The sequence below is a fragment of the Chiloscyllium plagiosum genome, unplaced genomic scaffold, assembly GCF_037043375.1.
Source record: "Chiloscyllium plagiosum isolate Xiang-an unplaced genomic scaffold, Cpla_swu_hap1 HiC_scaffold_47, whole genome shotgun sequence".
NCBI lineage: Eukaryota > Metazoa > Chordata > Chondrichthyes > Orectolobiformes > Hemiscylliidae > Chiloscyllium > Chiloscyllium plagiosum.
In genome coordinates, this window is record NW_028270185.1 from 27,077,162 (window position 1) to 27,149,250 (window position 72,089).

The following is a 72,089-nucleotide window of genomic DNA, read 5'->3' on the forward strand; positions in this document are numbered from 1 at the left end:
TTGGTTAGAGATAGTCAGCATGGCTTTGTGAGGGGCAGGTCATGCCTCACAAACCTTATTGAATCCTTTGAAGATGTGACAAAATGCACTGAGGAAGGTAGAGCAGGGGATGTGGTGCACATGGATTTCAGCAAGGCATTTGATAAGGTTGCCCATGGGAGGCTCATTCAGAAAGTAAGGAGACATGGGATACTGGGAAATTTGGCTGTCAGGATACAGAATAGGCTCGTCCATGGAAGACAGAGGCTGGTAGTAGATGGGAAGTATTCAGCCTGGAGCTTGGTGACCAGTGATGTTCCGCAGGGATGGTTCTGGGACCTCTGCTCCCTGTGATTTTTATAAATGACCTGCATGAGGAAGTGGAAGGTTGGGTTAGTAAGTTTGCCAATGACATGAAGGTTGGTGGAGTGGTGGATAGTGTGGAGGACTGCTCTAGGGTTGAAGGCAGCATTCTTGGCAGTGTGGAGGAACAGAGGGATCTTGGGGTCCATGCCTATTGATCCCTCAAAGTCACCCAGCGCCCACCAAATTTGTTGAGGCAACTTATAGCGTGTTTGCTTTCATTAGCAGAGGGATGAGGTTATGCTGCAGATCTAAGAGCCATGAGGTTATGCTGCAGATCTATAGAGCCCTGCTTAGACCACACTTTGAATATTGCGTTCAGTTCTGGTTGCCTCATTATAGGAAGGATGTGGAAACTTTAGAGAAGGCACTGTCTGGACTGGAGGGCATGTCTTATGAAGAAAGGTTGAGGGAGCGAGGGTATTTCTCACTGGAGTGAAGAAGGATGAGAGCTGACATGATGGAGGTATACAAGGTGATGAGAGACACAGATAGAGGGAATAGACAGTGATTTTTTCCCTGGGCGGAGATGGTCATCATGAGGGGGGTATCATTTTAAAGTGATTAGAGGAACTTTTAGGGGAGATGTCAGATGTAGGTTCGTAACACAGACAGTGGTGGGTGTGTGGAATACACTACCAGCAGTGGTAGCAAAGTCAGATAGATTAGGAACATTTGGAACATAGAACATAAACATGACAGCGCAGTACTGCCTTCGGCCCTTATTGTTGTGCCGACCTGTGTAATTAGTCTGAAGCCCATTTATCCTACACTATTCCATTTTTATCCATATGATTATCCAATGACCATTTAAATGCCCTGAAAGTCGGTGTCTACTACAGTTGCAGGCAGTGCGTTCCATGCCCCGACTACACTCTGTGTAAAGAAACTACCTCTGACATCTGTCCTATATCTATCATCCCTCAAATTAAAGCTATGTCCCCTCATGCTAGCCATCACCATCCGAGGAAAAAGCTCTCACTGTCCACCCCATCCAACTCAGTGATTATCTGTATCTCACAATTACGTCATCTTCTTCTTTCGAATGAAAAGAGCTTCAACCTTATCAAACTGGGTGGCAACTTTCAGGGATCTATGGACCTGGATGCTGAGATCTCTCTGCTTATCTACACTGCCAAGAATCTTACCATTAGCCCAGTACTCTGTATTCCTGTTCCTCCTTCCAAAGTGAATCACCTCACACTTTTCCACATTAAGCTCCATTTGCTACCTCTCAGCCCAGCTCTGCAGCTTATCTATGTCCCTCTGTAGACTGCAACATCCTTCAGCACTATCCACAACTCCACCGACCTTATTGTCATCCACAAATGTACTAACCCATCCTTCTACACCCTCATCTAGGTCACTTATAAAAATGACAAACAGCAGTGGACCCAAAACAAATCCTTGTGATACACCACTAGTAACAAACTCCAGGGTGAATATTTCCGACCACCCTCTGTCTTCTTTCAACCAGCACCTTCTGATCCAAACTGCTGAAACACCCTCAATCCCATGCCTCTGTATTTTGTGCAATTTAAGTGACTCTTGAATAGGCACATAGAGGAGAGAACAATAAAGTCAGATAAATGGTTGGCACAACATCGAGGGCTGAAGGGCCTGTACTATGCTGTATTATAGTATGTTCTATGTTAACAGCACAGGTTCAATCCCCACACTGGCTGAGATCATCATGAAGGTCCTACCTTCCCAACCTCACCGTTCCCCTGAGGCACGGTGACCCTCAGGTTAAACACAAGGCCAGTTGTTTCTCACTAATGAGAGAGCAGCCCTATGGTTCACTGAGACTTCAGGGACTTTACTGAAGGAATATATACCCAAGTCAGGATGGTGAATGGCTTGGAAGGGAACATGCAGGTCATGGTGTTCTCATGCATCTACTGCCTTTGTCTTTAGGAAGGTAGTGGCCATAGATGTTGAAGGTGATGTCTCCGGAGCATTGGTGAGTCTCTGCAGTGTGTGTTGTCAATGATACTCAGTGCTGATACTGAACACCGGTGGTGGATGGACTGAATGTTTGTAAATGCGGTGCCGATCAAACTGGTTACTTCATCGTAAAAGAGAAAATGTTGGAGAAACTCAGCAGGCCTGGTGTAACTGTGAAGAGAGAAAGAGAAGGAATGTTTCTAGTCCGACATGACACCCTGTCAGCACTGTTCTAAAGGAGGGTGATATTGGACTCAAAAGTTTAACTTTATGTATCTCTGCAAAGGTGTTGCCAGATTTGCTGAATTTCTCCAGCACTTTCTGATTTCATTTCGGATTTTGAGTGTCTGCAACATTGTGCTTTTATATGGCTGCTTGGTCATGCTGGGATCCCATTTCTTGAGGGATCTTGGAGATAATTCCATTCAGGCCAGTGGGGAGTATTCCATCACACTCCTGACCTATGCATTGGAGATGGTGGAGAGGCTTTTGGAGCCATGAGGTACATCCCTCACTGCAGTGTTCCTGCCCCCTGACCTGCTCTTGTAGCCACAGTACTTACATTGTAAATCCATTTCATTTTCAGCTCACTGAGAACTCCCTGCTTGTTGATTGTAGGGGCTTCAGCAACAGCAAAGCCTTGAATGTCAAAAGGCGTTATTTATGTGATCTCTTCTTGGAGGTGATAATTGTTTTGCATTTGTGTGACACGGATGTTAATTGCCATTTGTCAGCCCAGGCCTGGAACATATAACATTGAACATTACAGCACCGTACAGGCCCTTCGGCCCTCGATGTTGTGCCAACCTGTGAAACCAATCTCAAGCCCATCTAACCTACACCATTCCATTATCATCCATATGTTTATCCAATGACCATTTAAATGTTCTTAAAGTTGGCAAGTCTGCTACAGTTGCAGGCAGTGTGTTCCATGCCCCGACTACTCTCTGAGTAAGGAAACTACCTCTGACAGTAAAGCTCTGTCCAAGGAAAAAGGCTCTCACTGTCCACCCTATCTAATCCTCTGATCATCTCTATGAAGTCACCTCTCAACCTTCTTCTCTCTAACAAAAACAGCCTTCTCTCATAAGACCATCTCTCCATACCAGGCAACATCCTGATAAATCATCTCTGCAACCTTTCCAATGTTTCCACATCCTACTTTTAATACGGTGACCAGAACTGTACACAATACGCCAAGTGCGGCCGCACCAGAGTTTTGTACAGCTGCAACATGACCTCATGGCTCTGAAACTCAATCCCTCTATTAATAAAAGCTAATACACTGTGCGCTTTCTTAACAACCCTATCAACCTTGGTGGCAACTTTCAGGGATCTATGTCCATGGACACCGAGATCTCTATGCTCACCATACCATCAAGAGTCTTGCCTTTAACCCAGTATTCCACATTGCTGTTCCTCCTCCCAAAGTGAATCACCTCACACCTTTCTGCATTAAACTCCATTTTCCACTTCTCAGCCCAGCTCTGCAGCTTATCTTTGTCCCTTTGTAACCTGCAGCATCTTTCTGCATTGTCCACAACTCCACTGACCTGGTGTCATCTGCAAATTTAATGAACCCATCCTTCTACATCCTCATCCAAGTCATTTATAAAAATGACAAACACCAGTGAACGAAAAACAGATCCTTGCGGTACACCACTAATAACTGAACTCCAGGATAAACATTTCCCATCAACCACCACCCTTACAGCTCACCAATTTCTGATGCAAAAAGCTAAATCACCCTCAATCCCATGTTTCTGTGCCTCCGTATTTTGTGCAATTGCCTATCATGGAGATCCTTATCAAAAGCCTGACTGAAACCAATATACACCACATTGACCACCTAATCTGCTGCTTGGTCATCTTCTCAAAGAACTGAATAACGTTTGTGAGGCACGATCTACCCTTCACAAAACCATGTTGACTAGCCCTAATCAACTTCATCCTTTCTGGATGATTGAAGGATGATTATAAATCTGAACTCTTATAACTTTCTCCAACATTTATCCACAATCAAAGTAAGGCTCACTGGTCTATAATTACCAGGGTTGTCTCTACTCTCCTTCTTGAACAAGGGGACAACATTTACTGTTCTCCAGTCTTCTGGCACTATTCCTGTAGACAATGACGATATAAAGATCAAAACCAAAGTCTCTGCAATCTCCTCCCTGGCTTCCCAGAGAATCCTAGGATAAATCCCATCTGGCCCAGGGGACTTATCTATTTTCACACTTTCCAGAATTGCTAACACTTCCTCTTATGAACCTCAATCCCGTCTTGTCTAATAATCTGGATCACAGTATTCTCCTCGACAACATTGTCTTTTTCCAGTGTGAATACTAATGAAAAGTATTCAGTTAGCGCCTTTCCTATCTCCTTGGACTCCACACACAACTTCCCATTATTGTCCTTGACTGGTCCTAATCTTACTTTCGTCATTTTTTTTATTCCTGACATACTGATAGAAAGCTTTAAGGTTTTCCTTGATGTGACCTGCCAAAGACTTCTCATGTCCCCTCCTGGCCCTTCTTTGCTTTCTCTTTTGGTCCTTCCTGGCTAATTTATAACTCTCAAGCACCTAACTGAACCTTCATGTCTCATCTTTACATAAGCCTCCTTCTTCCTCTTAACAACAGATACAACTTCATTACTAAACCATGGTTCCCTTGTTCCACCACCTCCTCGCTGCCTGACAGGTACATACTTATCAAGGACATGCAGTAGCTGATCCTTGAAAAAGCTCCACATTTCAATTATGTCCATTCTCTGCAGTTTCCTTCCCATCCTATGCATCCTAAATCTTGCCAAATCACAGCATAATTACCTTTCCCCCAACGATATCACTTGACCTGCGATATATTGCTGTCCCTTTCCATCACTAAAGTAAATGTAACCTAATTGTGGTCACTATGACCAAAGTGCTCACCTATCTCCAAATCAAACACCTGCCTGGGTTCATGACCCAGTGCCAAATCCAATGTGGCCTCGTCCCTTGTTGCCTGTCTACATACTGTGTCAGGAAATGCTCCTGCACACATTGGACAAAAACTGACCCATCTAAAGTACTCGAACTACAGTGTTTCCAGTCAATATTTGGAAAGTTAAAGGCCCCCAGAACAACGACCCTGTTACTTTCTCTCCTATCCAGAATCATCTTTGCAATCCTTTCCTCTATATCTCTGGAAGGCTACAGAAAGCTCCCAATATCATGACCTCTGCTTTCCTATTTCTAACCTCAGCCTATTCGACCTCAGTGGACCAGTCCTCATCAAATGTCCTTTCTGCCACTATAATACTATCCTTGACTAACATAGCCCCACCTCCCCCTCTTTTACCACCTTCCCTGTGCTTACTGAAACATCTAAACCTCGGAACTTGCAACAGCCATTCCTGTCCCTGCTCGATCCAGGTCTCTGAAATGGCCACAACATCGAAGTCCCAACCCATGCTGCAAGGTCACCCACCTTATTCTGGATGCTCCTGATGTTGAAGTAGACACACTTGAAACCAACGTGCTGCCTGCCGCTGCATTCCTGCAACATTGAAACCCTATTCAGGACCTCATTGCTCTCAATCTCCTGTGCACGGATGCTACAATTCAGGTTCCCATCTCCTGCTGAATTAGTTTAAACCCTCCCAATGAGCATTAGCAAACCTGCCCCAGGTTAGTGTACCTCTCTGGTTCAGGTGTAGACCATCCTGTTTGTAGAAGACCCACCTACCTCAGAATAAGCCCCAATTATCCAGGTATCTAAATCCCTCCCTCCTGCATCATCCATGTAGCCACATGTTCAACTGTTTCCTCTCCCTATTCCTTACTAGCATGTGGCATAGGTAACAAACCAGAGTTGATATCTCAGTTTGTTCCAGCTCTAAACTTCCAGAATATCTGCTTTAAAACCCCATCCCTTTTCCTACCCATGTCGTTGGTGGCTATGTGGACCATAAGTTGGGGCTGTTCCCCCTCCACCTCAAGGATTCCGAAAATACGACCTGAGACGTCATGAAACCTGGCATTTGGTAGGCAGCACATCAACCATAATTCTCTCTCGTTCCTACAGAATCTCCTATCTGTCCCCTGACTGTGAAGTCCCCAATGACGAATGCTCTGCTCCTCTTTCACTTCAAACAGCAAAGAGCCAAGAACATTTACAGCCCAAGAACAGGCCCTTCGGCCCTCCAAGCCTGAGCCAACTCAAATCTACTGTCTAAACCTGTCGCCCAATTCCTAAGCATCTATATCCCTCTGCTCCCCACCTACTCGTGCATCTGTCCAGTCGCATCTTAAATGAATCTAACATACATGCCTGTACTACGTCTGCTGGCCACGCGTTCCAGACAACTACCATCTTCCGTGTAAAGTACTTGCCGTGTGTATCCCCCCTTAAACTTTTCAGCTTTCACCTTGAAAGCGTGACCTCTCATTACTGAATCCTTCACCCTGGGAAAAAGCTTATCTCTATCTACCCTGTCTATACCCTTCATACCCTCAATCAGGTCCCCCCTCAATCTCCTTTTTTCTAATCCTTCCTTTCTGAACAACATGGACAGACTCTGTGCCAGAGACTTGTGCCCATTGCTTACCCCTGGTAAGTTGTCCCTCCCCAGCAGTATCCAAAACAGTATGCTTGTTATTGAGGGGAACGGCTACAGGGGGTCCCTGCACTGTCTGCCGGTTCCCCTGTAACTCATCTACCTTTCCCCTGTACCTGAGGTGTAACTACCACCCTGTAACTCCTCTCAATTACTCCCTCAGCATCCTGAATGATCCGAAGTTCATCCAGCTCTGTCTCCAGTTCCCTAATGCCGTTTCTGAGGAGCTGAAGTTGCCAGGATCTTGCTGCAGAGCCACATGGAGTGCTTCAGTATCTGAGGAGGGAAGAATGCTGCTGAACATTGTGTGAGTATTAGCGAACCCTCGGACCCATGACATTCTGCCTGAGGGAAGGTTCAGTTATACAGTCACTAAAGATAGTTAGGGCTAGGACACAATCTTGAGGACCTCCTGCTGTGAGGGCCTGGAGCTTAGATGGCTGACCTCCACCAACCGCACCAATTGTTGTGGGTCTGGAGTCACATGTAGCCCAGACAAGACAAGGACAGCCCTAATCCCTAAAGGGCATTAGAGAACCAGATGGATTTTAGCAACAATTGACAAGGGTTTTGTGGTCAACATTACTGTCATAATTCCACATGTTTATTAAATTGAAGTTCTGCCATCTGTCATTGACAGGATTTGACCCGGGTCCACGATAAGAGTTGGGAAGTATCTGAATATGAGCCAGTTCGATGGCTGGCCTCCTGGCTGATTCAGAATCCAACTTGACATTTCTGAACCAATTATGAAATAGAGATTTAAGATTTATTATTTAATCATTGAGTGTAATATTATTTTGTCTCTATTTGGTTCCAAGAAAATTGGAAAATACAGACAGACTAAATGGGGGATGTCAACTAGATGAACTTGAATCCTATCTGAATGATTGTGAAATCACCCAATCTGATTCTGATTGAGATAGGTTAGTGATTTCACTTCGTACATTGTTTAAAGGAAATCTAGATGAGCAGAGTAAATTGTTTTCCCATGCAAAAGAAAGTATCATATAGAAAGGCAGAAATATTATTTACATGTGTGTGATGTATATCTTGTCTGTGTGTGTGTGTGTGTGACAGACAGACAGACAGAGAGAGAGAAAGAAGGGGAGAGGGAGAGAGAGAGAGATAGAATCATAGAGATGTACAATACAGAAACAGTTCCTTTGGTTCAACTCATCCAGATATCCTCAGTTAATCCCATCCCATTTGCCAGCACTTGGCCCACACTAAACCCTTACTGTTCATATACCCATCTGGGTGCCTTTTAAAAGTTGCAATTGTACCAGCCTCCATCACTTCCTCTATACACTCATTCCATACACGCACCACCCTCTGCATGAACAAGTTACCCCTTAGGTCCCTTTTAAATTTCTCCCTGTCCATGCCCCTCATGATTTTATAAACCTCTATAAGGTCACCCCTCAGCCCCCGATGCTCCAGGGAAAACAGCCCCAGCCTATTCAGCCTCTCTCACAGGTCAAATCTTCCAACCTTGGCAACATCCTTGTAATCTTTTCTGAAACCTTTCAAGTTTTACAACATCCTTCTGAAAGGAGGGAGACCAGATTTGCATACAGTATTCCAAACGTGGCCTAACCAATGTCCTGTACAGATGTAACATGACCTACAACTACTATACTCAATGTACTGACCAATAAAGGAATGCATGTCAAACATCTTCTTCACTCTCATATCTCCTGCAACTTTCAAGGAATTATGAACCTGCGCTCCAAGGTCTCTGTTCAGCAACAAACCCATTAGTGTATAACTCCTGCTCTGATTTGTCTTTTCAAAATATAGCACCTCACATTTATCTAAATTAAACTCCATTTGCCACTCCTTGGCCTATTGACCCATCTGAACAAGATCCTGTATACTCTGAGGTAACCTCTAATTTTGGTGTCATCTGCAAACTTACGAACTATACCTGCTATTTTCACATCCAAATCATTTATGGAAATGATGAAAAGCAATGGACCCAGCACTGATCCTTGTGGCACACCATGGATCACAGGCCTCCAGTCTGAAAAGCAACCCTCCATCACCAACCTCAGTCTTCTACCTTTGAGCCACTTCTGCATCCAAATGGCTAGTTCTTCCTGCATTCCATGAGATCTAACCTTGCTAACCAGTCCACCGTGAAGACCCTTGTTGAATGCATTACTGAAGTTCATGTAGATCATGGCCACTGCTCTGCCCTCATCAATCCTCTTCACACGCACAGAGTCATGCCGACTATCCCTAAACAGTCCTTGCCTTTCCAAATATATGTAAACCCTATCCCTTAGGATTACCTCCATCAACTTTTCCACCATCAATCAGGCTCACTGGTCTATAGATCCCTGGCTTTTCCTTACCACCTTTCTTAAATAGTGGCACCCCGTTAGGCAACATTCAGCCTTCCAGCGCCTCACCTGTGACTATCGATGATACAAATATCTCAGCAAGGGGCCCAGCAATCACTTTACTTGCTTCTCACTGATTTCTAGGGTACACCTGATCAGGTCCTGGGATTTATCCATCTTTATGCATTTTGAGATGTCCACTGTAACATGAACATTTTTTAAGCTGTCGCCATCTTTTTCCCCACATTCTATATCTTACATGACCTTCGCCACAGTAAACACTGATGCAAAATATTTGTTTAGTATCTTCCCATCTCCTGTGGTTCCACACATCGGCTGCCTTGCTGATCTTTGAGGGGCACTGTTCTCTCCCCAGTTAATCTTTTATCCTGAATGTATTTATTGAATCTGTTTGGATTCTCATTAACCCGATTTGCCAGCGCTATCTCATGTTCCGTTTTTGCCTTCCTGATTTCCCTCTTAAGTATATTCCTACTGCATTTATACTCCAATCACGATTCACTTGTTCTCTGCTGCCTATACCTGACATATGCTTCCTTCTTTTTCTCAAATAAAACCTCAATTTCTCCCGTCATCCAGTATTCCCTGCACCTACCAGCCTTGCCTTTCACCCAAACAGGAACATGCTGTCTCTGGACTCTCGTTATCTCATGTTTGAAGGCTTCCCATTGTCCAGCCCTGAGTAGCTTTGAGTGTGAGTTTAGAGATATAGACTCGATGGGGCGAAGGGCCACCTCTTTCCTGTATGATGTCATCATTCTATGATTTTGAACTGAGATTAATGATTATTCTTTTCTTTGTTTTGAGAAAATGTGACCGAGTGGAAGTTCCAGCTATAGGTGTGGTCAGTATCAGCTTCATGTTCTGTGTTAGAGTGTTCATTCACAGAGAGAATTTCCCAAATCAGTTGTATTAACAAGGAAAGCAGTGGGATAACAGTGGGCAGGAGAACAGCTCTCAAAAACGTCAACAGCATGAGGCATTCAACGACTGAATAACCTCAGCAGAGCGAAGAATATGAAAAGGTATTTAGATATCGATAGGATTGATAGTGAGTGAAATATTGCAAGTATTGTTACTTGAAAACATGAATGTTTGAGACTTAACAGGATCAGATCAATCCAGCCTTTGGGGTATTCAAATATAGCTGTAAATCTCAATGCTATCACATCATTAAAATAAACCTGCTGTCGTAACTTGTTTGTTCAAAATGCGTTAAAAAATTTGAAGATGTAATCACAGTTTCCCAGTGGATATACCACACAATATAAAATAAAGTCTCTGGAATTGTGTCAGCTCCATCTCCGAGAGAATTCTCCGATTCCAACAGATTCCCAGCAGCAGGAAGGGAAAGGTTGTGTCACAAACAATGAAATGCATCTTCTCAGGGAAAGGATCGGTAGAGTGTATGAGACCATTCTGGCTGTCGTTGGTGTTCCTGGTAAGTGTTGGAACAACTTATATAAACCACTGCATTGAATCATCCTTATTTCTACAGATAACTGATAAATTATTATATTTCCACTTAGCAAGGCCAATCCTGATGTCTGACAATAATGTCCTCACTTATTTAGTTTAAATTGAATAGTTTGTCAGTTCGGAGGTTCCTCAGTAATGTACAGCATTGTGTGTTTCCCTATACTGTGCATAATGGGTTTACACCGAGGCCGCATTGATGGAGTTTGGCTGAGCACTGGCCCTGGCCACATTGATGGAGTTTGGCTGAGCACTGGCCCTGGCCACATTGATGGAGTTTGGCTGAGCACTTCCGGGTTTCGGAAGAGCACCCTCCCTCTGTGGTAGTTCACAGCCTGCTATCAGTCAGATGGGTTTTGTAACAACCCACCTCTCAGTGACACCTGGTGTTTCCCATTCCTTGATGAAAAGGGATTGTGTTGGTGGGTCTTGCTCAGGCAGCTTGCTCCAAATGGGAGCCCAGAAACAACATGGTAATGGGTGGGTTCAGCAGGTCATTAGGAAATAATGGGGACTGCTGATAAGGCGATGTGGTGGAAAAGGCACAGCAGGCAAGGTTGCATCTGAGGAGCAGGCGAAATCGACTGCTGCTGACCCAAAAACATCCTGAGTATATGACCGTGTTTCTGTGAGTAATCTGCTGCTCATGTTCTTCCCTATGTCCTTTAAAAGAGCAAATGATTCATTGAGTGAGATTCTTTAAACTTCATATAACATGGAACAACAATTATCTTTGTGTCATTACTTACAGTCTGGGCTCACGCACAGAGAATGTTTCATTAATAACTTCAAATCTATTTTTTCCTTTCTCTTACAGTTAGTCTCGTGGTGATTTTAATCTTAGCTCGGGGTAAATGTGGTCTTTCTGTGTGCAGCACTCGCTATCTGGTGGCCATGACAACGTCAGATCTACTGTTCATTGTTTTTTATATCATCCTTCACCAATTTCGACGTTATTATTATCCACTGTGTTTCCTGCAAATCACTCCTGTTTGTGGTGTTATCTATGCCCTCAACCGCTTGAGCATTGATTGTTCTGCGTGGTTCACCATTGCTTTTTCCTTTGATCGATTTGTTGCCATTTGTTTACATGAGATGAAAACTAAGTATTGCACAGGGAAAACTGCAACCAGGGTTCTAGCAACAATCTGCATCTTCTTTTGTTTAAAGAATATTCCCAACTCCTTTGTGTATAAACCTGGAAAGATTATCAACAATGTTCCATGGTACTGTTATATCAGGCCTGGTTATTATAATGACCCTCGGTGGACAGGTTTTAGATATTTTGAGACGTTTTTAACACCAATGGTCCCATTCACTTTTATTGTCTTTACCAACATTCTGACTGTCAGACATATCTTCGAGGCCATTAAGGTGCGGAAGGAACTGAGAGGTCAGAGAAAAACACAGAATGATCCAGAGGTAGAGAGCAGGAGAAATTCTGTGATTTTACTCTTTGCCATATCTGCCAGCTTCATACTTCTCTGGTTGTTGCATATTTTACATTTCTTTAATGCTGGTTATTCCTTGGATTCTGTTTCTTTTCGTCTCTTTGCTCAGATTGGATACATGCTGAGGAACTTAAGTTGCTGCACAAATGCCCTTATTTATGTGGTGACACAGAAACATTTCAGAGACCAGTTAAAGTACGCCATGACATATCCAGTTAGAACAATAATTCAATTGATGAATCAATCATAGTAACTGAGAGCCAACATTAGGTGCAGCAGAGAACGGAACGAGGAATCCACGTGAGGAATGGACCGAAAGGAGAAGGAGGAGCAGCAACATGATAACACTCCTTTCCTCATGGGCAAGGAATGACTCCATCTGAGGAGCAAAATGACAGAGACTGGAGGTGTAAAGCCAGTGTAAAGTGCTGTTAGTAATCAGCAACAATTTGTAGGAAGTGGAGGAACAAAAGCAAATCCAAAAGAGGAATTAGATATTCATCCCAAGTAATCCGTTCTCAGTGAGTGAATTGGGTAGAAAAATAAATGATGTGGAGGAAGGTGTAATTGTTCACTGCAGGCCAGAGAGGGAAATACAACGACAGGCTCCTGTCCACTCTTCCTCACTGAATACTCTGAGCCACACATCTGGACAATTTTTTTAAAAAACGAGAAGTTTCCTGTTGAAAAAGGAAATAAAATATTGAAAAGATTCTGTGTCTTTTGATTGCACCTTTATTTTCACAATAATTTACTTTGTTTCCATTCAATTCCTCGTGTTGGTTCCTGGCAATCGCACTTTTAGATTTTCACATTGATCAGTAGGAAACCCCAAAGAGAAAAGGAATTTGATCAGTTTGTGAATACATGTGGCTTTCATTCTAAAACAATAAAATGCAAAGCAGGAGGAGACTAAGGCAGTCTGGACTAAACTATTTCTCTGATATCATTCCGTTGCTTTATTTGTTCCTTTCCATGAACCAGCTGAGGCATTGCTGGGGGAATCCAAGCCCAACCAGAGGGATTTCTGGACTCCCTCCCTGCACGTGCCCAATGACCCAGCTCCCTCCCCGATTTCAGATGCTCCTTCAAATCTGCCGCTTCATATAAGCTATCGTCACCTGACCGAATATCACTTTCAGTGAATCAATACGAGCTCTGTTTAATTTGTCATGATAAAGGTCTTTTTAACTATGTTTGGGGACTGTGTTGTGGTAAAGTGCACAGTGATGGTGCTATCGTGGTTAGTGTAGCTGTCCTCCAAACAGGTGACCTGGGTTAAATTCCTGACAATTGCAAATTGAGATTTGTCACATTGATCAATAGGAAACCCCAAAGACAAAAGGAATTTGATCAGTTTGAAAATACATTTGTTTTTTGTTCCAAGATAATAAAATGCAAAGCAGGAGTAGACAAAGGCAGACTGGATGAAACTGTTTACCTGCTGCATTCTCTCACACCTCCTCACTCCCTCCCCCCTCTAATCCCACTAAGGTGACTCTGGCTGTGCTCCATCCCTGGGGGAGGTATGCCCTGGGTAGAGAGAGCTGGGAGCTGACTGGATGAGCTGGGACTTGGGCAGAGAGGGGATTTTCAGTGAGAGACTTGGGGATATTTCAAACAGGTTCTGGCAGCCATTTTCCCTTCAAAAAACAAAAGCATTTACAGCCCAGGAACAGGCCCTTCGGCCCTCCAAGCCTGAGCCAATTCAAAGCCTCTGTCTAGAACCTGTCGCCCAATTCCTAAGCATCTGTATCTCTCTGCTCCCCACCTACTCATGCATCTGTCCAGACATATCTTCAATGAAATTACTGTGCCTGCCTCTACTACCTCTGCTGGCAACATGTTCCAGACACCCACCACTCTCTGTGTAAAGTCCTTGCCGCGTGTATCCCCATTTAACTTTTCACTTCTCACCTTGAAAGTGTGACTTCTCATTATTGAATCCTTCACTCTGGGAAAAAGCTTATCTCTGTCTACCCTGTCTATACCCTTCATAATTTTGTAGACCTCAATCAGGTCCCCCCTCAATCTCCTTTTTTCTAATGAAAACTATCCTAACCTACTCAACTTTCACCATGTGCACTGAGCAGGGGGTGAGTTTCTGTGGGTTTCTGTCTGTCACTGTGTGTGAGAGTGTGGGGAATGGTTGAATCTCAAAAGCAAGCCCCTGGAGCAGAGTCTGTCCTGAATGGGAGAGAAAGAGTGTGAGAGACCATCGCGAGAGCTTAGACCAACCGGAATGGTGAATATCAATTGTTAAATCTCACTATATCTTTCCTTAGCACGTGCTTATGTCTGTCTGTTTTTTCCTCTTTTCTCTCTCTGTCCCTCTCTTTGCCTCTGTCTCTCACCCTCTGTCTGTATCACTCTACATCTCTCTCTCCCTCTTAACCTTTCTCTCTCTCTCTCTCTTACTGACAGCCTTTTCTTTTGTATTTTTCTCTCCTGTCTCTTCTTCCCACCTTTACGGTGTCCTTTCCCACTCTCTTGCTCTTTTTTCTTCTCTCATTTTTCTCTCTCTTCCCTTCTCTTCCTTTTCTTCCCTGTTTCTCTTGTTCAATCCTGAGATTGAATCTGCATTCCCCCCTTCAATATTGGACAAGCTCCCACCCACTGCAAATTTAGCCCCTGTCCCCCTCCATGGCCCCTGACCCCTCCATTGCCCCTGTCCCCCTCCATGGCCCCTGTCCCCCTCCATTACCCCTGTCCCCTCCATGGCTCCTGTCCCCCTCCATTGCCCCTGTCCCCCTCCATGGCCCCTCTCCCCCTCTATTACCCCTGTCCCCTCCATGGCTCCTGTCTAATTGCCTCCCTTGTGCAGCTTCATCAATCCTAATCTGTCTCTCTGTAGTTCCTCCATTAAGCACTCCCTGCGTATAAAAGCCCCTCGGTATCTCCATCCATCAACAATACCCTTCCCCCTGCTGTGTCCCAGCCCCTGGGCTGGAGGGCAAAGGGCAGAGACTAACGTGTCTTTTGACTGCGTACCATAATGTCATGAAGCCATAGAGTCATACAGCACGGAGACAGACCCTTCGGACCAACCAGGCCACACCGACCATGTTCCAAAACTAAACTATTCCCAACTGCCTGCGCTTGGCCCATATCCCTCCAAACCTTTCCTATTCATGAACTTGTCCAAATGTATTTTAAACACTGCAACTGTACCTGCATCCACCATTTCCTCTGATAGTTCATTCCACATCCAACATTCTAAAACCATTGCCCCTCATGTCCTTTTTCAATCTTTCTCCTCTCACCTTAAAAATATGCCTCCAGGTTTGAACTCCCCATCCAAGGGAAAAGACCCTGATCATTCATCTTATCTGTGCCCCACATGATTGTTTAAACATCAATAAGGTCACCCCCTCACCCTCCAGTGCAACAGCCCATGTCTATATCTCAAACCCTCCATTCCTGACAACATCTCGGTAAATCTTTACTGAACCCTCTCCAGTTTAATAATATCCTTCCTATAACAGGGCGATGAGAATTTCACACATTAATCCAGAAGAGGCCTCATCACTGTCCTGTACAAGTTCTATATAATGTCAGAACTCCAATACTCAAAGGTCTGAGCGATGAAGGCAAGCATGCTAAACACCTTCTTAACTACCCTGTCTAACTGGGATGCAAATTTCAAAGGACTATGCACCTGAACCCTGAGGTCTCTCTCTGCTCTTCCACACTACCCAGGGCCCTACCATTAAGTCCTGACCTTGTTTGTATTACCACAATGCAATACCTCACGTTTATCTAAAACTTCATCTACTACTCCTCAGCCCATTGACCCAATTGATCAAGATCTCTTTGTAATCTTGGGTCACATTCTTCACTGTCTACTTTACCATTTTGGTGTCGCCCACAAACTTACTAACCATTGTCTCCTACATTCCCATCCAAATCCTTTGTATAAATGACTAACAGAAGTGGAGCCAGTACCGCTCCCTGTGGGACACCGCTGGTCACAGGCCTCCATCTGAAAAACAATGATCCACCATCTTCTGCCAAAAGCCAATTCTGTATTCAGTTGGCAAGTCCACCCTGAATCCTACGAGATCTAACTTTACCAATTAGTCGATCATGCAGAGCCTCATCAAAGGCTTTACTAAAGGCCAAGCAAACACCATCTAACACTCTGTCCTCATCAATCATTTTGGTTACTTCCAAAAACAAACCCAATCAAATGGGAGACATGATTTTGCTCACACTAAATCAGACTGACCATCTCTAATCAATCCTTTCCTCTCCAACCTCTGTAAATCCTATCTTTCAGGATCATCTCTAAAAACCTACCCACCACCGAGGACAGACTCACAGGTCGATCGTTCCTAGACTTCTCCTCACATCCCTTCTTAAACAATGACACATTAGCCACACCCCAGTCCTCCAGTTCATCACCTGTGTTTATTGATGATACAAATATTTCTGCTCGGGGCCCTGCAATCTTCTCTCTAACTTCCCACAACGTCCTGGGACACATTTGATCAGGTTTATCTATCTTTATGTTTTTTAAGATCTCCAGCACTTCCTCTTCTGTTTTCTGTGAACTGTTTCCAAAACATCAATATTTATATCCCTGATTTCTCCAGCCTCCATTTCTTTCCCAACAATAAAAATGGATGCAAAATATTTTTTATATCCCTCCCATCTCTTGAGGTTCAACACAAAGACAACCTTGTTGGTCTTTAAGGGGTCCTACTCTCTCTCCAGTTGCTCCCCCACTCAATGTATTTATGGAACCTCTTTGGATAATTTTTACCCTATCTGCCAAGGCTGTCTCCTGTCCCCTCTTTGCCTTCCTCATTTCCTTCTAAAGAATGTCCCTACACTCTTTACACTCTTCAAGACATTCAGTTGATCCTAATTGTCTCTCTAATAGTTGTATATTTTTTATTCTTGACTTGAACTTCGACATCTTTATTCATCCAGTGTTCCCTAACCTTACCAGCCTTGCCTTTCACTCTAACAGGAACAGAATGTTTCTGAACTCTTGTTGTCACACTTTGGAAGGCATCCCACTTGTCAGTCCTCCTTTTCCCTGCGATCATTCTGCTCCAATCAACTTTTGAAAGTTCTTGTTTCATACCCTTTCATACCCATTTGCCTCACTCCAATTAAGAACTTTAACTTTTATCCTTTTACACAACTATTTTAAAGTTACTGGCATTATGATCACTGGCCCAAAAGTGTTCCCTGATCACACTTCAGTCACTTGCCCTGCCTTATTTCCCAAAAGAAGGTCAAGTTTTGATCCATCTCTCGTAGGAAGATTTATATATCTATTGCAAAAATTTTCTTGCAATTGGACACGTTCTTCACCATCAAAACCTTTAACACCATGGCAGTCTGAGTCAATGTTTGGAAAATTAAAATCCCCTACTATTACAAACTTATTATTCTTACATATATTTGAGATCTCTCTGCATATTTGCTTCTCAATTGCCCTCTGACTATTGGGGAGCTGATATAAATCCCCACCAAGGTGATCATCCCTTTCTTATTTCTAACTTGAACCCATATATTTTCACTAAATGATCCCTCAGAAATACCTTCTCTAATTACAGGAGTAATATTTTCCTTAATCAAAAATGCCAGCCCTGCCTTGCCTCTTTCTATCTCTTCTGCACCATCTCAAACCCAGAACACTGAGCTGCCAGTCTTTTCCATTCGGCAGAAATGGGTACTGCAGATGCTGGAGATTAGAGTCAAAATCAGAGTGGTGCTAGAAAAGAACAGCAGGTTCGGCACAACCAAGGAGCAGGAAAATCAATTTTGGATGAGGGAGAGAGAGAGTGGGAGCAGGCAGTGTGAGGGAGAGAGAGAGTGGGAGCGGGCCGAGTGAGGGAGAGAGAGAGAGTGGGAACTGGCAGTGTGAGGGAGAGAGAGAGAGTGGGAGCCGGCAGTGTGAGGGAGAGAGAGTGGGAGCGGGCAATGTGAGGGAGAGAGAGAGTCTGAGCGGGCAGTGTGAGGGAGAGAGAGAGAGTGGGATTGGGCAGTGTGAGGGAGAGAGAGAGAGTGGGAGCGAGCAGTGTGAGGGAGAGAGAGAGTGGGAGTGGGCCGAGTGAGAGAGAGAGTGGGAGCAGGCAGTGTGAGGGAGAGAGAGAGTGGGAGTGGGCAGTGTGAGGGAGAGAGAGGGAGCGGGCAGTGTGAGTGGGAGATTGGGCAAGTTATCCAAGATTGTGGAAGAGGCACATTCGGCCCATCTGCTCCAGGCTGGCCATATTTCCTTTCCCTCTCTCTCCTTCTAGTATATATTTTCCTTCATTTCTGGAGTTCTGTCAAGAGGCAGCACTGGTGATGCATTGTGGGAAGTGTGCCAGCAACCGTGGGTCCTGAGTGCTGTCGGATGGCCATCTGGGGTGTGACCACAAGACATAGGACATAGGAGTGGAAACAAGGCCATTCAGCCCATCAAATCGTGGATGTGGCTGTGGGCCCGAGCCTACCATGGTCAGAGCAAGCCCGAAGTATCAATGAGGGAGATACATAAATGATGAAAAGCGGTGGACCCAGCACCAATCAATGTGTCACACCGCTGGTCACAGGTCTCACAGGTTTCCATTGCCACCCTCTGTCTCCTACCTTCTGTATCCAAATGGCTAGTATTCCACGTGACCTCATGTTTCTAAACATTTGACCATGCAGAACTTTGTTTTACGCCTTACTGAAGTCCATATAAATCACATTCACCACCCTGCCTTCATCAATCCTCTTCATTACTTCTTTAAAAAACTCAATTCAGTTAATGAAACATGATTTCCCAGCATGTTGACTAACTCTAATCTGTCCTTGTCTTTCCAAATTTATGTAAATCCTCAGGATCCCTCAGGATCTCCCCTCAACATACTGCCCACCACCGATGTCAGGCTCACCAATCTACAGTTCCCTGGCTTCTCCTTCCCACATTTCTTGAACAATGACACCACGTTTGCCAACCTCCAGCCTTCTGGCACCTTATCAGTGACTATTGATGATATAAATATCTCAGCAAGGGCCCCAGTAATCATTTCCTGAGCTTCTCACAGAGCTCTCAGGTATAACTGGACAGGTCCTGGGGATATATCAACCTTTATATGTTTAAAGATGTCCATCACCTCTTCCTCTGTTATATGGGCATTTTGAAGATGTCCTTATTACAGTTATCCCAAGTTCTCATGCTTCCATCTCCTTCTTCACAATAAACACTGATGCAAGATGGGCTTGTTGATCCACAGGTGGGCTTGTTAATCTTTCAGGGACCCTATTCTCTCCATAATCACCCTTTTGTCTTTAATGTATTTATAAAATCCTTTTGGATTCTCCTTAACCCTATTTGCCAAAGCTATCTCATGTCCCATTTTTTTTCCTTCCTGATTTCCCCCTTATGTATACTTCTCCTGCCTTTATACTCTTCTTGAGATTCTCCCAATCCCTGCTGTCTATACCTGACATATGCTTCCTTCTTATTCTTGAACAAAACCTCATTTTCTCTAGTCATCTGTCTTTCCTTACGCCTACCAGCCTTGCCCTTCACCCTAACAGGAATGTACTGTCTCTCATTATCTCATTGTTGAAGGCTTCCAACTTTCCAGCCATCCTTTACCTGTGAATACCCACCTCCAATCAACTTTTGTAAGTTCTTGCCTAATATCATCAAAATTGGCCTTCCTCTAAATTAATATCTTTAACTTTTAGACCTGCTCTGTCTTTTTCCATCACTATTTTAAATCTAATAGGATTAGGGTCACTGGCCCTGAAGCGCTCCCTGACTGATAGCTCAGTCACCTGTCCTGCTTTATTTCCCAAGAGTGGGTCAAGTTTTGCTTCTTCTTTCGTAAGTACATCCAAATACTGAATCAGAACATTTGCTTGTGCACACTTCACAAATTCCTCTCTATCCAAACCCTTAACGCTATGGCAGTCCCAAGTCTCTGCTTTGGAAGAGATTCCAATGATCCAAAAATATGAATCCTTCTCCCCTCCACCAGCTCCTCAGCCACACATTCATCTGCTCTACCCTCCTGTTCCTACTCCCACTGGGACAAGGCACTGGGAGTAATCCAGATATTACTGCTGTAGGAGTGACCGCTGTCTCTGAGGCAAGAAGACTCTGAAGGCCTGGACAATTCAGCAGGAACAGCAGTTTATTCCAGCGGGAATCGATTACAGCCAGGAGAGGAACTCCAGACCGTCACACAGGGCAATCCAGCTCTCTCTGTCAAACATCCGCACAATACCATTCTTACACTTTCTGACATCAAAGTTATGGCAGTCTACAAACTAACTGTTCGTGTGCAGTTGATCATATCAAGTCCACAAGTCAACTAACTGGGCGATGATTACATCAGGTCTGTAAATCAGTTGGCCAGGCAGTTAATTCCATCAGGTCTGTAAATTAATTACATCAAATTAATAATCCAATTAACTCGGCATTTTGATGACATCAGGTCACTGTCTGTTACATATCTACCGGTCAGATTCAAACACACGGTGCCTGTTCGCTGATGTGGTCACTTGTTTATCTTGTAACCTTTGTCCCTGAATATCCTGTGATCTGCTGAGGTTCTGCCCTGCTCACCCATATCAGTTAATCATTCCCAATGTCTCCGTGGGCGAGCTGGCGTGTCTTTACTGATACAGAGAGTCAATCACCTTCAAACATCTTATTCTATGGTTGTGTGAGATATTGTACTATATGTTTCTTTATTTTTATATTAAGGTCCCTTTATTTGCCAACCCACTCACAATCGCTCGGTATTTACTCCTTCCGCATTTCATTCAGTCATTCATCAAACTGTGGTCTCCCCACTCCCCAGCGCACTATCTCACCCGAAACTATGAAAAGATGAGAATACTAATCCCCTCAGAACCATCTACCGGGACTTGAACAGCTTGCAGGACATCAAACAAGTTGTCTCCATCAGCACAGACCTGTTAGATACAGATTGAATGGGGTCTCTGTCCCCTTTAAGAAAGTTACTGTCAAATAGCGCCTCCGTGAAATGGAATGAATGAGGGAGGAGACCGGCAATAGGGAGTGAAATCTCAAAACCCAGCCGCGGGAATCCGTTTACTGAGCCCTCTGCTTTTATTAAGTACATCTATAATTTCTGATTTGGTTAAATCATATGAGCCTGATATTCTTTCCCGTACTCTCTACCCTAAAAGGACTCACACCCTCATCCCCCTCCTACAACTACCCTCCGGGATCGACTTTTTAAGTTCCTGCCTAAATTCCTATTTTCTCTCCTCAGAACCTCGTCCTTTTCCCATCCTGTATCATGGGTTCCAATGTGTACAGCAACATCCTGCTGGTCCCTCTCCCCTTTGGGAATATTCTGCACCCTCCCTGAGATAGTTCTGAATTGTCTGTAGTGAGGGAATATTTGAATAACTGCCTGGACCCAGTTTGGAAGCTCTCTGGACAGATTTCAGATCCCATCATTGAATCACTCTTTATTGGAGGGACAGTGAGGTGCAGCAGCACTATATTTGAATTCAGGCCTTTCCGAAGCCGTTTTCAATGTATTTGGTCGGGCAGTGTGTTGGGAAGGTGACCCAGCTGGTTACTGCAGTTATTGAATTGAGTTGTGTACTCGGCTTATTGAAGTGAAAAATAGTTAAATTGTCTTCAAATGAAAAAATTAGTTTGGCCCGGCTTGATTTTAAAATTGAAAGTTATCAAGAGATGTCAACTCTTTATTGTAGAAAACATAAAACTGCCCTGCAGTATATTCCTCACAGACTAATCGAGCAACAATCGAACATAGTCACACTCACAGAATCCCACTTTACAGACAATGTCCTCGACAACACAATGACCATCTCAGGGCAGGTCCTGTCCCACTGGCAGGACAGAGCCAGCAGAGGGAACAGCTCCGTGGGATACAGTCAAGAGGGCTGTGCTCTGGAAGTGCTCAGCATTGAGCCAGACCCCATGAAGCCTCATGACATCAGGTTAAACACGGACACGGAAACATTCTGTGTGTCTTAAAAAGTATTAAGGTAAATAAGTCCCTGGGTCCTGATGGGATCGATCCCAGAATATTGAGAGAGACAAGAGAACAAATTGCTGCAGCATTGACAGACATCTTTGTATTCTCTCTGGCCACAGGTGAGGTCCCAGAGGACTGGAGAATAGCTGATGTTGTCCCATTGTTGAAGAAGGGTAGCAGGGATAATCCTGGGAATTACAGGCCTGTGAGCCTTGTGTCAGTGTTAAGGAAATGATTGGAAAAGATTCACACGGACAAGATCTATATGCACTTTAAAGAACATGGATTTATTAGTGACAGACAGCATGGTTGTGTGCGGGAGAGATCGTGCCTTACTAACTTGACCACGTTTTTTGAGGAGATGATGAAGATGATTGATGAGGGAAAACCAGTTGATGTTGTCCACATGGACTTCAGTAAAACCTTTGACAAGGTCCCTCATGGCAGACTGGTACAAAAGGTGAGGTCACATGGTATCAGGGTGAACTGGCCGGATAGACTTTCCTGTTTAGAACTGACTCAATCATAGGAGACAGAGGGGAGTGGTGGAGGAAGCTTTTCAGAATGGAGGGCTGTGACTAGTGTTGTCCCACAGGGCTGAGAGCTGGAACCTCTACTGTTCATGGTCTTTATAAATAATTTGGAGGAAAACGTGGCTGGTCTAAGTTTGCAGACGATAAAAAGATTGGGATGATACAATGATTGATGGAGTTGTAGGTATTGAGGAGAATTGTCAGAGGATACAACAGTATATAGATCAGTTGGAGGCATGGACAGAAACATGGCAGATGGAGCTTAATCCAGACAAATGTGAGGTGATGCATTTGGGAAGGTCAAGTACAGTTGGAAATTATACAATGAATGGCAGAACCCTTCGGAGCATTAACATGCAGAGGGATCTGGGTATGCAGGTCCACAGATCACTGAAGGTGACAGTGCTGGTGGATAAGGGGGTCAAAAAGGCCTATAGCAAGCTTACCTTCATTGGAAGGATCATTGAAAATATGGATAGTACAAAGCTGTGCAGGTTAGGTGACATGGCCAAGCTAAATTGCCCATGGTGTTCAGGGATATGTAGGTTAGGTGCATTAGTCAGGAGAAATATAGAGTAATAGAGGAGGGGAGTGGGTCAGGGTGGGATACTCTTCACAGGATTGGAGTGGACTTGTTGGGCCAAATGGCCTGTTTCCACACAGTAGGCACTCTATGATTTCTATGTTCGGAAAGTTATGCTACGGATTTATAGAACTTCAGTGAGACTACACTTGGAATATTGTGTCCAGTTCTGATCACCACACTACTAGAAGGATGTTGGTGCTTTGGAGGGGGTACAGAATAGGTTTACCAGGGTGTTGTCTTGGTATGGGGATTTTGAAGAAAGGTTAGATAGACTGGATTTGTTTTCACTGGATATGCAGGACATTGAGGGCTGACCCAGTAGAAGTTTATAAGATTGTGAATGGCATTGGGTGAAGTGGAAATATGAGACTTTTTCTCAGGGTGGAGGGGTCAATTACGAAAGGCACAGGTTCAAACCACAAGGAGGGAAGTTTAAAAGAGATGTGCAAGGCCCGTTTTTCACACAAAGGGTGGTGAGTGCCTGGAATGTACTGCCAGAGGAGGTGATAGAAGCAGACACATTAGCAGCATTCAAGGGAATATCTGGACAAATACACAAATAGGAAGGGAATAGAGGGATACAGATCCTGGAAATGAAGACAGTTTTAGTATGGAAGGGTAACATGTGTCAGTGCAGGCTTGGAGTGCCGCAGGGCCTGGTCCTGTGCTGTATTGTTCTTTGTTCTTCATTGTTCAGTGAGCTCTTCCTGCATTTAAAACACTGCAACAGGGATGCTATGAAAAGGCAGTAACCAGGAAACAACTCCAGGTCACTGAGAGACAGACCCACCTTGGAGGGTACAGTCCCAGGTGGGCTTTCCCAGACTAGTGCACATAAAAGTTTCATTATTGAGTTTCACTTTTAAAAAGACCCCTCCCCTGGATACTAATGAGATAAAAATATCTATGCAATCACATCTTCAGAATTCCAGTGTCTTTCTAGTCAGATCAATACCCAGAACCCCTTGATTGGATTCCAGTCTGTAACTCACTCCAGGATATTTACTATTCGATATAGAAACATGTTGGAAAACACAAGAAAGAAATCACTGGAGAAACGCAGCAGGTCAGGCAGCATCTGTGGAGGGGTAAGAGAGTTAACGTTTCTAATCCAGTGTCCTCCCAGGAACTGAGACTTTTCTGAACTGTTTCCAATACAAGTATATCTTTTTAATAAAGGAAACCAAAACTGAACGCAATACTCAATGTGTGGTCTGAACAGTGACTGTGTGGCTGTAAGACCTCCCTCCTTTTATTCATTACTCTCTAACATTAAAGGTTAATATTCCATCTGACTACCGAATTATTTGATGCACCTGTATACTACTCTTTTAGATTCCTGTACAAGAACAGGCTGATTCCCCTCCTACAGAATTCTGTCGTCTCTCCCCTTTAAAATAATGTTCTGCTCTCTGTTATTCCTGTCAAGCAAACAACCTCATGCCACAGCCACATTATACTCCAGGTTCCTTTTCCTTCCTATTTGCTCAACCCAGTAGTTTAATGTGATTGTAAATAGTTGAGGTCACAGCATTGATCCCTGTGACACTCCATTAGTTACCAGTCTGAAACTGAACAATTTATTCTGATTCTCTGTTTCCTGGTAATCAGGCTTTCATCTTCTGCCCTGCTTATATTTCATCACTGGCAAAATGCAACAATATCTTCTGCAGCATCTTTTACGCAGCTTCTTGTACAGAGCTTTATAAAATCATGAGGGGCCAGAGACAAGATGAATAGCCAAGGTCTTTTCCCCAGGGCAGGGGAGTCCAAAACCAGATGGCACAGGTTTAAGGTGACAGGGGAAAGATTTAAAAGGGACCAGAGGGACAACATTTTCATGCAGGGGGTGTGTGTGCATGGAATGGGCTGCCAGAGAAAGTGGTCCAGGCAGGTACAATTACAACATTTCGGAGACATTTGGACAGGGACATGAATAGGAAAGATCTAAAGGGATAAATAAATATTGAACTGTTTCCAGAACACTGAAAGGAAATGTAATCTTGAACAACTCTATTACAGTCCTTGTCCAGAATTGCATGTGAGACAATCTATTTTCCTGAATTTGCCTGTGCCAAGGATGTGTTTATGGAATGTTATGCTATTGGAGCAGTTGCTGTTTATGAGATAAATAACCCATTATCCTGTTAAGTTTTTCAATAGTTATTCCAACTCTTCTTTCTTTTGTCTGTAATTTGATTTTGATTTTATTGTCACGTGTACTCAGTGCAAAGGTACAGGAATACAGTGAGAAGTGTATAATGTCACCACACAATGCACCATCTTCGGGACAAACACCTAATCATAGAATCTTAAGCAGAAGGTAGAAAGAAAGAACAAACTTAAAAATTAACCTTTTTTTTATTTTTACAGTAATAATAGTGCTGCATAAAATATATGATGTCAGGAGTGTGATGGAATCCTTCCCACTTGCCTGGATGGGTGCAGCTCCAACAACACTCAAGAAGCTTGACACCATCCAGGACCAAGCAACCCGCTTGATTGGCACCACATCTATAAACATTCAATCCCTCCACCACCGGTGCTCAGGAGCAGCAGTGTGTCTATCTACAAGATGCACTGCAGAAATTCACCAAAGATCTTTAGGCAGCACCTTCCAAACCAACGACTGCTTCCATCTCGAAGGACAAGGGCAGCAAGTACCTGAGAACACAATCACCTGTAAGTTCCCCTCCAAGACACTCACCATCCTGACTTGGAAATACACTGCTGTTCCTTCACAGTCGTTGGGTCAGAATCCTGGAATTCCCTCTCTACGAACATTGTGGGTCAATCCACAGCAAGTGGACTGCAGTGAGTCAAGAAGACAGCTCACCACCACCTTCTCAAGGGGCAAATAGGGATGGGCTGTCAGTGCTGGCCAGCCAGTGATGCACAAGTCCCACAAAACGAATTTTTAAAAAATGAAGTGAGGTTAAAAGCTATATGTTGCAGACCTTCTTAGTTTGAAATGGAAAATGAACAAATAAAATGCAAGCTCAAACATTTCAGTCTTTGTTATGTGCTTTGCCTCGGTGAGACCAGAGGTCTTCACTAAAGCCATGGCTGGCCGAGACACTGCACATGCCAGGCTGAGAGACCACCACACCGGGCTGAGAGATCATCGTGCCAGGCTGAGAGACCACCACACCGGGCTGAGAGATCATCGTGCCAGGCCGAGAGATCACCGCTGACATGACATCTATTGGTAAAGTTCACTTGAGAATGTAACTTTAAAAAAAAAGTTCTGGGATTTTCATATGAAACAACTGAAAACAACATGGTCATTCGAAAAGATGAGAGACATAACAAACAATCCAGGTCTTTTTCATTATATAATTTCAGTTGCATCACACTGTAAACATTTACAATAAATTCTGTGTCTTATGATCTTATCCTCCACAACCACCTGATGAAGGAGCAGTGCTCCAAAAGCTCGTGCTTCCAAATAAACCTGTTGGACTATCACCTGGTGCTGTGTGATTTTAAACTTTGTTCACCCCAGTCCAACACCAGCACCTCCAAATCAGGATTGATGAAGGCAGTGAGGTGAAAGTGATCGATATGTACTTCAGTAAGGCATTCAACAAAGTTCTACATGATAGATTGGTGAGCAAGATGAGGTCACATGGAACACAAGGAGAACAAGCCATTTGGAGATAGAAGGAAGGAGGCAGAGGGTGATGATGGAGGTTACTTTCCAGACTGGAGACCTGTGACCAACGGTGGGACACAGTGATCGATGCGGGGTCATCGCTTTTTGCCATTTATATAAACAATTTGAATGTGAATATTGGAGGTAAAGTCAGTAATTTTGCAGATGACACTAAAATTGGATATGTAGTGGACAGCAAAAATTCCCACAGAGTACCATGGGACCTTGATCAGGTGGGTTACTGGGCTGAGGAGTGGGAGATGGAGTTTAATTTAGATAAACGTGAGGTGCTGTATTTTGGAAAGGCAACTCAGGGTGGGACATATGCACTTAATGGTAAAGGTCCTGGGGAGTGTTACTAAACAAAGAGATCTTGGAGTGCTGGTTCATAGATGTTTGAAAGTGGAGTCACAGGTAGATGGGGAGTGAAGAAGGTGTTTGGTATTTAGATTCAGATGTAAACTTTATTGTTATGTGTTCTCAAGTACAGGGGTACAGGAGTGCAGTGAAATGTGCAAAATGTCATCAAACACTGTACGCGTAGTAACACAAAAATTAAGTTAGAGGGAAAGCATTGCTGTGTTTTTTAGTATAAGTAGAAAAATCAAGAAATAAAGTAAAATGTTAACACTACAGTCCTTCATAGTGTTAAGTGGAACAATGAAGGAATAACAGTAAAAGTTGCCCAGTGTTTCTGAAGTGCACTCCCTGTGAAGGCTCAATCCCCTTTGCTTGGGCCCGCTGTTTGGGAAACCTCCATCTCCCTGCTCTCGATGCTGCAGATGCTGGGGATAGGGGTGGGGGGGTATCTCCCCCATCGACACTTTTGGACACTTTTGGCTTGCTCTGACCATGTTAGGCTCAGGCCCACAGCCACATCCACACCCCAGATGGTCATCCGACAGCACTCAGGACCCACGGCCGCTGGCACACTTCCCACAATGCATCACCACTGCTGCCTCTCGACAGAACTCCAGAAAGGAAGAAAAATATATACTAGAAGGAGAGAGAGAGAAAGGAAATATGGGCAGCCTGGAGCAGACAGGCCAAAGACACCTGTTCCACAATCTTGGATAACTTGCTCACTCTCTCCCTCACACTGCCCGCTCCCACTGTCTCTCTCCCTCACACTGCCCGCTTCCACTCTCTCTCCCTCACACTGCCCGCTCCCACTGTCTCTCTCCCTCACACTGCCCGCTCCCACTCTCTCTCTCCCTCACACTGCACGCTCCCACTGTCTCTCTTCCTCACACTGCCCGCTCCCACTGTCTCTCCCTCACACTGCCCGCTCCCACTCTCTCTCTCCCTCACACTGCCTGCTCCCACTGTCTCTCTCCCTCACACAGCCCATTCCCACTGTCTCTCTCCCTCACACTGCCCGCTCCCACTGTCTCTCTCCCTCACACTGCCCGCTCCCACTGTCTCTCTCCCTCACACTGCCGGCTCCCACTCTCTCTCCCTCGCACTGCCCGCTGCCACTCTCTCTCTCCCTCACACTACCCGCTCCCACTCTCTCTCTCTCTCCTTCACAATGCCCGCTCCCACCCTCTCTCTCTCCCTCACACTGCCGGCTCCCACTCTCTCTCCCTCGCACTGCCCGCTGCCACTCTCTCTCTCCCTCACACTGCCGGCTCCCACTCTCTCTCTCTCCCTCACACTGCCGGGTCCCAATCTCTCTCTCCCTCACACTGCCTGCTCCCTCTCTCTTTCTCTCCTTCACACTGCCAGGTTCCACACTCTCTCCCTCACAATGCCCGCTCCCACTCTCTCTCTCTCCTTCACACTGCCCGCTCCCACTCTCTCTCTCCCTCACACTGCCGGGCCCTACTCTCTCTCTCCCTCACTCTGCCGGGTCCGACTCTCTCTCCCTCGCACTGCCGGGTCCCACTCTCTCTCTCCCTCACTCTGCCGGGTCCCACTCTCTCTCTCCCTCACACTGCCCACTGCTACTCTCTCTCTCACACTGCCCGCTCCCACTCTCTCTCTCTTCTTAACACTGCCGGCTCCCACTCTCCCTCCCTCACACTGCCTGCTCCCACTCTCTCTCCCTCACACTGCCGGGTCCCACCCTCACTTTCCCTCACACTGCCTGGTACCACTCTCTCTCTCCCTCACACTGCCTGGTACCACTCTCTCTCTCCCTCACACTGCCCACTCCCTATCTCTCACTCGCCCTCACACAGCCCGCTCCAACTCACTCTCTCTTTCACACTGCCAGGTTCCACTCTCTCTCCCTCACACTACCCGCTCCCAATCTCTCTCTCCCTCACACTGCCGGGTCCCACTCTCTCTCTCCTTCACACACCCACTCCCTGTCTCTCTCTCTCCCTCACAATCCCAGTTCCGACTCTCCCTCACACTGCTGGGTTACACTCACTCTCTCCCTTACACTGCCTGCTCCCACTCCCTCTCTCTCCTTCACACTGCCAGGTCCCACTCTCTCCTTCACACTGCCGGCTCCCACGCTCTCTCTCCCTCACACTGCCCGCTCCCTCTCTCTTTCTCTCCTTCACACTGCCAGGTTCCATTCTCTCTCCCTCACACTGCCCGCTCCCTGTCTCTTCTCCCTCCCTCACACTGCCAGGTCCCACTCTCCCTCACACTGCCCGCTCCAACTCACTCTCTCCCTCACACTGCACGGTCCCTCTCTCTCTCTCTCCTTCATACTGCCAGGTTCCACTCTCTCTCCCTCACACTGCCGGCTCCCACTCTCTCTCCCCCTCACACTACCCGCTCCCAATCTCTCTCTCCCTCACACTGCCGGCTCCCACTCTCTCTCTCCCTCACACTGCCCGCTCCCACTCTCTCTCTCCCTCACTCTGCCGGGTCCCACTCTCTCCCTCACACTACCCGCTCCCAATTTCTCTCTCTCTCTCACACTGCCCGGAGCCACTCTCACGCTCCCTCACACTGCCCGCTCCCACTCTCTCTCTCCCTCACACTGCCTGCTGCCACTCTCTCTCTCCCTCACTCTGCCGGGTCCCACTCTCTCTCTCCCTTACACTGCCCGCTGCCACTCTCTCTCCCTCACACTGCCCGCTCCCACTCTCTGTCCCTCACACTGCCCTCTCCCACTCTCTCTCTCTCCCTCACTCTGCCAGGTTCCACTCTCTCTCCCTCACTCTGCCGGCTCCCACTCTCTCTCTCCCTCACACTACCAGCTCCCACTCTCTCCCTCACACTGCCTGCTGCCACTCTCTCCCTCACACTGCCCACTCCCTGTCTCTCTCTGTCCCTCACACTGCCAGGTCCCACTCTCTCCCTCACACTGCTGGCTCCCACTCTCTCTCTCCCTCACACTGCCCGCTCCCTCTGTCTCTCTCCCTCACACTGCTGGGTCACACTCACTCTCTCCCTTATACTGCCAGCTCCCACTCCCTCTCTCTCCTTCACACTGCCAGGTCCCACTCCCTCCCTCACACTGCCGGCTCCCACTCTCTTCCTCACACTGCCTGCTGCCACTCTCTCTCCCTCACACTGCCCGCTGTCAGTCTCTCTCTCCCTCACACTGCCCGCTCCCACTCTCTCTCCCTCACACTGCCCACTCCCACTCTCTCTCTCCCTCACATTGCCTGCTCCCACTCTCTGCCCCTCACACTTCCAGCTCCCACTCTCTCTCTCTCTCCCTCACACTGGCCGCTGGCACTCTCTCTCTCCCTCACACTGCCTGCTCCCACTCTCTCTCCCTCACACTGCCTTCCTCCCACTCTCTCTCCCTCACACTGCCGGCTCCCACTCTCTCTCTCCATCTCACACTGCTGGCTCCCACTCTCTCTCTCCCTCACACTGCCTGCTCCCACTCTCTCTCCCTCACACTGCCGGCTCCCACTCTCTCTTCTTCATACTGCCCGCTCCAATTCCCTCTCCCTCACACTGCCCGCTGTCACTCTCTCTCTACCTCTCACTGCCCACTCCCACTTTCTGTCCCTCACACTGCCAGCTCACACTCTCTCTCTCCCTCACATTGCCCGCTCCCACTCTCTCTCGGCCCCTCACACTGCCCGCTCCCACTCTCTCTCTACCTCTCACTGCCCACTCCCACTCTCTGTCCATCACATTGCCCGCTCCCACTCTCTCTCTCCCTCACACTGCCTGCTTCCACTCTCTCTCACCCCCTCACACTGAGTGGGAACAGAGTGAAAGGCACTGAGAGCAAAACATTCATTGAATCATATTTAACGAACCTCTTTAGCACACAAGAGCCCAGTGAGAGGAAGAGCAAATCAGGAATTGATATCCTGAAATGATGCTGGTCTTCTGGATGAACTGAGAGAGAGGGCCTCTTTATGAGCTGCTACATTAATACATTTATATTTTGCATAAATATGGAACAAGGCAATGACAACAAGTCTAAAAGATGATGTCTGGTGTGAATAAATCTTATTATCTCAGAGATTATCTGGCGAAGTTGGACTGGATGCAGATATTTGACAAATCAGTGGGAGGATTTCAAAAGTGAGATTCTAGACACACAGTGTAAACATGATCCAACAACAGAAATAATTATCCTTCCAGACCTAGGGTCCCATTGGTGTCCCCAAGCAGACAGGGTGACAGGAAACAGTAAAAGAAAGATACTGATCCTGACAAAAGAATTCAAAAACTGTGGGAAGCTTAGCTTAGAATCTAAATGGGTGAACTGTAAACTAAAACAAACTTGGAAAGGGCAAGGAAGCACAGGGCAATGTTAGTGGGTAAGATCAACAAGAAAAACATGTTTATCAGGAGATTAAGAGCAAAAAGATAACTATGAAAATTATAGGGCTGTCAAGTGCAAGATGATTAATGTTGCCACTGCACATTCACACACTAATGCACACATACAAATGATAATCCAATGCATCGCTTAGTATTTTATTACTTTAATCACAATGAATCATGTTACTATGTTTGTGATTTATTCCATGTTAATGAACATAAACCTGATGTGGCGAAGATCTGTGGGAAAGATTTGTCTGAGGCATCATCTCATGAATTGGTTTTGAAGTAGAAATGTTTCCCTGACCAAGGAACTGCATCAAAGATAGTCAAGCCATAAACACTGTATTGGAGAACGGTGTCCCATTGTTACAATGACTATGAAGATACGGCATTTGGAAATAAAACCCCAGATAGCTGCACATATTTCTTCAACCGTAATCTTGATGAGAGGAGCAGAGAGATGACATCTGGGACGGGCTTGAAACAGGACAGAGATGTCATTGAAACCAATTAAATGAGCCAATACCAGGACATCCCGAGCATGACAGTCACAGCAGGAGAAAGGGGAATGAAGAAATAACTTGGAATTTGACTTGCTGCCTGAAGCTGGGTAAACCACAACTGCTGGAGAAATTCAGCAAGTCTGGCAACACCTATGGAGAGAAAATAGTTAACATTTCAAGTCAGTGACCCTTCATCAGAAGTAGTAAGATCGGGTGCTCCAAAATTGAGCTCAAATGATCTGTTCATAGGAAGGATTAAAGGGGAGGCAACAAGGGAGGGGGGGGGGGGGGGGGGGGGGGCAGGGGGTGGCTATTTTGATTAGGGAAAAATCACGGCAGGACGTAGATTAGATTACATTACAGTGTGGAAACAGGCCCTTCAGCCCAACAAGTCCACAGTGACCTGCCGAAGCGCAACCCACCCATACCCCTACATTTACCCCTTACCTAACACTATGGGCAATTTAGCATGGCCAATTCACCTGACCTGCACATCTTTGGACTGTGGGAGGAAACCGGAGTACCCGGAGGAAACCCACGCAGACAGAGGGAGAATGTGCAAACCCACACGGTCAGTCGCCTGAGGCGGGAATTGAACCCAGGTCTCTGGCGCTGTGAGGCAGCAGTGCTAACCACTGTGCCACCGTGCCGCCCACTAGAGAAGGTATCCCTGATGGATTGTCTAGTGAAGCTATACGAATTGTGAAAAAAGGGTGTTATTACTTTGATGGGATTCTACTTTAGATTTCCCAGTCGTCAGCAGGATATTGAGGACCAAATATGTAGGGAGGTCACTGATAGCTGTAAGAATAATAAGGGGATCTTAACTTTCCAAACACAGATTGGTAATGGCTGGGAGAAATTTGTTAAGTGTTTTCAATAAATCTTTCTCAATCAATATGTAGATGGCCCTCTGAAAGAAGGGTCAAAACCCAACCTTCTCTTGGGAAATAAGGCAGGGCAAGTTACTGAGGTATTAGTGGGGAAACACTTACCACAATTCTATCAGTTTTAAAATAGCTATGGAAAAGGATTGGCCTGATCCAAAGGTTAAAAACTTTGGAACTGACAGTGGGATTAATTCAGTTTCTGGATATTACAGCCTGTAAGGGTGATTTGTAGAGTTTGTTTCCCAACCTTTGATATTGTACATAGGAGTGAGGTCACTCAGCACTCAGATCTGTTATTCTTTATATGTCTGATAGATTATGATCACATATTTAATGCTTATCTCCATATTTTTGTTTGTAATTATATCTTTAATATTGTAATGTACAAATAGTTTTCTATGTGGTATATCAATTATAAATAACCTGAACTCTATGGGAATATCTGTTTTAATTAAATAACTTGTGTGCCTTCTGAACATAGAGTAAACTTACATGTTGTAAACAGCAAATACTCAGCAGATCAGACAGCATCTGTGGAGAGAGAAACACAATGAATGTTTCTGGTCAATGATCTTTCATCAGAGAAAGTGACTGAGTATTTCCAATAGTCTCTGTTTTTATTTAATGTTCACAGCATCTGGAGTATATAGTTTTTCAAATTATAAATCTGCTTAAACATACTATTCAATTGGTTGTTGTAGGTCACTATTGAGAGATTTACACAGTTCTTATTGATCTTATAGTCGCTGTGATTTGGAGGCTGGGATTTGTTTCCAGACCAATTTGGAGAGAAATATAAATCATTTCTTTCTCTCTCACTTTGTTTGAGTGTTAGAATAAAAATATATCACCAGAACATGGGATCGGCTTGAGACTGAACACTGTCTCTGTCTGAGCCTGTGGGAGTGATGACCCTTCTGTGTCTCTGTATCTCTGTCAGTGATAATGTGAGTGTGTGTGAGAGGGAACTACCTGCATTGTTACTTGTGTCTCAGCTGGAAGGTGGGAAGAAGAGCAGAAAGGAAAGGCTGTGATGGGCTGGAGGGCAGGAGAGGCTGAAATGACAGAGTAACAATATTGACCAAAATGGTGCAAGGAACAGGGTGGAGGGTGCAGTGGGAAAAGAGAAAAAGCAGAAGATGGGGATGTAAATTACAGGATCCTTACCAACTGTCATCTGAAAGGAATCAAAACAAAAGAAAACTGTGACAGCGATAACAAAGGGAGGTACTCTGTCATGTCCCCTTCACTGTTTACAGGATGCATGATTACTGTCAGATTCTGAATCAATTCTGTCTGTTTCTCATTGTTAACTCAAATATGGCCATTTACTCTCAGTTTTCAGAAACGGACCTGGAGTCAAATGACCAATTCATTGGTTTTACAGAAAGTCTGTTCCAACCCAGTTTCAGTGGGAGGACACAGGGAAATGCCCTCTGGCTGTTGGTGCAATGGGCCCGTCTTCTCAGGGCACTGTTACATCCCGAGAATTCTGTATTAACCAAAAACCCACTCTGTCTGTCACTGATGAGCAATCTTTGTTGACATGACAAATCTCCGACATATGCACTGGACAATACAGATATAGCTGGTTGTGAATAAAGAACAAAGAAAATTTACAGCCCAGGAACAGGCCCTTCAGCCCTCCAAGCCTGATCCGATCCAAATCAACTGTCTAAACCTGTCGCCCAATTCCTAAGTATCCTTCTGCTTCCCATCTACTCATGCATCTGTCAGGACGCATCTTAAACTGATCTCCTTGATCTGCCTCCACTACCTCTGCTGGCAATGTGTTCCAGGCACCTACCACCCTCTGTGTAAAGTACTTGCTGTGTGCACCCCCCTGAAACTTTTCACCTCTCATCTTGAAAGCATGACCTCTCGTTAATGAATCCTTCACCCTGGGAAAAAGCTTATCTCTATCCACCCTGTCTATACTCTTCATGATTTTGTAAACCTCAATCAGGTCCCCCCTCAATCTCCTTTTTTCAAATGAAAACAAACCCAACCTATTAAACCTCTCTTCATAGCTAGCACCTTCCATACTAGACAATATCCTCATAAACCTTCTCTGCACCCTCTCCAAAGTGTCCACATCCTTTTGGTCATGTGGTGACCAGAACTATATGCAATATTCCAAATATGGCCAAACGGAAGTCCTGTACAACTGTAACATGATCTGCCAGCTCTTATAGTCAATACCCCGTCCGATGAAGGCCTTCTTGACCACTCTATCTACCTGTGCAGCAACCTTCAGGGTACAATGGACCTGCACTCCCAGATCTCTCTGCTCATCAACTTTCCCCGAGGCTCTTCAATTCATTGTATAATTCGCTCTCGAATCAGACTTCCCAAAATGCATCACCTCACATTTACCTGGATTGAACTCTATTTGCCACTTCTCCATCCAACTCTCCAGTCTATCTATATTCTCATGTATTCTTTGACAATCCCCTATGCTTTCTGCTACTCCACCAATTTTCGTGTCATCTGCAAACTTGCTGATCATACCAACAGTTCCCTCTTCCAGATCATTTATGTATATCACAAACAACACTGATCCCTGTGGAACACCACTGGTCACCTTTCTCCATTTCAAGAAACTCCCTTCAACTACTACCCTCTGTCTCCTGTTGCTCAACCAGTTCTTTATCCATCTAGCTAGGACATCCCACACATCATATGATTTCATTTTCTCTATTGATTTGCCATGGGGAACCTTATCAAATGCCTTACTAAAGTTCATGTGTATGACATCTATAGCCCTTCCTTCATCTATCAACTTAGTCACTTCCTCAAAGAATCTACTAAGTTGGTAAGGCACGATCTCCTCCACACAAAACCATGATGCTTATCACTGATAAGCGCATTCTTTTCTAAATATAAATAGATTCTATCCCTCAGTACCTTCTCTTACAAATTTCCCAACACTGACCTCAGACTCACTGGTCTGTAGTTACCCAGAATATCCCTAATAACCCTCTTGCACAGGGGGACAACATGAGCAACCCTCCAGTCCTCCGGCACCTCACCTGTGCTTAAGGATGCTACAACGATATCTGCCAGGATGCCAGCTATTTCCTCTCTCGCCTCCCTCAGCAACCTGGGATAGATCCCGTCTGGTTCTGGGGATTTGTCCACTTTAATAACCTCTAGCCTACCTAACACAACTTCCCAACTGATGTTAACGTGATCCAGACTAATCAAACATATATCTCTAATCTCAACATACATCATGTCCCTCTCCTCAGTGAACACTGATGTAAAGGACTCATTCAGAATCTCACCCATTCTCTCAGGTTTGACACTCAGCCTTCCTTCATTATCCTTTAGTGGACCAATCCTTTCTCTAGTTATCCTCTTGCTTCTTATATAAGAATAAAATGCTTTGGGATTCTCCTTAATTCTGCTCATTAAAGCTATTTCATGACTCCTTTTAGCCTGCTTGATTCCTTGTTTAAGACTGGTCCTACTGTCCCAATATTCCTCCAGGGCCTGTTCTGTTCTTAGCTGCCTGGACCTTATGTACGCTTCCCTTTTCCTCTTGGCTAGTCGTACAATTTCTCCTGTCATCCATGGTTCACCAATCTTGCCATTCCTATCCTTTGCCTTCAACGTGACATGCCTATTCTGCACTATCTTTAACCTATCTTTGAAAGCCTCCCACATATCAAATGTGGACTTCCTTTCAAATAGCTGTGTCCAATCCACATTCTCAGCTCCTGCCTAATTTTGATATAATTGGCCTTGGCCTAGTTTAGTACTCTTCCCTTCGGACCACTCTCACCTTTGTCTATAAGTATTCTAAAGCTTACAGAATTGTGGTCACTGTTCCCAAAGAAATCCCCCACTACAACTTCCACCACCTAGCCTGGCTCATTCTCTAACACCAGGTGCAATACGGCCCCATCCCTCATCGGACTATTGAGATACTGCTCTAGAAAACTCTCCTGGATGCTTTTTACAAGTTATGCCCCATCCAGACCTCTGACCATACATGTATCCCAGTCAGTGTTGGGAAAATTAATATCTCCCATCATCTCTACCCTTTGACAAAGGGTCCATTAGACTGGAAACGTCAGCTCTTTTCTCTCCTTACAGATGCTGCCAGACCTGCTGAGATTTTCCAGCATTTTCTCTTTTGGTTTCAGATTCCAGCATCCGCAGTAATTTGCTTTTATCATCTCTACCCTGTTGCTTCTATATCATTCCATAATCTGTTTATCTATTCATTCTTCTACCCCACGCTCACTGTTGGGAGGCCTGTAATACAGCCCCAACAACATAACTGCGCCCTTCTTTTTTCTCAGCTCCACCCATAATGCCTCACTATTCAAGCCCTCCATAGTGCCCTCCTTCAGCACAGCCGTGCTATCATCCCTGACCAGCAATGCAACTCCTCTCCCCCTTTTACTTCCCTCCCTGTCCTGTCTGAAGCGTCTATGTCCTGTAGGGATAGTGAAGGGGCTGGAGGGGTATAAGGAGATAAGGAGGGTTTAGGTGCTGGAGGAGATTACAGACATAACGAGGGGTGTTGGAGCTGGAGGGGTTTACAGAGGTAGGGAGTGGTATAGGGGTTGGAGGCTGTTGGAGAGATATGGAATAATGTCAATAGTCAAGATGGCTTCTCATACAGGGAGGGATGTAACTGCTGGATGGTGACACAGAGAGAGAAAGGGATGTTGGGGCTGGAACAGATAGGGATAGGTACAGATACAGTGTCTGGAAGATGTTACAAAGATAGGGATGAGTTTTGATGGATGGTGGAATTGACAGAGATAGGGAGGTTTGCAGTTTCTCAAGGACATTAGAGAGATGAGGGGTGTACAGATAGAGCAGGTTTACAGATATAGGGAGGCTTGTTGTGGCTAAAGGAGGTAACAGAGATGGGAGGGTTGTAGGTGCTCTGGGAGGTGACTGACCTAGGGAGGTGTGCAGGAGCTGGAGCATGTTATAAAGGTAGGGAAGAGTTTAGGCGCTGGCAGAATTTACAGAGATAGGGAGGTTTATAGAGATTAATGGAAGTGACAGAGATGGAAGGATTCTAGGTGCTATAGGAGGTTACAGAGACAGGGAGGGGTGCTGGGGCTGAGGGACGTTATAGTGAGGGTTTCAGTAACTCCCTGTTTGATCACAGTGAGGCCTCTTGAACTGGACAGGTCAAAGTGTGACCTCACCGTGTACATCACAGAGAGAGCTCAGACATCACAATTGGTTTATAAACTGGCTTCATCGGAGACACGAGGCTGCTCCAGTAAACACAGGGAAGGCTAGATCACTGCACTGACCGTGTATCTGGCTGATCTGTCTGAGAGTGAATGTGATCAGCAAGAAGATCAAAACAGCTTCACAGAGACCACATTGTGTTGTGTAAATCCCATTAGCGAGGTGATCAGACAGAAGGTAGTGAGATTTGAAAGGTCCCTCAAAAAAATCTTTCTCATGCACTGACTGAGGTTTTGGTGGGAATGGGGAATAAATGCTCAGAGATTTATTCTGAGGAATTTTAGAACTTAGTTAAACTAGTTAAAATATCCAGAATTGATTCTTAACATGGGTCAGAAACTTAAATTCCAAATATTATTCCTCTCTTCTGACCGAACCAATCCTAACATCACTGGTGGAAATCACGGTGACAGGGAGGGATGCAGTTGCTGTGAGAGGTTACAGCGACAGGGAGCAGTGCATGGACTGGAGGATGACACAGCATTAGGAAGAGTTGGAGGGACTGGAGGAAATAACAATGATAGGAAAGAGTATAGGGGCTGGAGCAAGTTCCAGAGATATCGAGAAGTGCAGAGTTGAGTGGAGGTTACAGAGATAGAGAGAGCTGTATGGTCTGGAGGAGATAACAGAGATAGGGAGATGTGTAGCAGCTGCAGGAGTTTTCAGAGATAGGGAGGTTTGTAAGTGTTGGAGGAGGTAACAGAAACAGGAAGTTGTGTAGGGGCTGGAGGAGGCAACAGTGATAGGGAGGGCTGTAGAGGCTGGAGGGGCTGACGGAGATAGAGCACAGTGTAGGGGATGGAGGATGTTACAGTGATAGGGAGGGATGTCAGGGCTGGAGCAGATTACAGAGATAGGGAGGGTGTAGATCTGAAGGAGCTTAGAGTACTCGGGAACGGTGTCGATTCTTGAGGAAGTTACAGAGATATGCCGAGTGTATGTGCTTGAAGGGGCTCTGAGACAGGATGGTGAGTTGGGGCTGGATGAAGTTATACACAAATGGAAACATACTGGTTTTACAGAGATATGGAAGTCTGTAGGGGTTGGAGAAGGCTACTGAGATTGGGACGAGTGGAGGGGCTGGAGGAGTTTAGAGAGTGGGGACATTACAGAGAATATTACAGACAAGGAGGAGAGTCGGGGCTGACAGAGATAGGGATATGTGTTGGGCTGGAGCTCATTACAGATCTGGGGAGGCAAGTAGATGCTGGAGGATATTATAGAGATAGTTGGAGGGATTGGAGGAGATTACAGAGATAGTAGTGTAGGGGCTGGAGGAAGTTACAGAGATATTGAGGGGTGTAAAGCCTGGAGTCGTGAGTTCATGGAATGCCCTGCCAGTAGCGGTGGTGGACTCTCCCTCTTTATGGGCATTTAAACGGGCATTGGATAGGCATATGGAGGATAGTGGGCTGGTGTAGGTTAGGTGGGCTTGGATCGGCGCAACATCGAGGGCCATAGGGCCTGTACTGCGCTGTATTTTTCTTTGTCCTATGTTCTATGAGTCATTTAGAGGCAAGGAGGGGTGTAGGGGCTGGAGGAGTTTACATGCTGTTGGAGTTTATCAAATTGGGGGAGGGGTGGGGGGGGCGTGTCATGGGGGCTCAGGGGGCTGGATTGCAGATTAATCCAGAACCTCAGCAAATGCTCTGGGACTCAGGTACAAATCCCATCACAGCAGCTGGTGAAATCTGAATTCATTAATAAAGATTTGGAATTAAGAATGTACTAATGGCCATTAAACCATTGTTAATTGTCAGAAAAATCCATCTGGCTCACTGATCTCCTTTAAGAAAGGAAATCTACCATTCTCACCTAGTCTGGCCTACATGTGGCTCCACACTCACAGCAACACAATTGACTCTTAGCTACTCTCTGAAATAGCAAGTTGTATCAATGGCTAACAAGGTCTCAATGAAGAAATGAAACCACATGGATAACCTGGCATGGTCTCGGCACCAGAAAAGACAATGCCAGAATCAGCCTTGTGGACCCTGCAAATCTCCTGGGGCTTGTGCCAAAATTAGGAGTGTGGTCTCACAGACTTATCAAGTAAGTCTCTATCTCTCTCTCTCTGTGCCCGCCCTCCTCTCACTGTGTTTCTGTCTGTCCTTATCTTTGTTTCCTCTCTCTTGACCTCGATGTAAGAACGTTTGACTTCATTTGTCTCTTCGTCCTTGTGCCTGACTTTACCCTTTATCTCTTTCTCCCTCTTTCTCTAGCTGTCTCTCTCTCTCTCTCTCTCTCTAGCTGTCTCTATTTCTCTGCTTGTGTCTGTCTATTATACACAGTGTCTGCCCAAATATCATCTTGCACTGCCCCACAATGTTGTGCTTTGCTGTTCTTGCACAGGCTCAACATTCCCTTCCCAAACAAATGACTTCACCCTTCTCCAGTTTGAGTTTGATTTGTCACTTTTCTGCCCAACTGAGCACTTTGTAGAACCATAGCCTCCCGAAAGTGTGGAAGCAGGCCATTTGGCCCATCGGGTCCTTGCCAAACCTTCTGAAAAGTATCAAGCCAGACCCACCTTCCTGCAATATCCCTGTAACCCGGCATTTCCCATGTCTAATCCACCGAGCCTGCACATTCCTGGGTACTCTGCTATAATCAGAGAGCTCTGTCACTATTGATCCTCTGATTGTATCCCACACCCTCAGTGCCACTCCCTGAATTGCAAGTTTGCATAAATTGTGCAATGTTGCTGAGTTACAAAGGTGGAGATCCTGCACAAATTCACAAAGATCATACCCAGTTATATATCACGTTGACCATCAGATCATGTTGTATTAAAATGTCTCAAGTTTTGTCAAGAATTGAGAATCAAGAAGTTATTAATTAGATTTGTAGGTGCCGGTGTTGGACTGGGGTGTACAAAGGTAAAAATCACACAATACCAGGTTATAGTCCAACAGGTTTATTTGGAAGCACTAGCTTTTGGAGTGACACTCCGTCAACCACCTGATGAAGGAGCAGCGCTCTGAAAGCTAGTGTTTCCAAATAAACCTGTTGGACCAAAAACTGGTATTGTGTGATTTTTACCTTATTGAGGTATCAAGATCATCCAAGTGATCTGGAAGTGCAGGTAGTGAACAATCAATCTGCAGTGAGTGTTCAGAAACAAGTTGGGGTGGTGGTGGCAATGAAATTGGAGAGGTTTTTAAGTGTTCTTTGTTACAGGTTTGAGCAGGGACACATATTGTATACAACACTTCCCAATAAAGCAATCCTACATCAGGTAGAGTATAGTCTGGTTCCAGAATAAAAACCCCTGCACTATCACGATCAGACATTCCCAGGACAGGTACAGCACAGGGTTGCATAAAGTGTCAGACTCTTCTGGTTTGAAATCTCCAACCTTCCCAAGGCAGGCACCTGCATTCAACTTTCCACATTTCAAGCAGTGTATGTTTCTGAAGCAAAATGAAGCCTGTACACTGTGTCATTGAAGCAGTTACAATGTAGGGACAGGAAGGGATTGACAGAGCTCAAAGCTGTGATCTCACAGAGAGTGAATTTGGTGAATGATGGATTGGGTGAAAGGGGGAACAGAATACTCTTCTCCACTTTTCATTTGCTTTCATTGAGTAGCAATGCCAAGTGCTTGGTTCCTCATACAGTGCAGAGGAAGGAGATTTTTGGGACTAACTGGTAAGCCATTCAACATGTTATAACTGGTCAGTAACTACAAAATAAGATTAGACAGCTCTGCTGCAAGGAAATGGTAGACAAGCAGGAGGCTAGAAGAACACAACAAGCCAGGCAGCATCAGGAGGTGGAGAAGGCAATGTTTCGGTTGTAACCCTCCTTCAGAATTGGGGGTGGGTGTAAGGGGAGCTGCAGATAAAGGGGGTGGGGGGCAGCAGAGTGGTGAGGTGAAGACAGGTCAAGCTGTTTGGTCGAAGGGAGGAATGAATCCAGTTTGTGGCTAGAAGGGAGAGGGGAGAGGGGAAAGGCTGGGAATGGAGTCAGGGGAAGGGAAGGGAGGTTGTTTGAAATTGGAGAACTCAATGTTGAGTACTCCAGACTGCAGGCTGCCCAGGCGGAAGATGAAGTGTTGTTCCTCCAATTTGTAGTGGCAATGGAGGAGGCCGAGGATGGTCATGTCAGAAAGGGAGTGGGAAGGGGAATTAAAATGGGCTGTGACTGGGAGGTCCGCTCGGCCTCTGTGGGCCTGGCCGAGATGCTCGGCAAACTGTTCACTAAGTTTATGTTTGGTCTCCCTTTTGTAGAAAAGACCACACCGGGAGCACTGGATACAGTAAACTAGGTTGGAGGAGAGGCATGTGAACCTCTGTCTCACCAATGATGCAAAATCTACCAGCACACCATCCCCTTCACCTCCATCCAGTGCCCCAAACAGTCCTGACAGGTGAGACAATTTCAAATAACCCCCTTTCCCATCCCCTGATTCCCTTCCTAGACCCTCCCCCTCTCTTCCATTCTTCTCATTGACCCTTCCTCCCAGCCACCAACCGGATTCACTCCTCCCATTGACCAACCAGGTCATACCCTCTACCTGTCTTCACCTATCCCGACCAACACCCTGCCCCTGCCACCCCCTTTATCTGCAGCTCCCCACAAACCCACCCCCAGTCCTGAAGAAGAGTTACCCTCAAAATATTGCCTTCTCCACCTCCTGATGCTGCCTGGCTTGCTGTGTTCTTCCAGCCCCGTGCTTGTCTCCCTTGGAATTCAACATCTGCAGTTTTTTTTGTCTCTGAGCAAAGAAATGGTCAGCCTGTGGAATGTGGGATTCTGGGAAGTTCGATATGTCAGAGATAAACATATCTCCTGGAAATGTCACAATGTGCATAAACTGGAGCTCTGTTTTCCAGAATGAGAGTAACTGTGGGCCATCCACGGGGCTGAGGATTAGGGGAATAACACATTTATGGAGGTGGCTCCACCACAGTTTAGTGTGTATGGGTAAATAAGGAATAAGTGACAGCCAGGTATCTCAGGGGTCCCATGAGATGATCGAGTTCACACACCAGTTTCCTGCTTTGGAAGCTTGTGATGGAAAGGATTCATTAGAGGAATGCAGACAGAGTCACGTCAGGAAGGTAGGAACAATGGGTACATAGTACTGATAATGGGCTCTTTGGTTAGGGGAACAGAGTGGAGTTTCTACAGCTATAAACATACCTTCAGCATGCGATGATAACCTCCCTGCTACCAGGGTCAAGGATATCACAGAACAACTGCAGGAAATTCTGCTGCTGCAGGAGGATCAAACGACAGAGGTAGTGCTCCATGTGGTGACAAAGACCTCGGTGGGAATGCAGGGATGTAGCCCATATAACAGATTTGAAGCAGCAAGGAATGAGATTGAAAAGCAGGATGTGGAACACAGTATTCTCAGAATCACTGCCAGTCCCATGTGTTGATCAGAATCCGAGCAGAATAATTGGATGGTTGAACATGTGTCTGGAAAACGGGTTCAGAAGGTCAGGCAGCATGTTTCAAGGCATTAGGACCAGCTCTGGAGCAGGCTAGAACTCAATAAGATGGACAGTTTACATCTTGGTAGGACTGGAATGAACATCCATACAATTCCTCCAAATAGGTTTGTGAGTGCTGTTGTGGAGGTGATAATCGAGATTAGAAATGGCTTGGGAATGTAAGTGGTATCTTGGCTTCAAGGGAAGGCTGCATTCATATTCTGTCCCTCCCCGACCAGTTTCTTGGTCATGTGCTGCTGGATCCTAAATTGCTCCCAATCATCAGACTTACTATTGTTTCTGGGATTGTTATACACCATTTCATTTCACTTTCTGCAACAAAACCTGTAATTATTTTTAAGCCATCACACCAGCTGGTAACATTTACAGCATAGCAGAACATCGAACACTTTCATATTGAGTTTATGCAACAAGACTCACACAATCCGAAATAAAAATGAAATCAGTGGAAGAACATGGAACACTTTGAATACGAGTGAGAATATAAAATCGAGAATTTGGAGGACAACATGCCTGTGCTGGTTTTTGCAGTCACTGGATGATCAGGGAATATTGGGAGTTGCTGGAATTTGCAAGGATGGCGGAAGACACTTGGACAAAGTAAAGGTATGGAGTTTCTAATCTGGTCTCCAGCCAATATGGTGCGTGTTACATAGGTCCAGATATAACAACGGAATACATTACGGGTTTCACCAAATATGAACTGAGGCAGGGATATAGGAGCTGTTCTGCAGATGGAAACAATTCTTCATGATGATGTAAATATCATTTTGAATTTATCACACCCTTCAATATGAAGCCACAAGCAAACAGGGTTCATCCAGAGTCAGTTCACAGTGAGCTCCATGGAGACAGTGAGAGCCACAAAATGTTTTCATGATGAGATGTTGCCTCATTTGCCATATCCGACCCCATTCCCAAGTTTCGGATCACATCTGCCACCAAGCCCTCTAATTGGGCCTTGGAGTTTCCCAACGACTTTCCCAAAGACTGTGTAAAGAAATGCATAATGAAATGGAGTGATAACAGTCTCAGAGCAGGGCAGACAGTGTGGAAATGGGCAAAGTAAATTATCGCTAAAAATATATTTGCAATAAAAAGACAGACTTTTTTTCTGTTTACACATCTCATTGTTTAGTCTTTATAACAGGAACTTTTCTTTCACTTTTTCCAGATGTATATATCAGAGACTTCAGTGCGGAAGAATATTTAATTCCTTTTTAGGTTTGGCTTTTGTTGCCCCACTTCCTACTAACTGTTGCTCATTGCTAACAGCACTTTACACTGGCTTTACTCCTCCAGTATCTTTCATTTTGCTCCTCAGATGGAGTCATTCCTTGCCCATGAGGAAAGGAGTGTTATCATGTTGCTGCTCCTCCTTCTCCTTTCGGTCCATTCCTAACTAGGACTCCTCGTTCCATTATCTGCCGCATCCAATGTTGACTCTCAGCTACGTGGATTTATTCATCAATCGAATTATTTTTATAAGGGGATATTTCAATGCATACTTTAACTGGTCTCTGAAACTATTCTGCATCACCACATAAATAAATGCATTTGTGCAGCAACTTAAGTCCCGCAGCATAAATGTGATTAGTTCGAAGAGATAAAAATCATCCAAATAATAACCAACATTGAAGAAATATAAAATATACCCCAACCAGAGAAGTATGAAGCTGGCAGATACAGCAAAGAGTAAAGTCACAGATTTCTTTCTGCTCTCTATCTCGGGGTCATTCTCTGTTTTCCTTTGACCCCTCAGTCCCTTACGTGTCTTAACTGCTTCGAAAATGTGTCTGACAGTCAGGATGTTCAGAAAAAGAATAAAAGTGAATGGGAGAAGTGGTGTTAAAAATGTTTCAATATATCTATAACTCAGCCAATGAGCATCATTATAATATCTGTAGGTGGTGTAACAGTACCATGGAACATTGTTAATGATCCTTCCGGCTTCAAATCGAAAATAGTTGGGAATATTCTTTAAAGAAAGGAAAATGCAGATTGTTGCTAGAACCCTCATTGCAGTTTTCTCTGTGCAATACTGAGATTTCATCTGATGAATACAAATGGCAACAAATCGATCAAAAGAAAAAGCGACAGTGAACCAGACAGAACAATCAACGGTCAAGCGGCTCAGGGCATAGATGGCTCTACAAACAGGAGTGATGTCCAGGAAACACCATGGATAATAATAGTAAGTAAACTTATGAAGCATGATATCAAAAGTAACGTACAGTAGATCAGACACTGCCATGGTTACCAGATAACGAGTGGTGCATGTCGAAAGACCACACTTGCCTCCAGACAAGAATAGAATTGCTGTTAGACTAACTGTAAGAGAGAGAGAGAGAGAAAAAGACAAAGTTACTGATCAAATATTCTCTATGCATGATGGATTTTAGCACAAACGTATTTGTTGTTCTGTGTCTTATCATCAGAACCACTATAGTAACACCTCTCAAATGAATCAATTGCACTTTTAGAGACACAAAGAGACACATGATTAGCAAATTACTCCCAGAAAGACATTAATGTACTCAATATTTTTTGGGGAAGGCAGAAGTTGTTTCTTCTCCTTTATAGGTTACTGTGACTGGCAGGAGTTTCCCATAAGACCACAACATCCCCAAGAAGACACCTGGGATCAAGAAAATAAAGAATAGGAGACACCTGACATGGACATTGACTGCAAAATGTTTGCATTCAGCTTTGGAGTTTCCGCAGCTCAGATTGCCTCCAGAATTGTATGTCCACATTATATGACAGATAGTGCAGGATATTGAATCACTCCACAGTATCCAGGAATGGATGCCCTCCACAATATGGACAGATGAAAGATTGGACATTGAGTCACTCCCTCATGCACAGGACTGAACATACTGACAATCTGAATTATGAAGGTATTCAGCAGTGAATCCAACCATCATGTCCCAGGTTAGATAGCATCATATACAAGAGTTTTTTTTTTAAAATCTGTACAGTGTGGAAACAAGCTCTTTAGCCCAACAAGTCTGCACCGACTCTCTGAAGAGCATCCCACTCAAACAGCTGCCTACCCAATCCCAGTAACCGTGTGTTTCCCATGGCCAATCCACCGACCCTGCACATTTTTGGACTGTGTAAGGAGACCAGAGCACCCAGAACAGACTGAGAGAAAATATATAAATGGCACGCAGTCACCAGAAGCTGGGATTGAACCTGGCTTCCTGGTGCTGCAAGACAGCAGTGTTAACCACCGAGCAACCATGCCATCCAGCTTCTAATATTTGTGATGGAATTCCCCCACACGTTCAAGCCTATAAACCATAGTCTTCACATAAATAAAATCTGAATCCATGCAGCATCATTCATTGCATCTTTAGAAATCAGACACTTTATGTGGAATTAAGCAAAGCTCTCCTAGGCTCTCTCCTTGTGAATGGAGATCCCCCTCCCAGATTTGGAGCACACACTAGGGCTAGGAATCTTCACGGTTTAACCAGCACTCTCTGTGGAGATCACCAGAATTGCATCACAACTTGTTCAAGGAGACCAAACACAGAATAGCCTTTATTGTTACATAAACTCAATGAGTACAGTGAGGAGTTTATACCTCACCAATTACAGTGCCAACTGAGATACAAAAGTAAAAGTTCAGGACAGCAGACCACGCTGGCAGCTAGTTTTCAGTCCGCGCCAATAACACACCATCCCTAGAAGCTGCTTTGCAAGGAAGCTGCTACACCAGACTAGGATATTGCCATGTCACCCCGGGAGGCTGCTGCACCAGGCGGGGTCCCCCGGTCACTGTGCTGTAAGGCCACCGTACCAGGTCAGGAGGTTGCTACACTGGGAGGTCACTGCGCCAAGAATAGAGGATGGCACACCACACCGGAAGGCTGCTGTGCTAGGCTGGGAGACCCCTACAACAGGCCAGGAGGATACCGTGCCTCACCGGAATGCTGCTATGGGAAGCTAGAAGGCTGCCACAAAATGCCAGGAATCTGTTGTGCCAGGCCAGGAGACCGTGAGCGGAGGCTGCTGTGCCAGGCCAGGAGTCATCACCAAAGGCCGGGAATCATCTCTGCAGGCAAAGAATCGTCGCTTCCCAGAGGCCAGGAGTCGTCACCAAAGGCTGGGAATCATCTCTGCAGGCAAGGAATCATTGCTCACCAGCGGCCAGGAAGAAAAAGAGCAGGAAAAGAGAAAGAAGAACACGTGGCGCGGATGAGTTCTGGCTGGAACATCCTACTCCGCTGCCTTCTTGGAGCTTGGTATCAGGGACTGCTGCTGTGGATCCAGTCCAATGTCAAAGATTAGGGGAGATGATGGTGTTTTGGTCTTGTGAGACAATGATTTCAGAGATCAAGGGGAGCTGGGTTCGATATCCACAACGGCAGACAGTGAATTCAATACAAATCTAGACTTAACAGGTGACCACCAAACTGTTATCAGTTGTCAGGAAAAAGAATCCCATCTCCTTCACAAATGTCTTTCAGAGGAGGTAAGCTTTCATTCTAACATGGTCTGGGCCACATGGGACGACAGTGTGACGGAAATATGCCTCTAAGAGGGATTTATTTTGTCCTGTTCTCTTGAAGAGAGCTATTGTCAACTAATGGTGAGGAGTCTGCTCCATGGAAAGCAGATTAAATAGTTTTGTTATTTATTAATTTTACATGAAAAACACCTGAGTGGATGGAGTTAGGCTCACAAACTCCCAGGGTTTTAGTTTCTGCTTTCTCTTGTTGAACTTCGTGTTTTGGAGTTGAAACTGGTCAATACAGCTCTCTCTCTGCTACTACAGAAAATCTTGAGGGCTCTCTCAGTTGTTGAAAGGGTTCTTTCAGTATTTTATTCTGCCGCGTTAGAATGAGAAGAATGGAATGAGAATCACACTATTTTGTTGAATTTGCTTTCGCCAAGAGTGTGTTTATGGATGAGGTTAAAATACAAATTACTTTGTCTCTGGTCAATAATATAGAATAGAATGTATCTGCAAATACAATTCTGCAAATGCAAATTCACCTCATTGACATATGTGTGTGTGTGCATGCATGTGAGAAGGAGAGAAAGAAAGAGTGCGTGTGTTGGGGCGGTGGGGGAGAGGGACAGAGTGTGAGTGTGTGCATGCTTAGTGGAGTGCGTATAGGTGGAGTGGTCAATAGCCACATTTGATACCCAGAGGATGGCCTCAACTGGGATCTGGGGTTGATGTCACACTACAGTTGACTCCACTACACTATACACACTCACACTGACTCTTTCACATACATATTCTCTCAGCCACAAACACACACGCAACCCTCACAAGCACACCCTCTCACAGGCTTATACTCCACCACACTCACACTCTACCAAGCACACGGTCTCGCTCGCACGCACACTCCTCTCCCTCACATGCACACACACAAACATTTAAGTCAATGGGCTGAATTTGCATTGGCAGAATTGTATTTGTAGATACAATCTATTTTGCTCAAGAAGCACACAACCTGCAGGCAGTGAATGCAGGCAGTCAATCCATGTAACATTTTATAAATTCCTACGTTGGAACTAGAACCAGTCTGACTCAAGGATGGAATAGATACAGTCTCTCACCTCACACATTTAATGCATTGTCTGAGCAGGAATGTCACTTGTTTTTATAAAACCTGAAGTTATCTCGGGAATATGACTTGAAAGAAATTCTGGGATTTACATATTAGTGAATCAAAACCCGCAACCCATTCTAAAAGAAAGACTTAACAACAATCTAGATTTCTTCAATATATTGTATCAGTTGCATGACACTATGCTCTTGTGCTCTCAATTCTGTGTCTTATGAACCTGCCCCACGAGCTACCTGATGAAGGAGCAGTGCTCCGAAAGCTACTACAGGTACACAATCCTTTATCCGAACCCTTGGGACCAGTTGGTTTTTGGAATTCTGAAGTTTTCGCATTTCAGAATAAGTGACAGTTTAATGGTGATTTTTTAAAAAATTGTACCGAACAGCAGACTCATTGGTGAGTACTCCAGGCCCTGAGACAGAATTGCTGGGTGCTGGCTCATGCCCCCCTCGTCACATCTGATGTGGGTCGAGTGGGTGTGGAGTTGGGTTAACTGTTTCCACGCCAAACAACTTTGTGAATGAGAAAAAACTTCACAAAAGGAACTTCAGATTTGGGAGCTTTTCGGATTTCAGGATTTTGAATAAAGGATTGACTGCCTGGACTTCCAAATAAACCTGTTGAACTATAACTTGATGTTCTATGATGTGATTAAGATCTGATTCAGGAACAGATATTCTGTAAATGCAAGTCAAACAGTCCTGAGTTTGTCACACTTTAGAGTTAACACTTGCTTCTTTGGAAGATCAGCGGCTGGGAATAAAAAATGGGCAATGTGTGACAGTCTGGACACCCGGCAGAGTCAGAATATTTGTCATTATCATATGAAAAGAAGAGAAATGCCCACAACTCGAGAAATTGGATTTGTGAGCTCTGTTAGTGACATTAAATGTGGTGGGCAGGATTGAGTTGTAAAGTCTTAAGTCAAATGTCTCATTCATGATTTTCTCGACTTAATGGCCTAGATTCTGCATTCTGTACTGTTAATTCTCTGTAATGTTCTCAAACTCAATTATTAATCAGAGTCACAATACTGCAGATACTAAAGTCAGTTATTTGTTGAAACAGACACTTTTATCCAAATAATTTTTTTATTCCTCTATGTCCATCCTCATATTCACCTGTCCACTCTACCCCTCCCCATGAACCAATCACGATTACCTCCTACCTGCATCCACCTATCACCATCCTACCTGCCCTTCCCCCAGCCCTATCACCTTCCCTCTATTTATTTCTTTGCTCCCCTCCCTTCTCCTGCCCTGATGAAGGATCCCAGCCCCAAACATCATCGACTTCCCTGCTCCTCCAATGCAGACTGACCTGCTGTGCTTCTCCAGCTCCACATCTGTTGACTTATATTTGTTTATCTCCAATGGATCATTTAACTTTGGAAACTTTGGACCAAACATCTTCACCCAACTGAGAAGATTTTCCCACATGCAATCCATCGTATTTCCAAGCTACATTCACAGCTCCATTTGTGAACAGATCAGAAATGAGAAATGTAAAACAAATAAAGCATCACATGGTTTCAATCAAGTTATCATTCTATTTCCCACTGCGGTCAGATATTCCATTGCATTCAATTCCTCACAAACAATTAAAGTTTGTAGTCTGGGTTACTCCTCCCTGCGCAAAACTACAGGGGTAAGTTGTTCCCCTCCAGTCAGTAACCCCTACTCAGTGTAATTTTACTCTGAGAGATTCTCCCAGTAACACTTGGACACTGGGGTTAGTTGCTCCCCTTTGGCTAGGAACCCACACTCGGTAAAATTCTAACTGAAAGATGCTGACTGAATCACATTGTCACTGGAACCCTGGTGTTCCTATTGACCCACATGTAATACAGTTCCACAGTTAAAGACGTTCCCTGTAACACTTGCAATTGAGGTCACAGGTATTCTGCTATTAGTGCTCCCCATTTACTCCAATGCTGCGTTTACAGATACCCATAGAAAAGCAAGAATACTGGCTCAGAAGTTCATATCTGAGCAATTACCCCACTCTGTACAATTCTACAATGACACATCCTCCCAGCAACATGAGGGTCCAGCCTGAGGTTTGTGATCCCCATTCAGTACAATTCCATGATCAGGAATACCTTCACTCAGAGTGATTCCTGGAGATCTGGATCAACAGTACACAACATTCCAATCAATCTCTAGATATGCAGAGTGTCTGTGAGCTACTGATAGAGTTTCTTTCCTCAGCTGAGGAATTACACCACAGAGTAAGTTTGGAAATGTTAACTGCAGACGTTAATCTCACACAGTGGAAACTTGCATTAACCCAGTGATCTGTCCTCACCAACGTCATGACCCCACCCATCCACTGACTGATAAAAACCCACAAGATGGTCAAAGCCATCTCTGCTGACCCTCACTTTTTACTCCATAATAACCTGCTGAACCCACCCATTGCCCTGTTTTATCTGGGCTCCCATTTGGAGCAAGCTGACTGAGCAAGATCCACCAACACAATCCCTTTCCATCAAGGAATGGGAAAAACCAGGTGTCACTGAGAGGTGGGTTGTTACAAAACCCATCTGACCGATAGCAGGCTGTGAACTACCACAGAGAGAGGGTGGTCTTCCAAAACCCTTTCTAGACCAGCCAGGGCCGGTGTTCAGTCAAACTCCATCAATGTGGCCTCAGTGTAAACCCATTCTGCACAGTACAGGGAAACACACAATGCTGCACATTACTGAGGAACCTCCGAACTGACAAACTATTCACTTTAAACTGAATAAGTGAGGACACTACTGTCTGACATCAGGATTTGCTTTGCTAAATGGAAATATAACAATTGTCAGTCGTAAGAAGAAATAACTATGTTTCAATGCAGCGATTTATACAACTTAAAGTTATAATAATGCCTACCAGGAACACCAACAATGGCAAGGGTGGTGTAGTATACTGTAGCGATCCTTAGTCTTAGAAAATACATTCTGTTGTTTGTGAAACAACCTCTCCCTTCCTACTGCTGGCAATCTGTCCAAATTGGAGAATCCTCTCAGAATTGGAGATGAATCATTTATTTTATCCAGAGACTTTATTTTATATTGTGTTGCATCTCCACTGGGAAACTGTGATTGCACCTTCAGGCTTCTTATAATTTTGAACAATAGCTTTATTTTAATGATGTGATGTCATTGAGATTTAATCTGTAATTGAATACCCCAAAGACTGCACTAATCTGATCCTGGTCTCAACCGTTAATTCCAACTTGTCTTCAAACAACAATACTTAAATTATTCCAAGCACTATTAGCCACATCAATATCTCAATACCTTTTGATATCCTTTTCAGTGATGACCTTCATTCTGCTGAGGCTATTCAGACATTCAGTACCTCATGTTGGAGAGCTGCTTGAGAGCTGTTCTACTGCACGCTGTTATCCCCCAGCTTTCCTTATTCATTCAGTTTTATAACTCATTTGGGAAATTCTATCTTGCCTAATACTGTCAAAATTTGCCTTCCTTAACTTTGAGATCAGGTTTATCCTTTTCCATCACTACTTTAAAACTACAAAGGACAAAGACAAAGAAAATTACAGCACAGGAACAGGCCCTTCAGCCCTCCAAGTCTGCGCCAATCCAGATCCTCTATCTAAACCTGTCGCCTATTTTCTAAGGATCTGTATCCCTGTGCTCCCTGCCCATTCATGTACCTGTCTAGATACTCTTAAATGATGCTATTGTGCCCACCTCTCCCATCTTCGCTGGCAACTCTTTCCAGGTATCAACCATCCTCTGCATAAATAACTTTCCACGCATACCTCCCTTAAACATTTCCCCTTTCACCTTGAACTCATTACCCCTAGTAATTGAGACCCCCACTCTGGGAAAAAGCTTCTTGCTATTCACCCTATCGATACCTTTCATGATTTTGTAGACCTCAATCAGGTAACCCCTCAACCTCCATCTTTCTAATGAAAATAATCCGAATCTACTCAACCTTCCTTCATCGCAAGTGCCCTCCATACCAGGCAACATCCTGGTGAACCTCCTTTGCACACTCTCCAAACCATCCACATGCTTTTGCTAATGTGGCAACCAGAACTGTACGCAGCATTCCAAATGTGGCTGAACCGAAGTCTTACATAACTGTAACATGACTTGCCAATTCTTGTACTCAATACGCCGTCCAATGAAGGAAAGCATGCTGTATGCCTTCTTGACCATTCTATAGACCTGCATTGCCACCTCCAGGGTACAATGGACCTGAACACCCCGATCTCTCTGCACATCAATTTTCCCCAGGGCTTTTCCATTCACTGTAAAGTTGACTCTAGAATTGGATTTTCTAAAATGCATCACCTCGGATTTTCCCAGATTGAACTCTATCTGTCATTTCTCTGCCCAACTGTCCAATCTATCTATATTCTGCTGCATTCTCTAACAGTCCCCTTCACTATCTGCTACTTCACCAATCTTAGTGTCATCTGCAAACTTGCTAATCAGACAATCCATACCTTTCTCCAGATCATTTATGTACATCACAAACAATAGTGGTCCCAACACCGATCCCTGTGGAATACCACTGACCACAGTTCTCCATTTTGAGAAACTTCCTTCCACTACTACTCTATCTCCTGCTGCCCAGCCAATTCTCTATCCATCTAGCTTACACACCCTGGACCCCATGCGACCTACCATTGGGAACCTTACCAAATGTCTGACTGAAGTCCATGTATATGACAGCTACAGCCCTTTCCTCATCAATCAACTTTGTGACTTTCTCAAGGAATGCTATTAAGTTGGTAAGGCATGACTTTCCCTGCAAAAAGACATGTTGCCTATCACTGATAAACCAATTTTCTTCCAAATGGGTATATATCCTATCCCTCAGTATCTTCTCCAGCAGCTTCCCAATCACTGATGTCAGGTTCTTCGGTTTATAATTACGTGGATAATCCCTGCTACCCTTCTTAAACAAGGGGACAACATTTGCAATTCTCCAGTTCTCTGGGACCTCACCCATGTTCAAGGATGCTGCAAAGATATTTGTTAAGGCCCCAGTTATTTCCTCTCTCACATCCCTCAGTAACCTGGGATAGATCCCATCCAGAGCTGGGGACTTGTCCACCTTAATTCCTTTTAGAATATCCAACACTTGCTCCCTCCTTATGCCAACTTGACGGGGAGTAATCAAGCATCTATTTCGAACCTCAACATCTGTCATGTCATTCTCCTTGGTGAATACTGACGTAAAGTACCCATAGAGTCATAGAGTCATAGAGATGTACAGCATGGAAACAGACCCTTCGGTCCAACCCATCCATGCCGACCAGATATCCCAACCCAATCTAGTCCCACCTGCCAGCACCCGGCCCATATCCCTCCAAACCCTTTCTGTTCATATACCCATCCAAATGCCTCTTAAATGTTGCAATTTTACCACCCTTCACTACATCCTCTGGCAGCTCATTCCACACATGTACCACCCTCTGTGTGAAAATGTTGCCCCTTAGGTCTCTTTTATATCTTTCCCCTCTCACCCTAAACCTATGCCCTCTAGTTCTGGACTCCCTGACCCCAGGGAAAAGACTTTGTCTATTTATCCTATCCATGCCCCTCATAATTTTGTAAACCTCTATAAGGTCTCCCCTCAGCCTCCGACGCTCCAGGAAAAACAGCCCCAGCCTGTTCAGCCTCTCCCTGTAGCTCAGATCCTCCAACCCTGGCAACATCCTTGTAAATCTTTTCTGAACCCTTTCAAGTTTCACAACATCTTTCTGATAGGAAGGAGACCAGAATTGCATGCAATATTCCAACAGTGGTTGAACCAATGTCCTGTACAGCCGCAACATGACCTCCCAACTTCTGTACTCAATACTCTGATCAATAAAGGAAAGCATACCAAACGCCTTCTTCACTATCCTATCTATCTGCGAGTCCACTTTGAAGGAGCTATGAACCTGCACTCCAAGGTCTCTTTGTTCAGAAACACTCCCTAGGACCTTACGATTAAGTGTATAAGTCCTGCTAAGATTTGCTTTCCTAAAATGGAGCACCTCGCATTTATCTGAATTAAACTCCACCTGCCACTTCTCAGCCCATTGGCCCATCTGGCCCAGATCCTGTTGTAATCTGAGGTAACCCTCTTCACTGTCCACTACACCTCCAATTTTGGTGTCATCTGCAAACTTACTAACTGTACCTCTAATGCTTGCATCCAAATCATTTATGGAAATGACAAAAAGTAGAGGACCCAGCACCAATCCTTGTGGCACTCCACTGGCCACAGGCCTCCAGTCTGAAAAACAACCCTCCACCACCACCCTCTGTCTTCTACCTTTGAGCCAGTTCTGTATCCAAATGGCTAGTTCTCCCTGTCTTCCATTCGATCTAACCTTGCTAATCAGTCTCCCATGAGGAACCTTGTTGAACGCCTTACTGAAGTCCATATAGATCACATCTACTGATCTGCTCTCATCAATCTTCTTTGTTACTTCTTCAAAAAACTCAATCAAGTTTGAGAGACATGATTTCCCATGCACAAAGCCATGTTGACTATCCCGAATCAGTCCTTGCCTTTCCAAATACATGTACATCCTATCCCTCAGGATTCCCTCCAACAACTTGCCCACCACTGAGGTCAGGCTCACTGGTCTATAGTTCCTTGGCTTGTCTTTACCGCCCTTCTTAAACAGTGGCACCATGTCTGCCAACCTCCAGTCTTCCGGCACTTCACCTGTGACTATTGATAATACAAATATCTCAGCAAGAGACCAAGCAATCACTTCTCTAGCTTCCCACAGAGTTCTCAGGTACACCTGATCAAGTCCTGGGGATTTATCCACTTTTAACCATTTCAAGACATCCAGCACTTCCTCCTCTGTAATATGGACATTTTGCAAGGTGTCACCATCTATTTCCCTACAGTCTCTATCTTCCATATCCTTTTCCACAGTAAATACTGATGCAAAATATTCATTTAGTATCTCCCCCATTTTCTGTGGCTCCACACAAAGGCCGCCTTGCTGATCTTTGAGGGACCCTATTCTCTCCCTAGTTACCCTTTTGTCCTTAATATATTTGTAAAAACCCTTTGGATTCTTCTTAATTCTATTTGCCAAAGCTACTTCATGTCCCCTTTTTGCCCTCCTGATTTCCCTCTTAAGTGTACTCCTACTTCCTTTATACTCTTCAAAGGATTCACTCGATCTACCTGACATAAGCTTCCTTCTTTTTCTTAACCAAACCCTCAATTTCTTTAGTCATCCAGCATTCCTTATACCTACCAGCCTTCCCTTTCACCCTGACAAGAATATATTTTCTCTGGAAACTTGTTATCTCATTTCTGAAGGCTTCCCATTTTCCACCGTCCCTTTACCTGAGAACATCTGCCTGCAATCAGCTTTCAATAGTTCTTGCCTAAAACCATCAAAATTGGCCTTTCTCCAATTTAGAACTTCGACTTTTAGATCTGGTCTATTCTTTTCCACCACTATTTTAAAACAAATAAAATTATGGTCGCTGGCCCCAGAGTGCTCCCTCACTGACACCTCAGTCACCTGCCTGCCTTATTTCCCAAGAGCAGGTCAAATTTTGCACCTTCTCTAGTAGGTGCATCTACATACTGAATTAGAAAATTGTCTTGTACGCACTTAAGAAATTCCTCTCCATCTAAATCTTTCACACTATGGCAGTCCCAGTCGATGTTTGGAAAGTTAAAATCCCCTATTATTCTTACAGATTTGAAGCTGAGATCTCTTTACAAGTTTGTTTCTCAATTTCCCTCTGACTATTAGGGGGTCTATATACAATCCCAATAAAGTGATCATCCCTTTCTTATTTCTCAGTTCTACCCAAATAACTTCCCTAGATGTATTTCTGGGAATATCCTCCCTCAGCACAGCTTTAATGCTATCCCTTATCAAAAATGCCTCTCCCCCTCTTCTCTTGCCTCCCTTTCTACCCTTCCTGTAGCATTTGTATCCTGAAACATTAAGCTGCCAGTCCTGCCCATTGCTGAGCCATGTTTCTGTAATTGCTATGATATACCAGTCCCATGTTCCGAACCATGCCCTGAGTTCATCTGCCTTCCCAGTTAGGCTCCTTGCATTGAAATAAATGCAGTTTGATTTATTAGTCCTACCTTGTTCCTGCCTGCCCTGAGTGTTTGACTCACTTCTGTTCTCAACTTTACCAGTCTCAGATTGATCTGTTTCCCCATTATCTCCCTGGGCTCCACCCCCCACCCCACCTTACTAGTTTAAATTCTCCCGAGCAGTTCTAGCAAATTTCCCTGCCAGTTTATTAATCCCCTTCCAATTTAGGTGCAATCCGTCCTTCTTGTACAGGTCACTTCTACCCCAAAACAGATTCGAATGATCCAAAAATGTGAATCTTTCTCCCATATACCAGCTCCTCAGCCATGCATTCATCTGCTCTATCCTCCTATTCCTGCCCTCACTAGCTAGTAGCACTGGGAGTAATCCAGATATTGCTACCCCTGAGGACCTCCTTTTTAAATTTCTGCCTAACTCTCTGTAATCTCCCTTCAGAATCTCAACCTTTTCCCTTCCTATATCATTGGTTTCAATGTGGACAATGACTTCTTGCTGATCCCTCTCCCCTGTGAGAACATTCTGCACCTTCTCTGAAACATCCTTGATCCTGGCACCAGAGAAACAACACACCATTCTGCTTTTCCTTTGCTGGCCACAGAAACGTCTGTCTGTACCTCGGACTACAGAATCCCCTAATACAATTGATCTCTTGGAAGCCGACGTACCCCTCCTTGCATTAGAGCCAGTCTCAATACCAGATACTTGGCTGTTTGTGCTACGTTCCCCTGAGAATCCATCGCCCCCTACATTTTCCAAAACAGCATACCTGTTTGAAATGGGTATATCCACAAAAGACTCCTGCCCTAGGTGCCTACCTCTCTTACCCTTCCTGGAGTTAACCTATCTATGTGACTGTATCTGAGACTTTCCCCCCTTCCTATAACTGCCATCCATCACATACTGTTGCTGTTGCAAATTCCTCTTCGCTTCTATCTGTCTCTCCAACCAATCCACTCAATCTGGTAAGATTCGCATCCAACAGCATTTATGGCAGATGTAATCCGCAGTCACCCTTAAACTTTCATTCAACTCCCACATCTGACAAGAAGGACATATCATTGCAAAGGCTATTTTTGCTCCATCGCAATCTACAGACCCAGAAAATAACACCGTCTTATTCCTCTGCAAAACACTGCACCAGGTTGAATCGCTATGGCTTATATTTTAAGTTTAATCAAGAGACTTATCTCCAAAAAACATACAATCAAGAAAGAATCCACTGTACTCACTAATACAGCCTTTCTCTTGGACAGACTTACAACAACAATTAACTTATCTGAATCTGTGTTGTGAACTTCACCCAATCCAGTTCCTCCAAGATTAGTTGTGAAATTCATTGTTTGTTAATTTTCCCAGATGCACTCCGATATCCAGCGACACATGAATTCAAAAACAACAAAGGCAGTAACTGTGCAGGTTCTCTCTCTCTCTCTCTCTCTCCTCTGCACTGCCCTCACAATGTGCTTCCTTTGTCTGTTCTTCTCCCTTTCAAAACTGCTGTTGTTTTGACTTTTTTTTCCAAAGTTCCAAAACAATGCAACAACATATAAAACAGTAATTGCTGCTCCTGGAGTTCGAGGAAATCACCTCCAGCACTTAAAATACCTCAAAAAAAGGAGCAGCTGTTACAGCCAGAAATTTTTTCCATCCTCCATCTTGGATTACCCAGAATGCTGGATGACAGGAGAAATTGAGATTTTGGTTAAGGAAAAGAAGAAAGCATATGCCAGGTACAGACAGCAGAGAGTGAGTAAATCACGAGAAGAGTATAAATGCAGTAGATTAGATTTCCTACAGTGTGGAAACAGGCTCTTTGGCCCAACAAGTCCACACCGACTCTCCAAAGAGCAACCCACCCAGACCCATTCCCCTACATTTACCCCTGACTAATGCACCTAACACGACGGGCAATTTAGCATGGCCAATTCACCTGACCTGCACATCTTTGGACTGTGGGAGGAAACCGGAGGATCCGGAGAAAACCCACGCAGACACAGGGAGAATGTGCAAACTCCACACAGACAGTTGCCCGAGGTGGAAATTAAACCCGGCTCCCTGGTGCTGTGAGGCAGCAGTGCTAACCACTGAGCCACCGTGCCACCCCAGTGAATACTTAAGAGGCCCGGTAGGAGTATACTTAAGAGGGAAATCACGAGGGCTGAAAGGGGACATGATGTAACACTGACAAATAAGATTAGAGAGGATCCAAAGGGATTTTATAAATACATTAAGGACAAAAGAGTAACAGGGGAGAGAATAGGGCCCCTCAAAGATCAGCAAAGCAGCCTATGTTTAAAACCACAGGAGACTGGGGAAATACTAAATGAATATTTCGCATCAATGTTTACTGTGGAGAAGAACATGAAAGACAATACAATGTAGGGAAAGAAATGGTGACATCTTAAAAATATTCATATTACGGAGGAGGAGGAGCTGGGCTTAAAATGTATAAAGGTGGATAAATGGCCAGAATGTGATCAAGTGTACCCTCAAACTCTGTGGGAAACTCGGGAAGTGATTTCTGGGCCCCTTGCTGAGACATTTATGTCATTGATAGTCACAGGTGAAGTGCTGGAAGACTGAGGGTTGGCTAATGTAATGGCACTATTTAGGAAAGATGGTAAGGAAAAGCCAGGAAACTATAGACCGGTGAGCCTGACATCGATGGCGGGCAGGCTGTTGGAGGGAATATATTTGAAAAGACAAGGATTGTTTAGGGATAGTCAGCATGACTTTGTGCTTGTGAAGAAGATTGATGAGGGCAGAGTAGTGGGTGTGATCTACATGAACTTCAGTAAGGCGTTCAACAAGGTTCCTCATGGTTGGCTGGTTAGCAAGGTTAGATCTCATGGAATTCAGGGAAAATCAGCCACTTGGATACAGTATTGGCTCAAAAGGTAGAAGACAGAGGGTAGTGGTGGAGGGTTGCTTTACACACTGGAGGCCTTTGATCAGTGGTGTGCCACAAGAATTGGTGCTGGGTCCATTTCTTTTCATCATGTATATAAATGATTTAGATGTGAACATCGGAGGTATAGTTCAGAGGTTTTCAGATGACATCAAAATGGAGGTTACCTCAGAATACACAGGATCATGTCCAGATGGGCCAGTGGGCCGAAGAGTGGCAGATGGAGTTTAATTTAAAGAAATGTGAGGTGCTGCTTTTTGAAAAGGCAAATCAGAGCAGGACTTATACACTAATGGCAAATCTTGGGGAGTGTTGCTCAACAAAGAGACCTTGGAGTGCAGGTTCATAGTTCCTTTATAGTGGAGTCGCAGGTAAAAAGGATAGTGAAGAAGGCGTTTGGTATACTTTCCTTTATTGGTCAATGAATTGAGTCAAGTAGTTGGGAGGTCCTGTTACGGCTGTACAGGACATTGTTTAGGCCACTTTTGGAATACTGTGTGCAAGTCTGGTCTCCCTCCGATCGGAAGGATGTTGTGAAACTTGAAAGTGTTCAGAACAGATTTATAAGAATGTTGCCAGGGTTGGAGGATTTGAGTTGTAGAGAGAGGCTGAAAAGTCTGAGGAGGTTTATATGGAGGGGCATGGATAGGATAAGTAGACAAGGACTTTTCCCTGGGGTGGGGAAGAAATTTAAAAGGGACCTAAGGGGCAACTTTTCATGCAGAGGGTGGTGCGTGTGTGGAATAAACAGAGGAAGTGGTGGAGGCTGGTACAATTACAACATTTAAAAGGCATCTGGATGGATATGTGAACAATGAGGGTTTAGAGGGATATTAGCCAAGTGCTGGCAAATGGGACGAGATTAATTTAGGATATCTGGATGAAATTGACCAAACAGTCTGTTCCTGTGTTGTACATCTCTATGATTCTATCTCTCTCTCTCTGTCTCTCTCTCTCTCTCACTCACACACGATATACACCACACACAATCACGTAATACCTTCCTTTCCATGGAAAACCAACTCACTCTGCTCATCTATAGTTCATTTAAACTTTGTACTGAGTGAATTCATTAACCAATTTCAACTTGGGTCATCTCACAACTGTTCAGATAGGATTCACTCACTCTGTCTGTATTCCCATTTTCAAGGGACCAAATAGAGACAAAATAATATTACACTCAATGAGAAATAATAAAACTTGAACTTTTATTTTGTAATTGGGACAGAAATGTCAAGTTGGATTCTAAATCAGCCAGGAGGCCAGCCATCGAATTGACTCATATTTAGATATTTAGATACTTCCCAACTCTTATCGTGGACCCGGGTCAAAACCTACCAATGACAGATGGCAGAACTTCAATTTAATAAACATGTGGAATTACGACTCTAATGGTGACCACAAAACCCTTGTCAATTGTTGTTAAAAACCATCTGGTTCTCTAATGCCTTTAGGGATTAGGGCTGTCCTTGTCTTGTCTGGGCTACATGTGACTCCAGACCCACAGCAATTGGTGAGGTTGGTGGAAGTCAGCCATCTAAGCTCCAGGCCCTCACAGCAGGAGGTCCTCAAGATTGTGTCCTAGCCCTAACTATCTTTAGTGACTGTATAACTGAACCTTCCCTCAGGCAGAATGTCATGGGTCCGAGGGTTCGCTAATACTCACACAATGTTCAGCAGCATTCTTCCCTCCTCAGATATTGAAGCACTCCATGTGGCTCTGCAGCAAGATCCGGGCAACTTCAGCTCCTCAGAAACAGCGTTTGGGAACTGGAGTCAGAGGTGGATGAACTTCGAATCATTCGGGAGGCTGAGGGAGTAGTTGAGAGGAGTTACAGGGAGGTAGTCACACCTCAGGTACAGGGGAAAGGTAGATGGATTACAGTCAGGAGACAGAAAGGGAACCGGCAGACAGTGCAGGGACCCCCTGTAGCCGTTCCCCTCAGTTTTGGATACTATTGAGGAGGTTGACTTATCAGGGGTAAGCCATCGGGTACAGGTCTCTGGTACAGAGTATGTCCCTGGTGCTCAGAAGGGAAGGGGGAAGCGGAGCAGAACATTAGTCACTGGGGACTCCAGAGTTAGGGGGACAGATAGAAGGTTCTGTGGGAACAAGAGAGACTCACGGTTGATGTGTTGCCTCCCAGGTGCCAGGGTTCATGACGTTTCTGATTGTGTTTTCGGTATCCTTAAGGGGGAGGGGTGTAGCCCCAAGTCATGTTCCACATAGGCACCAACTACATAGGTAGGAAAAGGGCTGGGGATTTAAGGCAGAAATTTAGGGAGCTAGGGTGAAAACTTAGTGATAGAACAAACAGAGTTGTTATCTCTGGTTTGTTACTCATGTCACTTGCTAGCGAGGTGAGGAATAGGGAGAGAGAGCAGTTGAACACGTGGCTACAGGAATGATTCAGATACCTGGATAATTGGAGCTCATTCTGGGGTAGCTGGGTCCTCTACAAACAGGATGGACGACACTGAACCAGAGGGGTATCAACACACTTGGGGGGCAATTTGTTTCTGCTCTTCAGGAATGTTGAAGTTAATTCATCAAAAGATGGGAATCTGAATTGTAGCTCCAATGTACAGAAGATTGAGAGTAGTGAGTAGTGAGGTCATAAATAAGGTTTCAAGGTCACAGGAATGCAGTGGCAGGCAAGAAGGTGGTTTGAAGTGTGTCTACTTCAATGCCAGGAGATTCTGGAATAAGGTGAGTGAACTTGCAGCATGGGTTGGTACCTAAGACTTCAATGTTCTGGCCATTTCAGAGACATGCAGAGAGCAGGGACAGGAATGATTGTTGCAGGTTCCGGCATTTAGATGTTTCAGTATGAACGGAGAAGGGAGTAAAAGAGGGGGAGGTGTGGCATTGTTAGTCAAGGACAGTATTACAGGTGGCAGAAAGGATGTTTGATGAGGACTCATCTCCTGAGGTAGAACAGGCGAAGTTTAGAAACAGGAAAGGAGAGGTTACCCTGTTGGGAGTTTTGTATAGGCTTCCAAAAAGTTCCAGAGATGTAGAGTAAAGGATTGCAAGAATTATTCTGGATAGGAGAGAAAGTAACTGGGTAATAGTTATGATGTCTTTCACTTTCCAAATATTGACTGGAAACGCTATAGCAAGTGTACTTTAGATGGGTCAGTTTTTGTCCAATGTCTGCAGGACGGTTTCCTGACACATTATGCAAATTGATCAACAAGAGGCAAGGACAATTAGATTTGGTACTGGCTAATGAACTGGGTAAGTGTTAGATTTAGAGGTAGGTGAGCACTTTGGTGATAGTGACCACAATTCAGTTACATTCACTTCAGTGATGGAGATGGAAAAGTATATCCTGCAGGGAAAGAGATATAGTTGGGGGAAAGGCAATTATAATGCGATTAGGCAAGAGTTAAGATGCATAGGATGGGAAGGAAACTGCAGGGAATGGGCACAATTGAAATGTGGAGCTTGTTCAAGGAACAGCTACTGTATGTCCTTGATAAGTATGTATCTGTCAGGCAGGGAGGGAAGGGAACCGTGGTTTACTAAAGAAGTTGTGTCTCTTGTCCAGAATAAGAAGAACGCTTAAGATGAGATGTGAAGGCTCAGTTGGAGTGCTTGAGATTTAAAATTAGCCAGGAAAGATCGAAAGAGAAAGCTAATAAGAGCCAGGAGAGGACATGAGAAGGCTTTGGCAGGTGGGAACAAGGCAATCCGAAAGCTTTTGGAGGGATGTCAGGAACAAAAAAAAACTGGAATAAGATTAGGACCAGTCAAGGACAGTAACGGGAAGTTGTGTGTGGAAGTGGGAAAGGTACAAAATGAATATTTTTCATCAGTATTCACACTGGAAAAAGACAATGTTGTTAGGGAGAATACTGAGGTACAAACTATGAGACTAGATGGGATTGAGGTTCATAAGGAGAAACTGTTAGCAATTCTGGAAAGTGTGAAAATAGATGTGTCCCCTGGGCAAGATGGGATTTATCCGAGGACTCTCTGGAAAGTTAGGGAGGAGATTGCAGTGCCTTTGGCTTTGATCTTTATTTTGTCATTGTCTACAGGAATAATGCCAGAGGCTGGAGGATAGTAAATGTTGTTCCCTTGTTCAAGAAGGGGAGTAGAGACAACCCTGTAATTATAGGCCAGTGAGCCTTACTTCAATTGTGGGTAAAGTGTTGGCAAAGGCTAGAAGAGTTAGAATTTATAATAATCTGGAAAGGACCAAGTTGATTAGGGATAGTCAACATGGTTTTGTGAAGGGTAGGTCGTGCCTGACTAACCTAATTGAGAAGGTGACCAAGCAGGGTAAAGCTGTTGATGTGGTTTATTTGAATTTCAGTCAAATATTTGATAAGGGCATCCACGGTAGGCCATTGCACAAAATAAGGAGGCATGGGTTTGAGGGTGCTTTTGTGGTTTGGATCAGAAATTCGCTAGGTCTAAGAAGACAGATGGTGGTGGTTGATGGGAAATGTTTATCCTGGAGTTCAGTTACTAGTGGTGTACAGCAAGGATCTGTTTTGGGTCCACTGCTGTTTGTCATTTTTATAAATGACTTGGATTAGTGTGTAGAATGATAGATTCATTAAATTTGCGGATAATACTAAGATTGGTGGAGTTTTGGACAGTGTGAAAAGATGCTGCAGGTTACAGAGGGACATAGATAAGCTGCAGAACTGGGCTGAGAGGTGGCAAATGGAGTTTAACACAGAAAAGTATGAGGTGATTCACTTTGAAAGGTGCAACAAGAACACAGAGTACTGGATTAATGGGAAGATTCTTGGTAGTGTGGATGAGCAGAGAGATATCTGTGTCCATGTGAATTGATCCCTGAAAGTTGCCACCTAGGCTAATAGGGTCATTAAGAAGGCGTACAGTGCCTTAGCTTTTATTGGGAGAGGGACTGAGTTTCAGAGCCATGTGGCCATGTTGCAGCTGTACAAAACTCTAGTGAGGCCGCAGTTGAAGTGTTGCATACAGTTCTAGTCGCTGTATTATGGGAAGGACATGGAAGCATTGGAAAGGATGCAGACGAGGTTTCCCAGGATGTTGCCTGCTATGGAGCTGGTCTTATGAGGAAAGGTTCAGGGACTTGAGACTGTTTTTGTTGGAAAAAAGGTTAAGAGGTGACTTAAAAGAGACATACAAGATGATCAGAAGATTAGTGAGAGCCTTTTTCCCCGGATGGAGATGGCTAGCATGAGGGGACATAGTTTAAATTGAGGGGTGACAGATATAGGACAGATGTCAGAGGTAGTTTATTTTCTCAGAGATATTAGGGCCATGGAACGCCCTGCCTGCAACAGTAGTAGACACGTGAACTTTAAGGACATTTAAATGGTCATTGGATAAACACATGGATGACAATGGAATAGTGCAGGTTCAATGGGCTTCAGATTGGATTCACAGCTCGGCGCAACATCGAGGGCTGAAGGGCCTGTACTGTGCTGTCATGTTCTATGTTCCAGGCTTGGGCTGACAAATGGCAATTAACATCTGTGCCAAACAAATGTGAAACAATTACTACCTCCAATAAGAAATCACATAAATAACGCCTTTTGACATTCAATGGCTTTTCTGTTGCTGAATCCCCTAAGATCAAAAACCTGGGAGTTAACATTGAGCTGAAAATGAAATGGATTTACAATGTAAGTACTGTGGCTATAAGAGCAGGTCAGGGGGCAAGAACACTGCAGTGAGTGATGTACCTCATGGCTCCAAAAGCCTCTCCACCATCTCCAAGGCACATGTCAGGAGTGTGATGGAATATTCCCCACTTGCGTGGATGGAAATATCTCCAAGATCTCCCAAGAATTGGGATCCCAGCATGACCAAGCAGCCATATAAAAGCACAATGTTGCAGACATTCAAAATCCGAAATGAAATCAGAATGTGCGAGAGAAATTCAGCAAACCTGGCAGCACCTGTGAAGAGAAACATGAAGTTAATATTTTGGGTCCAATATAACTCTTCTTCAGAACAGTGCTGACAAGGAGTCATGTCGGACTAGAAATATTCATTCTCTTTCTCTTTTGACAGTTACACCAACCCTGCTGAGTTTCTCCATTATTTTCTCTTTTACGATGAAGTAACCAGTTTGTTTGGCACCACATCTACAAACATTCATTCCATCCCCCACCAGTGCTCCGTTGACAGCGTCTTCAACATCTATGACCACTCCTTTCCTAAAGAAATAGGCAGTAGATGCATGAGAACATCACAACCTGCATGTTCCCTTCAAGCCACTCACCATCCTGATTTTGATATATATTCCTTCAGTAAAGTCGCTATAGTCCCATTAGATCATAGGGCTGATCTCTCAGAGACATGACTGGTCATGTGTTTAACCTGAGTGTCACCATGCCTCAGGGGAGCGGGGGTTTGAGAAGGTAGGATTTTCATGGTGATCTCAACCAGCGTGATTTGGAGGAGCTGGTGTTGGTCTGTGGTGGACAAGGTTAAAAATCACACAATAGGTTATAGTCCAACAGGTTTATTTGGAAGCACTAGATTTCGAAGCACTGATGAAGAAGCAGCACCTCAAAAGTTCGTGCTTCCAAATAAACCTGTTGGACCATAACCTGATGTTCTGTGATTTTTAACTTCAACCAGTGTGGGAATTGAACCTGTGCTGTTAACGTAGAACATTGAACAGGAAAGCACAGTACAGGCCCTTCAGCCCTCACAGTTCTGCTGACCTTTTATCCTCCTCCAAGATCAAAGGAATTTACATGCCCTTCATTGTTCCTCCTTCCATGTGTCTATCCAAGAGTCACTTTAATATCCCTCATGTATTTGACTCTACTCCCACTGCTGGCAGTGCATTCCACACACCCACCACTGCCTGTGTAAAGAACCTACCTCTGACATCCCCTCAAATCTTCCTCCAATCACCTTAAAATATATGCCCTCTCGTCATAGCCATTTCCAGCCTTGGAAAAAAGTCTCTGGCTATACACACTCTCTGTACCTCATCATCATGGACGCGTCAATCAAGTCACCTTGCATCTATCTTCGCTCAAATGAGAAAACCCTGAGTTTCCTCAACTTATCTTCATAAGACATGTGCTCCAGTCCAGGCAGCATCTGGGTAAACCTCCTCTGCCCCAGCTCTGAAACTACCACATCCTTCCTATAATGAGGTGACCAGAACTGAACACAATATTTCAACCGTGGTCTAACTAGGACTCTATAGAGCTGCCGCATAACCTCATGGCTCTGAAACTCAATTGCCATGCTCATGAAAGCCAACATACCCTACACCTTCTTAACAGCCCTATCAACTTGGGTAGCAACTTTGAGGGATCTATGGACAAGATCCCTCTGTTCCTCCATACTGCCAAGAATGTTGCCTTTAACCCTATATTCTGCATTTAAATTCAAGTATCCAAAATTAATAATTTCACACTTTTCCAGGTTGAACGACATCTGACACTTATTGGTCCAGTTCTGCATCCTGTCAATGTCCTGTTGCAACCTACAGCAGTCCTCCACACTATTCACCACTCCACCAACATTCACCCAATCGGCAAACTTACTTACCAACTCTTCCACTTCCTCATCATTTATAAAAATCACAAAGAGCAGAGGTCCCAGAACCAATCCCCAAGTCACTGGTCACTGAGCTCCAGGCTGAATATTTTACATCTACTACCACCCTCTGTCTTCTATGGGTCAGTCAATTCTATATCTGGAAGCCAAGTTTCCCTGTATCCCATAACTGCTTACTTTCTGAATGAGCCTACCATGGGGTACCTTATCAAATGCCTTGCAAAAATTTAATTACACCACATCCACTGCTCTTACTTCAGCAATGTGTTTTGTCACATCCTCAAAGAATTCAATAAAGTTTGTGAGGCATGACCTGCCCCTCACAAAGCCATGCTGACTATCTCTAATCAAGCTTCAGTTTTTCAAGTAATCAAAAATCCTGTCTCTCAGAATCCTCTCCAATAACTTTCTCACCACAAACTTAAGACTGATTGGTTTGTAATTCCCAGGATTATCCCTATTCCCTTTCTTGAACAAGGGAATAACATTTGCCATGCTTCAATCATTTGGCACTACTCCAGTGAACAGTGAGGACACAAAGATCATCATCAAGGGTGCAGCAATCTCTTCCCTCGCTTCCTGTAGTATTCTAGTGTATATTCCATCTGACCCTGGGGATTTATCTATCCTTATGTTTTTCAAAATTTTCAGCACATCCTCCTTCTTAACATCAGCCTGTTTGAGTAGATCAACCTGTTTGAGTAGATCGGCCTATTTCACGCTGTCCTCACAAATGCCAAGGTGCCTCACCCTCGTGAATAATGATCAATAATGGACTTTCCTACCTCCTCCGACTCCAGGCACAAGTTCCCTCTGCTGTCCTTGATTAGCCCTACCCTCACTCTGGCCACCCGTTCCTCACATAAGTGTAGAACACCTTATGGTTTTCCTTAATCCTACCGGCTAAAGATATTTCATGCACCCTCCTAGATCTCCTAAGTCCATTCTTCAGTTCCTTCCTGGTACCTTGTAACCCTCTCAAGCCCTATCTGATCCTTGCCCTCCTCAACCTTAAGTAAGCTTCCTTTTTCATCTTGACTAGATGTTCCACATCCCTTGTCACCCAAGGTTCTTTCAACCTACCATCCCTTCTTTGCCTCAGTGGGACAAACCTGTCTAGCACTATCAGCAAGTGCTCCCTAAAAAATCTCCACATTATTGTCATGCATTTCCCTGAGAAAATCTGTTCCCAATTTAGATGCCCCAGTTCATGTCTAATAGCATTGTAATTCCCCCTCCCCAATTAAATGCTCCCTTATACCATCTGCTCCCATCCCTCTCCATGAGTATTGTCAAGCTGGGGGAGTTGTGATCACTATCACCTAAATGCTCTCTCACCGAGAGATCTGACATCTGACCTGGTTCGTTGCCAAGCACCAAATCCAAAATAAGATGTTGGTGTCACTCTCCATCGCAAACCAGCCGTCCAGTCCTCACCGTTGCAGGTGGTAAGTTAGCACAGTTTGCTGGACAGCTGGTGTGAGTTGTAGAGAGGTGAAGTGGTACTTTGGTTAAATTCACCATCAGTTGTCTCTCTACCTCTCTCCAAGACAGAATAACCATTTGAATAGGGCAATTCCTTCGGTGTCCCTCTGTCACAATCCTGGAACATCCCTCTCCCCCCATTCCCTTCACACTACTGACCAATTGTTCCCACATCATCAGGACTGTAATGGCACAAGAAAGCAGCTACCACCACAATCTCAAGGGCAGTAAATTCTGACCCAGCCGTCGGAGTCAAAGTCCCCTTGATTAATTCTGAAACACATCTGAACAAAACATGTTGACAGACAAGCTTTTGGCTGCCAGAAAATTCAGACAGTTATTTCAGATTGTGTGTGTGTCTGTCTCTGTGTCTGTGTGTGTGTGTCTGTGTGTGTCTGTGAAATGTTTCTGACCTGTGCAGCATTTTCAAACAGCACTGTCAGGAAATGGTTCATCCTTGGGGCAGGTCATTAAATCCCTGCTGCTAAAAGCAGGAATAACTTCATACGTTCCTGAATTATCGTCTGGTATTTGATCTGTTCTTGTGTTTGGATGGTCCTGTCCACCTAGTGATCCCAGAGTGGTCAATGTTTGTGTCTGAGTGGAATAAAACATACTGCCTGTGCCAACAGTGCAGCAAATCAGTGACTGTCATTGTAACAAGAGTGTGTTCTGTAATCAGCTTTGAAGGTGTAGTTGTCTTTGAAGAATATTGTTATCTCTCATGTAATTGTGGGTTAACACAAGTATCAGTAGAGCACAGTAACTTCTGGAGTGAGCAGTTTCACATTCAAACTGACAATGACTGATTCCTGTTAGTGTAAGGGTATAATATCAAAAGAACTGATCTGAAGGAGATGGGGATCAAGACCTGGGTCAAGAGCAGGCTCAGGGTGATCTGTCAGAGAAGAGTTCCCATCACCTATCCTGTGGGGATTGGCTCACTGCCATCAATTGAAACACTCACTTTCCACATGGAAATATTGTCTTAATGAATTAACTAATGTCATTGCCCATCATTGTTTTCAATCTGAATGTACACAATACAAATCACACGTCAGGACGTTTGTTAAATGACTGGAAGTAATGTAACATATGACACTAAAGTCGGTGGTGTAGTGGACAGTTTGGAAGAATGTTGCAGGTTGCAGGGGGACTTCGATAAACTGCAGAATAGGGCTGAGAGGTGGCAAATGGAGTTAAATGCAGGCTAAATGTGAGGTGATGCATATTGGGAAGAATAACAGGAAGGCAGAGTACTGGGTCAATGGAATGATTCTTGGGAGTGTGGATGTGCAGAGAGATCTTGGAGTCCATGTACATAGATCCTGAAAGTTGCCACCCAGATGGATAGTGCTGTTAAGAAGGCATACGGTGTGTTAGGTTTCATTGGTAGAGGGATTGAGTTCCAGTGCCGCAATATCATGCTGCAACTATACAAAATGCTGGGGTGGCCACACTTGGAATATTGTATATAGTTCTGGTCGCCATATTTTGGGAAGGATGTGGAAGCATTGGAAAAGATGCAGAGGAGATTTACCAGGTTGTTGCCTGGTCTGGAGGGATGGTCTTATAAAGAAAGGCTGAGAGACTTGAGTCTGTTCTCATTGGAAAAAAGAAGGCTAAGAGAGGATTTGATAGAGACAGACAAGATGATCAGAGGATTAGATAGGGTAGACAGTGAAAGTCTTTTTCATAGGATGATGATGTCAGCTTGTATGAGGGGGCATAACTACAAATTGAGGGGTGATAGATTTAAGACAGGTGTTAGAGGCAGGTTCTTGATTCAGAGAGTGGTAAGGGTGTGGAATGTCCTGCCTGCCAATATAGTTAACTCAGCCATATTAGGGAGATTTAAGCAATCCTTGGATAAGCACATGGATGATGATGGGAGAGTGTAGGGGGACGACCTGAGAATAGTTCACAGGTCGAGGGCCGAAGGGCTTGTTCTGCTCTGTATTGTTCAATGTTCCAACTATTTAGTTAACCGAATTGATTCCCTGGGGTTTGAGTTTAGAACTAGAATTAAATTCTATTGTCACGTGTGTTCACATAGAGGAACACATGAGGACAGTGAAAAGTGTACAGAGTCACCATTCTCCACTACCATCTGCAACAAGATAGATTCCCTTCCGTTACCTTGGCCATACACCAGTCAGAATCTGTCAGCTCCGAAGGAAATCATCCACTCTGATGGAGAATGGGGCAACTGCTATTTAGCGAGTGAAACAGTTTTACTATCCCATTCTTGAAACTGTTGCTGTTCCTGGTGATTCATGGTTCAGCCCCAGTGTATTGGAAGATAGCAGGTGGAAGCCCTGCATTAAAAAAGGGAGACAGAAAACAGGAAGCACAGGCCGGTTAGCTTAACATATCACAGGGAAACTGCTGGAAGGTATTATTCAACCAGATACAGCAGCCCACATTGATCAGTTGAAATTCATCTGGCAGAGTTGACATTGTTGTGTGCATCCATTGAATTTCTTTGAGGATGTAACATGTGTCATTGATAAAGGGGTTTACCCTGAGCTGAGCTTTTATCCCATAAAATGACACAACAAATGTCATGGCAGGAAGGTGTGGGGTGGTGTTGGGTGGGGGTAATGATTACACGGGATCACTGTGGTTTACTGAAATGGAAAGCAATTGGAAGCAGCACTTACAAAAGACAATAGACAGTAGACAATAGGTGCAGGAGTAGGCCATTTGGCCCTTTGAGCCAGCACCACCATTCATTATGATCATGGCTGATCATCCACAGTCAGTATC

General features: G+C 44.6%; 1 long non-coding RNA gene across 1 annotated transcript; it reads right to left on the bottom strand.

Annotated features, from left to right (window-relative positions):
- Window positions 1-32,087: 32,087 nt before the first annotated feature.
- LOC148136023 (uncharacterized) lies at window positions 32,088-46,026 on the bottom strand. The gene is made up of 3 exons (XR_015754764.1): window positions 45,646-46,026; window positions 33,525-33,563; window positions 32,088-32,292 (listed from the first exon to the last, which is right to left on the bottom strand). It is a non-coding gene; the product is annotated as an uncharacterized LOC148136023 (long non-coding RNA).
- Between the last annotated feature and the right edge of the window lie 26,063 nt (window positions 46,027-72,089).